Here is a 72089-nt window from a genome sequence, read left to right on the forward strand (position 1 = left end):
TCTGTCTATGTAGTTCTTGGTACCCTATGTACTTCTGATATTTCCACTCAATTAAACACTTAAATTACCATTCTGCCTCCTTCCTAATTGGGCTGAGAAGAGCCTTACCTGCTAGATCCCAGCAGGAGAAGGGGGATTGGTGTGTCTTCACCTGCCAGTCGGCATGGTTGAACCAGAACACCATATGGCTGAAGACTGTTTCTCCCTTAACTTTTAAAGTCCATTCTGCCCTGGTGGGCTTGACTGGGTGCAGATGAAAACACAGATGTGTTAAATATCCCAAGTCCCAGGTCATCCCTGGAAAAGCCAATTTGTACTCATTGATGTATCTCCCTCCTTCTAGCCTGACAATTCCAAGGGGGTCAAGAATTTCACAGCAGATGGGACGCCTCCTCCAGGAGGACAGAATATGAGCACACAAACACCAATTTTCTTCTCCTAACAATTCCCTGGTGATTCCTTGGTAATAATTTTCCCCAAGAAGGCATGGACACCACCACCTAAATGACATGCACAAATTTCCTTCCTAAGCCCTAACTTGCTCATCAACCTGTGTACCAAGCAATCGCTACCACCTGCCTATTCCAGTCTCCTGAGGGCCGGTACCCATTCTAGTCCCTCCCAGGGGGGTGATCAGGCCCCCTCTTCCACCCTGCTGGGTGGGTTCCTCCTCACCTGAGTGCTCAGTTTCCCTGCTGTTATCCACTACCTGCTAACATGAAAGGTCCAGGTATTAAGAAGAATCCTTCCAGAGGGCAAGGTGCCTCCCCTCCTCTAGATGATTTGAGCTGCAAGGCCTAGGAGTAGTCCCAAATGGGACTTGTCTCCTCAAAGTGAGGAGTCTCAAGGGCAATGCACTGAGTGTTGTAGCCATGTTTTCCAGGAAACAAGCTCACTCAGAAGGACAATGCAGATATTAGAGTGCAGTTTATTACACTGACGGCCCCAAGGCAGAGTCTCCTCTTAGCCAAGTACCCTGACTGACTTTTGTGAAAACCTTATATACCTTAAGTGTATTTTCAGGCCCACATCCCCAAATTCCTTAAACCTAGCCTGGAAAGTGTTAAAGGGAGATACAACCAGTTTACAGCCATGATTCATAATTAGAAGGGCCAGCTGGTGATACACTGTAGCCTACACCAGTGGGTGCCATGGAGATTACGAAGGCACCCGACTACATCGGGGATTATTACATTCTTTTTGGCAACAGGAAATCTTGGTATGGAATCTGGTGTTTATCAGTCTGGGAGGTCAGTTTGGCCATAGGTATGTTATCCCCATGGTTAACATATTCCAAAGCTCACTGAAAGTGCAAAATGGAGTTTCCTTCTTTTTGAAGATGCAGTCAGCTTGGCCTGTTCCTTTTCTCCCTCAATAGAATTTCTGTTTCTTAATAATCTGATTCACGTAGGAGGCAATTCTCCATGATTTTTTTCTTGTAGCTTCATGTAGTTTCTGAGCAAAAGGCGCTAATCATCTTTTCAAAGAAGTATGCATAATAAACATTCTTGGAAGCTAGAAATAGCTTCCCCTTTAGGTCAGCGGGAAGAGATTTACTGACTAGTATAATGAAACCTAAATTTACCCCTCTCCGTCATTTTGGGGCAATAAAATTCCTCTGAAGATGATTTACTTGCACTCTGGAGTAAGGGTAAGTTTTCTGTCTTTCTCCAGAGGGAAGAATGGATAGATTGCCAGCAGCTTTAATACAAGATCAAAATCAGATCCTTATTTTGAAATCACTCTTTGGTACTTGTGCCAGCATATACTGGGTACTATGTGGCCCTTCCCATGGGCTTCCCTGGTGGCTCATATGGTAAAGAATCTGCCTACAATATGGGAGACCTGGGTTCGATCCCTGGGTTGGGAAGATCCCCTGAAGGAGGGCACAGCAACCCACTCCAGTATTCTTGCCTGGAGAATCTCCATGGACAGAGGAGACTGGCGAGCTACAGTCCATGGGGTTGCAAACAGTTGGACATGAATGAGTGACTAATCATAGCACAAAACAGTGAAGAAGTTTGGAGCTCAGGGATCTGGAGCTAGGAATTTATTTTGGCTGCTATTTTGCCACGAGTAATAAATTGTCTATGTCTCTAATCTAGAAGTCTTATGTCTTGCAAGAAAGGTAAAAAACTTGAATCTTTCACAGTTCCTGAATCAACAGACCCTCTCTAGCATTTTAACCTAATCTGCAACCTTTATTTTTAATTATCTAAGCATTGTACTGACTACTCATTAGACCATTTTTCTTTATACTGGCACTTTTAAAAAACATATATTTTTAAGATTTATTTTCATGTATATATACTTTTTCAAATTCTTTCCCATTTAAGTTGTTACATAACATTAAGCAGAGTTCTCTGTGCCATACCAACAAGGACCTACTGTATGGCACAATGACTTTTTTATAGCAATTTTATGTTCATGGCAAAAGTGACAGGAAGATACAGAGATTTCCCTGTTACCCTCTGCTCTCCAAAATGCATGGTCTTTCTCACTATTATTCAACAAAATGGTACAATTTTTACCAAAGATGAATATACACTGACACATTCATCATAAACACCCAAAGACCATAGTTTACCCTTGAATTCACTTAGTCAGGATGTGCAGTGGTAAAGAATCTGCCTGCCAATGCAGGGGATTCAAGAGACACAGTTTCAATTCCTGGGACAAGAAGATCCCCTGGAGTAGAAACTGGCAATCCACTCCAGTATTCTTGCCTGGAAAATTCCAAGGACAGAGAATACTATGGACTACCTCCATGGGGTTGCAAAGAGTCAGACATGACTGATAACTGAGCACACAGACAGATCTTATGGGTTTCAACAAATGTATAATGACATGTATCACCCAGGAGACCTCCCAAATCTTTGTTGTTGTTATGCCCAAGTCGCGAAATCTCCCAATGGCCACCAGGGAGCCGATATCTGATGCAAGAGCAAGAGAGTTTTTATTACCAAGCTTGAGCTGGGGCTCCCACCAATACCGACACAGCAGCTATAGGGAGGAGCCCTGGGTTTTGGATTACATTGGTTATATAGGGAGTATACATGGAAGAAAAAGGATTTCTAGGTAGGGGAACATCTGATTGGTCACTTTCTTTTGCAGGGTTGTGTGTTGGTTCTTGATTGGTCCCTATTGTCTAGGTAGACCACAAGTTCCTGAGCATTGTCAGGAGATATTGGTGTGGGGTCTGATTGGCTTGTGGGCGGTGGGGTGAGGTCAGGGAATTTCCAAAGGCTCTTGGATTTCCAAAGGCTCTTTTTCGGAACCTTACAAAATGGAGTTTTTCTGTTAACAAAATGGGGTAGCTTAGATTCTTCATTGTGACCAGACAAAGAATCAAGGAGCATACCCTCGCGTGACATATCTATGCATTATAGTATCATACAGTGTAGTTTCACTGTCCTAAACATTCTCTGAACTCTGCCTATTCATCCCTCCTTCCCTTACCCCTGCTCTTCTAGGCAATCACCAGCATTATACTTCCATAGTTTTACCTTTTCCAGAGTTATCCAGTTTGCTCATATCCTGGTGTTACAGCAGACAAGTAAGTAGGTACAAGCAGAGAAAAGAGGGCAGGAGCTAGGTGGCAAGAAATCACACGTCTTGTAAACAGCGGGGATCCATAGACAGACAAAGGAGAGCAGGAAATTTCAGACTGACTGGAAACCACATATTTTGAGTGATAAGTAGCAGACAAAGAAAGATGGGGTTGACAGGGTATCTCCTGACTACAAATGTAAACTTTTGTTCATTGTGCTCTCATTATCATGAGATTAGCTTTACAGATAAGTACCATTGTGTAGTGACCCCATGGCACTTCTGATCTAATCTAAATAAGGACAAAAATATCTCCTCCCCTTGGAAACATGGACCTGGGATGAAAATCTGGGAAGAAGACCCCCAAATTCTTCCCTGGCCAGTGAATATTCTGCCCCTTCATTTGTATGCCCCTCATAACCATTTTATCAAAGAGGCCTGGGAGCCGCAGCTCCTGCCTGCTCTCCCTCTAGAGTCTATCAGTTCAGTTCAGTCACTCAGTTGTGTCCGACTCTTTGCGACCCCATGAATCGCAGCATGCCAGGCCTCCCTGTCCATCACCATCTCCCGGAGTTCACTCAGAGTCACGTCCATCGAGTCAGTGATGCCATCCAGCCATCTCATCCTCTGTCGTCCCCTTCTCCTCCTGCCCCCAATCCCTCCCAGCATCAAAGTCTTTTCCAGTGAGTCAACTCTTTGCATGAGGTGGCCAATGTATTGGAGTTTCAGCTTTAGCATCATTCCTTCCAAAGAATACCAGGGCTGATCTCCTTCAGAATGGACTGGTTGGATCTCCTTGCAGTCCAAGGGACTCTCAAGAGTCTTCTCCAACACCACAGTTCAAAAGCATCAATTCTTTGGTGCTCAGCTTTCTTCACAGTCCACCTCTCACATCCATACATGACTACTGGAAAAACCATAGCCTTAACTAGACGGACTTTAGTCGGCAAAGTAATGTCTCTGCTTTTGAATATGCTATCTAGGTCGGTCATAACTTTTCTTCCAAGGAGTAAGCGTCTTTTAATTTCATGGCTGCAGTCAGCATCTGCAGTGATTTCCTGCTTTAATAAATTCTCACTTTACCTTCTTAACCTCTCTGTCTCTGAATTCTTTCGGGAGGAAGAACTTCAAATTCACCAGCAACACTTGCAAGCATTTATAACTTTTTAATATGATCATTGGTTTCATATGTGATTTGCAAATATTTTCTTCTACCGTATGCATACCTGGAAAAATCTCACTTGATCATGCCATATGACTCTTTTTATACATTTATTGTATCCCATTTGCCAGTATTTTGTTGAGAATGCTTGCATGTAAGTTTACAAGACATATAGGTCTAATATTTCCCTTGGGTGTGTATCTGCTTTGCGTGCTTTTGGCATCAGAATAATACTAGTCTCATAGAATGAATTGCAGAATATTCCCTCCTCTCCTATTTTCTGTAAGTGAAAGTTTAATATCCACGTTAATTCTTATTTAAATTTTTAGTGAAATTCTCCAAAGAAGAAGTTTAGTCCTGGATTGGTGATTTCTTTGTCAGGAGCTTTTTATTTACAAATTTAATTCCCTTTATGCTTATAGGACAATTTAGTTTGTCTCTTTCATTGTGATTGAGTGTAGCACATTGCAGCTTTTAAGAAACTGGTTCATATTTTCCAGTTTTGAAATATGAGAATAGAGCTGTCCATAGTATCATCTTGTTATCCTCTCAATGGATGAAGTGTATGTAATGATATAATTCTTTATTTTTTAATGAGTCTGTACCATACCATACTTGTTATATTCATGGTATGCTGTCTTCAATTTCCTTACTTTTCCTAGCCCCTAAAATGCTTTAAAGATGCGGTTAAAATGTAGCATTTTATGCAACCTCCTTTTTCTTTTCCATATTTCCTCCTCCATAGTATTCCAATATTTCTTATTGTCAAATTTCAACTCATTGAGAAATATAAGAAAAATCCATTATTTAGGCAAAGATAAGTTTATTAGACTTAATGTGGTAAGGGAGTCTACCACCTTGACAATGTTACTAGTGTCTTTAAAAAAGAAAATGATTTCCAATTTTCTGGCTTCAAGTTGTGTTTTATACACACACACATACACACACTTGTGTGTATGTATTCTTTTCTCCTCCATGCCTATTTTTCTGATTATCAACCTTTCCTCTGAAACTTGAAAAATTACACAACCTGCAGAAATATTTCTCAAAAGAAGTGGAATGACAGTTGCCTGAACGGTACTGCACCCACCATCCCTAGCAATAGGCGTGGGATCACAAAGGTTTCCACCATTTCCAACCATAGGTTTTAGAGCAGTTAGAGATGAGGAAAAGTTCTACCTCAACCAAACTACAAAAACATGTATTTCTTCCCTCCTCTCACCCTATAAAACTCCAGCACTGCTTGGCTCAGGGAGTAATTGTGTCTTTAGTAGCTTCCTGATGCACCTCAGCTGAATAAAGTTTTTGGCTTTTGAATCAAACTAATTTTTTTCCCTTGTCATATCTCAAGGTAAAACAGATGAGAATGCTTACATGATTTTATGTCCTTGGTTGTGTTATTTTTAATTTATCCTTCAAAGTTAAATTTGTGAGTATAAGTTGGGTATAGATGAGTTTTATGACAATTTTTTATTTCTTGGCAAAGCTAGAAAGAAGGTCTTGAAATGAATCTTGATAGGGAAACTATTTTATTCAGTTTATAATCTTATCTTCCAAAAGCAAGCATTTCCTGAGGCATTCAGCTAATTTATTTTACTTTTTTTTAATGCCTGTTCCCAGTATTTTTAACATAGATTCAGAATAGTATTGATGACTTGAAAAAATGCACAATGTGAGAGTTGTGAGTTAAGTTTTATTTGGGTAAAAATGAGAATTGCAGCCTGGGAGACAGCACTTCAGATAGCTCTGAGAAACTGCTCCACAGAGGTAGAGAGGAAGGATAGTACATATATTATTTTGGTGAAAGGAAACTCCAATACTTTGGTCACTTGATGCAAAAAACCAACTCATTGGAAAAGACCCTGATGCTGGGAAAGATTGAAGGCAACAGGAGAAGGGGGTAGCAGAGGATGAGATGGTTAGATAGTATTACCAATTCAATGGACGTGGATTTGAGTAAACTCTGGTGGATAGTGGATGACATCGGAACCTGGCATGCTGCAGTCCAGGGGTCACAAGAAGTCAGACACAACTTAGCTATTGAACAACAACAACAAAGAATGCATACAATCAGGTACATATTTTACAGGTTTCTGCTGGTCTTGAGAAGTTCTGCTAGTCACTAGAAAGAGTCGTCACCATGAAGAATTTTAGTGCTTTTCTAGATATAAGAATTGGGCTCATAAAATCAGCTCCTGAGAATATCTAACTACCTGTCCTGCCAGTACCCCCTGCCACCCCTCAAGCACACAGTGCCTCATCTCTGCTCTCTGCCCTAAACTCCTTCAGGGGTTGTTGAAGGCCAGTGGCTGAAGCAGCATGTGATTTAATCCTTATAGAGGTAGATGACAAACACCCTTGACAAGTGCCAACTTGTAGTTGATAGTATGCTCTGTTCCAGTATTTTTAAATAGGATAATATATATGACTCTAGTATTATTTAATGAATGTACTGGATAAAGATGTAAGTTTTAGTTTTATATCCATATGTTCACTCTAACACTGACTCCATTTATTATAATTATTTACAATTGTTAGGTAGTTAGACTAAAGAAAAAGGAGTCCAGAATGGTGGTGGCTAAAAAACAAGAAAGGGAGAATTCCACGAAATTAGAACAAAGGAAGGTCCAAGGACCAGAATGAAGACCTCAGGTACTCCTGGCTAGCCCAATTTAGTAGGCAGACCCAGGGGGAGGAAAAAATATATAAAAAGAGAAGCCATGGGCCAGGGGTCAGTCTCTCACTCCCTGTCTCTCTCTCTCTCTTCTCTTCATGTCTTTTGGGTCAGCATGCCCTCACGCCTCGAGGATGTATTTTCCTTTATTTTCTAAATAAAACTGAGCTGTAACACGGAGCTGTGACACTGGTCTGTTCGAGAGCTGTGACTCTGGCCCATCCGAGGGCTGTAATGCTGGTCCGTTGCTTCAAATTTTTGTTGTGATGAGACAGAACCAGGGAAATTACACACTCCCCTGACACAATTATAATTATTATAATTACTATGATTATTTACCTGGCTGTTTACTACACAGTAAAGTTTTTAGGGCAAAGATTCTAATTCATGTTTACATACCATTTGATGATTTACATGAGTTATAAATTGCAGGAAAATGTATTTATATTTACAGACATAAAGAATAATAAATACACAGTTTTACAATACAAAAATGCAACAAAAATTTTCTAATCTAAGTTGGACTTAACCATATAGTTCAGAATCCAGGCTAGGGTAAATCTGGCTAAAAATGTATGCATTTTTCTGCCAGGAACAAATATTGAGGTTGCATTTCTATTCTCTATTACATCCTATTCTAACAAAAGTGTTAGTTGTGTCTGACTTTTTGTTACCCTATGGGCAGTTGTGTCTGACTCTTTGTGACCCCATAGACAACTCTCTGCTACCCTATGAACTGTAGCCCACCACACTCCTCTGTCCATGAGATTTTCCAGACCAGAATACTAATCAATGTATTTTATATAATTTAGAAGTGATCATTTAATTGAAGATGTATAAGTTGTGTCGAGAACCCCTCCCTCAACATGCCTTCATATACAATGCAATAAGCAAATACTCTGTGTCTTTATGATTCACTCAATAGTAAAAGAAATATTGAGAAAAAGAAATGTATCTACTTGACAATGGAACTCAGTTCAAGCAAGTAAAAATGCATCCTAACTCACAGCAAAGGAAGATACCAACAAAACAAAAAGACAAACTACTGAGGGGAGAAAATATTTGCAGATGACGTTATTGATAAGGGATTAATATCCGATATATACAAACAGCTCATACAGTTCAACATCAAAGAAAATAAATAACCTGATTTTAAAAGGGGTCAGAAAAACTGAATAAACATTTTTCCAAAGAGCAAATGTAGATGGCTCACAGGCAATGAGAAGATGTTCAACTCTGCTAATCATCAGGGAAATGCAAATCAAAACCACAATGAGATATTACCTTACACTTACCAGAATGGCCATCATTAAAGAGTCTACAAATAACAAATGTTGACAAGGATGTGGCAAAAAGGGAACCTTGTATACTATTGTTGGGATGTAAATTGGTACAGCCACTATGGAAAACAGTATGGAGGTTTCTGTTATATGTGGAATTTAAATTATACAACAAACTAGGGAATATAAACTGAAATAAGCAGACACAGATACAGAAAATAAACTACTTGTTACCAGTGGGGAGGGGCAGACAAAAAGAAGTGGAGCAATGGAAGTATGAATTATTGGGTGTAAGATAGTCTGAAGGATGTATTGTACAACACAGGGAATATAGCCAATATTCTGTAAAAACTGTAAATGGAAATTAACCCTTAAAATTGTGTAAAACAACAACAAAAAATAGATTTTAGTTTCTAATGTCCTAAAAAGCTTATATAAATAGATGAGAACATTTAATTATCCATGAAAAACAGATGAAGCCAATATCTTTAACCTTTCTTTGATTTCCAAAGACATTTTCTTTTAGGGATTTAACTACATGAGAAAAGTGGCAGGTGTAACAAATGTAACAAAAATGAAGAATGTGTTTTAGAGTAAAAGTATGGTTAGCCTTGAATATCACCTTAGCTATAAAGTTTAAAAAACTGTATCATACATTGATCTCATCATCTAACATAACAAAAGATACCAATGACCTCTTGTAGGAAATAATCAGCTTCATGTTTTCATGTTCTATGGGTGACAATTTAAGCCCATCTTTTTTCTCCTGAATTAAAACAATGTTATATGGAAAAAGGCCAATAGTTTCAGACTATTGCTGAGGTATGAATATTCAAGGATATTTTCTCACATTTTCATGGTATGTGCTAAAAATTGTATACCGTATGTGCAGTTGCTCAGTCGTGTCTGAATCTTTGCGACCCCATGGGCTATAGCCCACCAGGCTCCATCCATGACATTTTCCAGACAAGAGTACTGGAGTGCATTGCCATTTCCTTCTCCAGGGGTTCTTCCCGACCCAGGGATGGAACCTGGGTCTCCCGCATTGCAGGCAGACACTTTTACCATCTGAGCCACCAGGAAACCGTCATATTCTAACCTAAGAATCTCACCCCAATTGAAATATTATTGTAAGAATTAAAGATTTTAAAATTAAAAAAAATAAAATAAATAATAAAAAAAGAAATATTATTGGTGTCTAAACAAAGTATAGTAGTACAACATAAGCAAAATTACTCAAAGTCACTTCGCTTTTTGGTGGAAATGAGAAAGTCTTTGCATTACAAATGTGAGTAAATTTTTATTGTCATTACATCCTTTGCCAATCAGCAATAATACACATCCCTTAGGCAAGGCATCCTGGCTGTATAGATAGTAAGGTCAAAGCAAGATGAACTTAAAACAGCATAGATTCAGAGTATACTAGTAACTTAAAAGAAAAGGACAAGTGTAAAAATAATCTGAAATTGTAAGTTGACTATCACCACTTGTCAACTTAATCATCTTCCTTGGCCTACACAAAGCTTTATATCCACAATTAAAATACTAAGAAGTAGTATTATACTAGGATGAACGTTAGTATTACCTGGGGAGCTTTAAATGAAAAAAAAAAATGCTGGGGTCCTATCACTAAAATTTCTAGTTGAGTTCCTGTGGTGTATCATTTTAAATATCAAGAGGTTTATAATCTCTCTAAGCAATTATATTTTGTAGTACACCAATGCCAAAGAATGCTTAAACTACCACACAATTGCACTTATCTCACATGCTAGCAAAGTAATGCTCAAAATTCTCCAAGCCAGGCTTCAGCAATACATGAACTGTGAACTTCCAGATGTTCAAGCTGGTTTTAGAAAAGGCAGAGGAACCAGAGATCAAACTGCCAACGTCCACTGGATCATGGAAAAAAGGAAGAGATTTACAGAAAAAATATCTGTTTCTGTGTTATTGACTATGCCAAACCCTTTGACTGCGTGGATCACAATAAACTGTGGGAAACTCTGAGAGATGGGAATATCAGACCACCTGACCTGCCTCTTGAGAAACCTATATGCAGTTCAGGAAGCAACGGTTAGAACTGGACATGGAACAACAGACTGGTTCCAAACAGGAAAAGGAGTACGTCAGGCTGTATATTGTCACCCTGCTTATTTAACTTCTATGCAGAGTACATCATGAGAAATGCTGGGCTGGAAAAAGCACAAGCTGGAATCAAGATTGCTGAGAGAAATATCAGTAACCTCAGATATGCAGATGACACCACCCTTATGGCAGAAAGTGAAGAGGAACGAAAAAGCCTCTTGATGAAAGTGAAAGAGGCGAGTAAAAAAGTTGGCTTAAAGCTCAACATTCAGAAAACAAAGATTATGGCATCTGGTCCCATCACTTCATGGGAAATAGATGGGGAAACAGTGGAAACAGTGTCAGACTTTACTTTTTTGGGCTCCAAAATCACTGCAGATAGTGACTGTAGCCATGAAATTAAAAGACTTACTCTTTGGAAGGAAAGTTATGACCAACCTAGATAGCATATTGAAAAGCGCAGACATACTTTGCCAACAAAGTTCCATCTAGTCAAGGCTATGGTTCTTCCAGTGATCATATATGGATATGAAAGTTGGACTGTGAAGAAAGATGAGCACTGAAAAATTGATCCTTTTGAACTGTGGTGTTGGAGAAGACTGTTGAGAGTCCCTTGGACTGCCAGGAGATCCAACCAGCCCATTCTAAAGGAGATCAGTCCTGGGTGTTCTTTGGAAGGAATGATGCTAAAGCTGAAACTCCAATACTTTGGCCACCACATGCAAAGAGTTGACTCATTGGAAAAGACTCTGATGCTGAGAGGGATTGGGGGCAGGAGGAGAAGGGGAAGACAGAGGATGAGATGGCTGGATGGCATCACCCACTCAATGGACATGAGTTTGGGTGAACTCCCAAAGCTGGTGATGGACAGGGAGACCTGGCGTGCTGCAATTCATGGGGTTGCCAAGAGTTGGATGTGACTGAGCAACTGAACTGAGCTGAAAGGAATCCTTAACACACATATACAAGTATATATTTTATTTTACAAAATTTTTGTAATATCATTAATTGTAATAATTTATAATTAATAATATATAAGACATTTTATGAGCTGGGATTAATATCAAACATGTAAAAGATGAAATCCTATAATTTTTCATGTGTTTCTACCCATGTTTCTTTTCTCAATTCTTAAGAAATGAAATTTATTGGTCAACTCTGAATTCTCAAGACTATTTAAGTAAATGAAGAAATATGGATGCTTTCCATATTGCATACAACATTCTACTGTGTTGGCAAAAAAGTTCATTTGCATTTTTCCTAAAGATTGTGTGGAAAAACCTGAACAAACTCCTTGGGCAACCCAATATCTTATGCTTTAAATATCTGCATACTTGTATGATCTTCTACTATATTATAAAACATTTAAGAAAACAGCAAGGACTTTCTCTATTTTAGTGTTGACATTCTGTTTTGTTCTTTCATACCTTCAGCAGCTAGTATAATCATATCACATGCGTAGATTCTGAATAAATATTAGCTGAATCATCACTGAGTAGAATCTCTGAAGTCCTTGTCATTATAGTCTTTGAACACTGTTAGATGTGCTATGTCTCAGCCATATTACGGTTATTTGAGGATCCTGCGATCTGCTATTGACTGAGCTCCGTAATAGTCAATGTGTTGCAGGTTCAGTCACTCAGTGGTGTCTGACTCTTTGCGACCCCGTGGACTGCAGCCCTCCATGCTCTTCTGTGCATGGAATTCTCCAGGCGAGAATACTGGAGTGGGTGGCTATGCCCTCCTCCAGGGGATCTTGCCAACCTAAGGATTAAATCCAGGTTTCCCACATTGCAGAGGGAGTCTTTACCATCTAAGCCACCAGGGAATCCTACAATAGTGAATACTCTCTCTTAATATCTTATATAAATTCTCCACTGTGGTTGGCAAATATCTGTAGCAAATAGACATGATTTATATGTAGAAGTGGTTTACAGTGGGGAAGGGTGATTCCAAGGCAATTATTAGAGCATCACCATCTGTCAACATAATCAGTTTTGAAGACACTGATTAGGATGGCACAGATCAAGTTAGTTGTAATTGGAAGATATTTTTAAAATGGTATCATTTAGAAACATTTTCATCAAATTAATGCTTTTATGAAATATCCTAAATAATATTTAGTTCAATCATAAATATTAAATCACATACTGAAAATTTTATGTTTTTATTAAATGTGTGCTCTTCACTACTGAATAATTTGTAACAATGGAATTACAGTTCTTTTTTTTCAGCTTAGGCAAATTTAAATCTAGAGTTTATAAAAGTGAATATTCATATATATTAAGATAAAAAGGAAAGGCTCAGTAAATTGAAATAACAAAATACTGTCATAAGAAATTTTAAGAACAAACTATCACATAATCATTTCTTATGGTTTGAATTCTTTAGATATTCATGTCAAAATTATTTCATTTCATGGTCTAATGAGAAAATCTTCATGTTTCTTGCTGTTGTCTGCTGATTTTAACCTCAATAAGTTTTTGTTTTAAACACACTATGAATTGATAAACACTCTATTTTCTGATTATGCAGAAAATATTGAGTCATCAAAATGAATGCTTTTGTTCCATGATGGCAATCACAAAACATATGCTTATGCGCAACTTGGACATCTATTCATAATTTTGTGAATTATTTTGACCTTTTAAAATTTATTTTATTAATAACAATTTTATTTATTTATTTATTTATTTATTTGCTGCATCAACTAGGGATTAATCCCTTGCCCCCTGCAGTCCTAGGGTGAATGAGGTCTTAACCACTGGTCCATCAGGGAAGTCCCTAATCTTTTATTGAATAGAATATTCTCAAGACACAAGGATACAATGAAACAACTGACAAAGGATGAATTTCCAATATATATATGAGCTCATGAACTCAACAGAAAAACAAACAACACAATCAAAAATTGGGCAGGAGACCTAAACAGACATTTCTCCAAAGAAGACAAACAAATGGCTAATTAACACATGAAAAAGTATTCAGTATTTCAGTGGCTTGCATTATTAGGGAAATGCAGATCAAATCTACAAAGAGCTGTCACCCCACACCAGTAAGAATGGCCATCATAAAAAATCTACAAATAATTAATGCTGGAGAGGGTGTGGAGAAAAGGGAACCCTCTTGTACAGTTGGTGTGAATGTGAATTGATACAGACACTGTGGAAGACAGTGTGGAGATTTCTTTAAAAATCTAGCAATATAACACCATATGACACAGCAATCCCACTACCGGTATGTACCCTGAGGAAACCATAGTTGAAAAAGATGTCTGTATCCCAGTGTTTATTGCAATACTATTTAAAATAGCTAGGACATGGAAGCAACTGAGATGTCCATCAACAGATGAGTGGATAAAGAAGATGTGGTATATATATATGATGGACTATTTCTCAGCCATAAAAAGGAATGCATTTGAGTCAGTTCTAATGAGGTGGATGAACCTAGAAACTAGTATACCGAGTAAAGTAAATCAAAAAGAGAATAACAAATATGATATATTAACACATACATATGCAATCTAGAATGATGTACTGATGAACCTATTGACAGGGCAGCAATGGAGATGCAGACATAGGTAACAGACTTGTGGACACAGGAGTCGGGGAGAGGAGAGTGTGGGGTGAATGGAGAGAGTAGCATGGAAACATATATACTGTCATATGTAAAATAGATAGCCAGTGGGACTATGCTGTATGACTCAGGGAACTCAAACCAGTGCTCTGTGACAATCTAGAGGGGTGGTTTGAGAGGTTCAGGAAGGAGGGGCACATGTATATCTATGGCTGAATCATACTGTTGTATAGCAGAAACCAACAAAATATTGTGAAACAATTATCCTTCAATTAAAAATAAATAAAAAACACAAAGATAATCATTATTCTCATTCTACAGCTGTTTTCTTTCCTTATTGTCCTCACCATTAGAGGGTAAAATACAAAGTTATGAGTTGATATTAAATATATACTGTTCTCAGTCATTTCAGTTGTGTCTGACTGTTTGCAACTTCATGGACCATAGCCTGCCAGGCTCCTCTGTCCTTGAGATTTTCCTGGAAAGAATACTGGAATGGGTTGCCATGCCTACTCCAGGGTATCTTCCCAACCCAGGCATGGAAACTTCATCTCTTGTGTCTTCTGAATTGCAGATGGGTTTTTAACCAATTAGGCACTGTGCAGAAGGGTTATTATGCCATATAATATAGGCTTGGTTAAAATAAAAGAAATTCTATTTTTCATTTTTTTTGACATAGTGTCTCCTATTTTAACATAACCTATGTAAAACGTCCATTGACTTCACCCATAATTAACTACAAACAGTCCTTACTTAGCATGGTTTTGGTTTTCTGGTATCACAGTTTAGTTAATTAACCAGTCAGCTAACAATACAGTTCAAATTCTATCCCATCTAAGGCTTCTTTTTCCTGGTTCATTAATATCATCATCATTATCCACACCACCCTTATGGCAGAAAGTGAAGAGGAGCTAAAAAGCCTCTTGATGAAAGTGAAAGAGGAGAGTGAAAAAGTTGGCTTAAAGCTCAACATTCAAAAAACTAAGATCATGGCATCTGGTCCCATCACTTTATGGGAAATAGATGGGAAACAGTGGAAACCCAGTGTCAGACTTTATTTTGGGGGGCTCCAAAATCACTGCAGATGGTGACTGCAGCCATGAAATTAAAAAACGCTTACTCCTCGGAAGGAAAGTTATGACCAACCTAGATAGCATATTGAAAAGCAGAGACATTACTTGGCAAACAAAGGTCCGTCTAGTCAAGGCTATGGTTTTCCAGTGCTCATGTATGGATGTGAGAGTTGGGCTGTGAAGAAAGCTGAGTGCTGAAGAATTGATGCTTTTGAACTGTGGTGTTGGAGAAGACTCTTGAGAGTCCCATGGACTGCAAGAGATCCAACCAATCCATCCTAAAGGAGATCAGTCCTGGGTGTTCATTGGAAGGACTGGTGCTAAAGCTGAAACTCCAGTACTTTGGCTACTTCTTACAGAGCTGACTCATTGGAAAAGACTCTGTTGCTGAGAGGGATTGGGGGGAGGAGGAGAAGGGGACGACAGAGGATGAGATGGCTGGATGGCATCACTGACTCAATGAACGTGAGTCTGAATGAACTCTGGGAGATGGTGATGGACAGGGAGGCCTGGCGTGCTGTATTTCATGGGGTCACAAAGAGCTGGACACGACTGAGCAACTGAACTGAACTGATCCTCATCATGAATAGGTATTGACTTCTAGCAAACATATTTTCAACATCTTTGAGATGATCATGTACATTTTTATCTTCTTATTCTGTTAATGATGCATTTCATTTATTAATATTTAAATGTTAAACCAGGCTAGATTTCTTGTAATAACCTTAACTTGACCATGAAGTATTATATTTGTTTGAACATTGCATTGGATTCAATAACTATTTTAGGAGTTTTCATGAAGACAGCCTTCAATATACTTTTTTAGTAATATTCTATAAAGGATGTGTTCTTCCATAGAAAGAATGGGGAATTGTTTTCTTTTCATTAGTTGGTATAATGATCCCTGGATCGGAAAGATCCCCTGGAGTAGGAAGTAGCAATCCACTCCAGTTTTCTTGCCTGGAAAATTATATGGACAAAGGAGTCTGGTGGGCTGTAGTCAATGGGGTCACAAAGAGTTGGACACGACTGAGCAACCTAGACATAGACGCACACACTTGTCACACACACACACCCCCCCCCACACACACATGTGCACACACAGGAATTTAAATTATTCTAAGGATTTGTCAATTTTATCCAAATATAATATTGTTCAAATATCCATTAATATCTTTATATAATGCCTCTGGGATTCATAGTGATGGCATTTATTCTTATTTCCAGACTATTATTTAATGTGTGCTTCCATTGTTTTGCTTTTTTCAATCATACTGAAAGACTAGTTGTTTTATTTGACTTTCAAAATAATAATTTTTAATCTCACTTATTTAGTGATGCTAGTTTTCTAATTTTTAATTGCTATCTTTATTTTTTCATTTCCTCACCATCCCTTACATAGGCTGAATTTTTGGTATCTTTCTTTTTGAGATGTATACTTAAAAATTGATTTCAGCTTTTATTTTTATAATAGTAGTAGTAGTGTTAGTTACTCAGCTGTGTCTGACACTTTGTGACCCCATGGACTATAGCCTGTAAGGCTCCTCTGTCAATGGATTTTCCAGGCAAGAAGACTTGGGTGAGTTGCTATTTTCTTCTGCAGGGGATCATCCTGAACCAGGAATTAAACCCACGTCTCCCACAATGCAGGCAGATTCTTTACTGTCTAAACCACCAGGGAAGCCCTTCCAAGTAAGGTTTCAGCTACATTCCAGAAGTTTAAATATGTCATATTTTGGTATTAAGCTCCAAATATTTTCAAATTTTGATTTTAATTTCTGCTTTGTCCCAGTGGTAATTTCAGAGTGTACAACTTAATTTCCAAACATCGCAACATTTTCTAGTACATTATTACCATTGTTATTTATTTTTGATTTAATTCAACTGAATAAATTTTTAATTTTGAAAATTGTTAAAGCTTATAATAGGTTCAGAATATGAATGATTTGATAAACAGTTACACTTTAAAATTTAGATTTTATATTATATACATTTATAAATGTATATATACACATATATAGTTATTTCTTAGTAGTTTCTAGTCAAATATTCTATGAATTTAATATTTTTCTCTGCTTATTTTATCAGCTCTTGCAAAAGGTATGAGTTTCTAAATGTGATTTAGAGTCTATTTGTTTTAATTTTTAGTTCTAGCAACTTGTGTTAATTATTTAGAAACTATGTTACTAGGTACACACAAATTTAGTACTGTTATATTATTTGGCAGAATAATTATATAATCATTTTTTAATGTTTTTATTTATTCTTGCTTCCCCACTTGTCTTTTCTTATATTTCTAGAACTATACTATCTTCCTTAATTTAGAGCTTGTACAGCACATATTTGCCCATTCTTTCATTTATAATACATCATACTGTACATAACTATCATGTGTCTCTTGTATGTAGCATGAAGTTTAATAATTTAAATCCATGAATTTGTGTTAGTACTACTCATGCAGACCAAAATGTTCCTTAAATCTCTTCCATTTTTTTCACTCTCTTTTACATTCTAGGTGTTTTTGTTTTGTTTTGCCTTAGCTTAAATAGTCTCTTAATCTTATTTCCAGTAATTTTTTATGTGTAATTAATTTCGCATACTGAGATTTCAATTTCATTCATTACATTTTCAAGTTCTATAATTTTTATCACTATGAAATTAATTGATTCTAGTTTCCTAGTAAATTCTCTATCATCATCTGTTTTCTTGAAAATATTCATCAGCTATTTTACAGCACAGATTCTGATAGCTGCCATGATCGGACCACTTCGGGTTTGTTTGCATTGTCTTTGTTTCTCTGGTATTTATTTCTTCTATGTGGGGTGATTTTCTAACTAAACAATATGTATTTTGCATGAAAAATATACTAGAGTCCTAAATGATATAATGTCTTTTAGAGAAACTTCACTTTATTCACTTCTAGTCAGATAGAGTAATGACAGATTAAACTGTAAGAAACTAGCTTGCTTGAGATGGAGTTAATGCTTCTACCGACCCTCTACCTCTGATGCACCCTGCCTTTTTGTATAGTTTCATAGGGTCCCATCTGAGATTCTAGGAGTACCAATCAGAACATCTTCTTCAGCCTTTGGCATGTCCTAAAATTTTTATGTTCTCATCAACGAGATACTTTGAAAAATCACTGTCTTTCTACATCTTCTTAGCTAGTTTATCTTTCTGCCCATTTCACATTAATAAATTTATTTTCTAGGAGGAAAATCACCATAGATATGAGATTTACTGCTTGAATCTATTCAAAATGAAAGTCTATTTCCAAATTTCTGGCTGATTTTGCAGCTGTAATCTCTAGTTTCTTTCTTTCTTTTTTTTTTTTTTAATTTTCCTTTTATCCATAGTGAAAGTTGCTCAGTCGTGTCTGACACTTTGAGAACTCATGGGCTAAATAGTCCATGGAATTCTCCAGGCCAGAATACTGGAGTGGGTAGCCTTTCCCTTCTCCAGAGGACCTTCCCAACCTAGGGATCGAACCCAGGTTTCCTGTGTTGCAGGCAGATTCTTTGATAGCTGAGCCACAAGGGAAACCCGTAGTACACGACCTTAAAAGCATTCTCTACCTGGGACTTATGCCTGTTTCCATTAAGAATGGGCAAGTCTTTTGAAGTAAAACATTCCTGAAGAATGCCAACTCTCTTTTCTTTTGTCTTCAAATGTATTTTAAATACATCTGTATTTCCTAGGTATCCATAGAAATACTCTCTCCAGAGTGGCAATTCCAACTGCATGTTGTAACTACTACTGGGATCAAACAACTTGAGACTTGAAATGTGCCAATGAAATTAGTAATAAGGAATCTTCAGTGAGTGACAAGCCCTACTTGAGTGGTAGTCAGTATATTCTGGAATAAAAGGTAAATCTGTGGAAATAGAATGTGCAAAAATACTGTTTTGAAATGCTGCAGTGAAAGAGACTGAGTGGGATTCTGAGGGATAAAGGAAGCCAGAATTTTGGTTAAACTGAACATTTTGCTGTTAAAAATCACCTAGGATAGAAAAGGTGTGATATCTGCCATATATTAAGATGGAAGATTTCAACAACTTAAGAGAATAGTGCTGCCAGATGATATCAACCTCAAATTAGCAATGGTTTTACAAGAAGGTGAACAAGTAACATGGAAGTGGCATAAGGATCAGACCTTATCACATAGGTTGTAAGAAAATAAACCTCCGCTTGTGAGGGATGTAGGGAAATTATGTCTTCAGGAGTTTTTTCTACTTTCTTTTTTCCTCATGAGTTATAACAAAAAAACACTGGATATAGAAAGTAAAAAGAAAATAACAGTTTAAAACAGAGTTATGAAGTGCAAAATCTTTCAGTTAACATGTGAAATTTCCCATTTTTTCCCCTCCCATGTCTTAATCTCTCATGTATAAATGGGGAAAATAATAGTACCAAATGTATTGATTTTGAAGTGTTTGAACAGTTTCTGGAACATAATAAATGTCATATACATGTTCAGTTCAGTTCAGTTGCTCAGTCGTGTCTGACTCTTTGCAACCCCATGGACTGCAGCACTCCAGACCTCCCTGTCCATCACCAATTCCCGGAGTTTACTCAAACTCATGTCCATTGAGTCAGTGATGCCATCCAATCATCTCATCCTCTGTCATCCCCTTCTACTCCTGCCTTCAGTGTTTACCATCATCAGGGTCTTTGCAGATGAGTCAGCTCTTCGCATCAGGTGGTCAAAGTATTGGAGTTTTAGCTTCAACATCAGTCTTTCCAATGAATGTTCAGGACTGATCTCCTTTAGGATGGACTGGTTGGATCTCCTTGTAGTCCAAGGGACTCTCAAGAGTCTTCTCCAACACCACAGTTCAAAAGCATCAATTCTTCAGCATTCAACCTTCTTTATAGTCCAGCTCTCACATCCATACATGACTACTGGAAAAACTATAGCTTTGACTAGACAGACCTTTGTAGACAAAGTAATGTTTCTGCTTTTTAATATGCTATCTAGGTTGGTCATAACTTTCCTTCCAAGGAGTAAGCATCTTTTAATCTCATGGCTGCAATCACCATCTGCAGTGATTTTGGAGCCCCCCAAAATAAAGTCTGCCACTGTTTCTGCTGTTTCCCCATCTATTTGCCATAAAGTGATGGGACCAGAAACCATTATCTTTCTTTTCTGTATGTTGAGCTTTAAGCCAACTTTTTCACTTTTCTCTTTCACTTTCATCAAGAGGCTCTTTAGTTCTTTTTTACTTTCTGCCAGAAGGGTGGTGTCATCTGCATATCTGAGGTTATTGATTTTTCTCCCAGCAATCTTGGTTCCAACTTGTGCTTCCTCCAGCCCAGTGCTTCTCATGATGTACTCTGCATATAAGTTAAATAAGCAGGGTGACAATATACAGCCTTGACATAATCCTTTTCCTATTTGGAACCAGTCTGTTGTTCCATGTCCAACTGTTGCTGCCTGACCTGCATACGGGTTTCTCAAGAGGTGGGTCAGGTGGTCTGGTATTCCCATCTCTTTCAGAATTTTCCACAGTTTATTGTGATCCACACAGTCAAAGGCTTTGACATATTCAATAAAGCAGAAATCTATGTTTTTCTGGAACTGTCTTGCTTTTTCCATGATCCAGTGGATGTTGCAATTTGATCTCTGGTTCCTCTGCCTTTTCTAAAACCAGCTTGAACATCTGGAAGTTCATGGCTCACATATTGTTGAAGCCTGGCTTGGAGAATTTGGGGCATTACTTTACTAGCGTGTGAGATGAGTGCAATTGTGCAGTAGTTTGAGCTATATATGAGGTGTATATCTCATATCTAGGTATGAGGTATATCTATGTTAGATATTACTAAATGCATTTCTTTGGGACATTTAGAAAATGATCATGAAATGTACAATGACTGGAAAGAAGCAGTGATTTTCTCTTTACCAGAAAGATATGTTATCTTCTGCAATGAATATGAGAAGATATGTATTATAAAGAATTGTTAATTAGGAGACTAATTTTTTCAAATTTCTCTTATCCACAATTAGAAGTTTGGAAACTGAAACAACCATGAATTGGATCTGAGTGTTCAACTGTAATCAGCAGGCTAAATTTCCCATATGATGAAGGAGTAGAACAAAAATATTGCCATTAACTGGAAAAAAATTCAAACTTTAGATTATGGGATGAGAAGTAGGGGTTAGGGTTTTAATATAAATTTGGGGGGAATCCAAGAAAATAGTTCATAACAGAACAGAAATACAAAGAAAATTTTATATACTTTGAAACATCCATTGTAGGATGTAGCTAATAACCTATCCAGAAAGATGATATACACTGATGATAACAGCAATAATTTGGCCAAGAAATCATCAAATCTTATAAATAATGAAATGGCAAGTAAGTGAATTTGTACAAACTGCCTCTAATTCCCCTGTATATGTGAATAATACAATGTTTTAAATGCCTGGAGTTCTTTAGGAGAATATGTAACTTAAATAATGTAAACGTATCTTAAAGTTTCTTAAAATTAACACTTCTGTATTACTAAATGACAATAACCACATACCTAAAATTTTTCCTTAAATGACTTTGCCAAAGAACCAAGTGACCTTGTATGACTTTGTTTTACTTCCTTGTGCTTCAGAGACAATGGAAGCCTGATAGAGCAGATGGTGTAAACATATCAGCTGTTAACCAGGCATATCCTCATCTCACCTGGACTGCTTCCTCTCCCTTCCCCTGATTTGCCTGCTCTCTGGTGTTAAACCTCGCTGTCACATATCTTTGTGTGCCTCCTCCTCTTGCTATAACAATAGTATATTTGTAAAACATTTTCTTGGCTAGTTTACTTCTGAGAATAATATTCAGCAATCTCCCTAGAAACTGAGACTGGTGAGCATAACATAACAAGAGCAAACTCAAATTCTTTATGTCCAGTTGCATGTATGTAAAATTTCCAAGGTTAGCAGCAGGTATTCACTTGGTCAGGGAATAGATACAAATGTAATGTGACATTTAATATAATCACAGAAAGGTCCCAAACTGTCTAGATTTAGTCACCTCTATGGTCACACACACATCTAAAAGTATTTGTCAAATGTAAAATGTATTTTAGTAATTGTGAGAATAAACTTAGAATGATAAGAAGGAAAGAGCTAGCCACTTTCACTGAAGGAAATAAAATAAAAATATCATCTGTAGTTTTGGAACAGTAGGACAGTATCTCTATAAAGATAATAGAAATAAAAATAGATTATTAGTTTCACCTTATCAATGAAACAGATCACTAGCTTGAAATAACAATGCCCCTCACACCAAATATTAATTAATTTACTCAAAGAATATTCATGAGTATACTCTAACCAATGAATGTTAACATACTAAGATAAACACTAGAAATACAATAATAGAACCAGAGAATCAGAATACACAGCAACAAAAGAGCATATTTAGAGACTGAATTAGGTAATGGTAATACTTATACACACACACACACACACACACACATATATAAATACTTAAAAGAAGTTTGGTTGTTACATAAGTTTAGAACAAGAAACCTGACTTTAGATAGTCAAAGGCAGATTATCTTTGTCAGAAACACATAAAAATTGAAGAAAGAAAAAGAAAAATCTGTAGAAAGGTCAATGAGGGAATGCTTTCCAGGCAGATAAGAGAATATATATAAGGGTCAGATATGAGGGTTGTGAATGTGTATTATGGAAAAAAGTAGCAAAATTATCTGGTGATGGTGACAAAAGGGAAGAGGCTTAAGGCTAGAACAATGAATCTGAGCCAAATATTGTAAAGCATCATCAACATGCGGGTTTATTATAAGAATAAACATGTATTAAAAACATTTTAGTGTGAAAAGTTATATGCTTGGTTTTTTCTTGTGTGTTACTTAATTTTTTTTTTCTTTCGAAACTGTTATTATACACAGTGCCAAGTAACCAAAAGCTGGCCAAGTTCAACTGTCCTTCAGGGGATTAGTGGCTGTGTAATTCTTCAGAAGTAAAATACTACAGGCAAGAATCTAGCATCTACCTAAAAATGAAGAGCACAGAATAAAGAATAAAATGAAGCAAAATAAAATCTCTTATTATCCTTAGGGCTCTAAAAGTTAACTGTTTAAAGTAATAATGGTAACAAGGCATTGGGTATTTAGAGCCTAGAGATAGCTGAAATGAGTGATAACAGTGCCACAAGGGATGGAAGGGAGATACCAGGGATGATTTTTATAATAGGCCTGCACTAGCCCTGAAGTGGTTTAATATTATTTTATGGTAAAACTAGAAAAGTTGTAGATGTATATGGAAAACTGTAGGGCAAACATTGGAAAGAAAAAAATAAACTAAAAAAGGAAGCATCAATTATGCACTAACAAGGGAGATAGAATAGAATCATACAAAATGTTCTATCAAAACCAAAAAAGGTCAAAAAACAGGGAAAGAAGAAAAATAAATAATGAATCTAATGAAAAAAAGTCATAAATGCAGATTAATTCAACATATTTGTAAATATTTGCAAATGGTCTAAATATGCCAATTAGGATAGAAACTGTCAAACTTGCTAAATGAACAAGATACCACATTATATTATCTATAGGAAACTCACTTTAAATGTAAAAACCCTGATGGAATAAAAGTAAATATATAAAGAAAGAAACATCATGCTAACATTAATAAAATAAAACCAGAATATATATATATATATATATATACACACACACACACAGACACACACACACACACACACACACACACACATGTATATTACAGAGAAAGGAATATTTAGAACAAGGAAAGTTATCAAGTATACAGAGGGAGGGGTGTTCCATAATGAGAATTGGTCAAGTTTCCAAGAATGCCTAACAATCATTAACATGGATGTACCTAGCAGCTGAGCATCCAAATAGGTGAAATAAAGATGGAAGATTTTCTCTAAGTCCATGATTAATAAGAAGTAGAACAGGCACAAAGATAAACCAATACAGAGTGCAGTAGTTGCCTTGACAGAGGTGTGATCGACTCTTATGATTAAGTGCTTTGCAAACACACAGGAGAGTACCACTAGCTTCTTGATGATGTTTGATAATGCTTGCTGGAATGGGCGACATTGATGCTAGAAATTGAAAGATTGGGATTAGAACTCCCTTTGTTGGGTTATTTGGTAGAAATTTTAAACAAATTCAGTAATATGAGAACAAACACTGAAACAAAAAAGTGTTGTTTCTTTTAATGAAAGTTTTGCTTAGATGCTGCCACATGCAATATCTTCTTTGTTAGCCAAAGTACAATTTTATCTGTGGAATAATAAGTACATATTAAGTTTTCAACCAAATGGAAAGATAATTATCTATATATACGTCAGGATGCACTTTAAAATCTTTCATGCTAATTTGAACTTGTAGTGTACACTATGCTACAATTGCAAAGATGGCCTGATTTCACATTTGCTTGAAAAGATAGAATGGAGTACACATTCCAATGAACACAGTTCTATATCATAACATGTCACTATTATAATTCAATTCAACTTTCCACATCTAGCTATAGCTATGTTTGACTCTAGAAATACCCTAGTTTACACGAGAGTCTAGATGTTATAACAGATTTTTTACCATATGGTGTCGCTAATAAAGACTAAAGTACATGTTGCTCTGATTCCTGCTGTTTCATGATTTTATACCTTTAGTTGTGCATGAAGATTTCAACAAATTACTTAATTATATGAAAATAACCAATATGATTTTTTTCTTGATAAAACTTTATTACTTTCTAGTCAGTATTTAATATCATACAGTATAACCCTAATAACAAGTAGGGTCAAAAATGGTTTGGTGTGTGAAAGCAATAGAATATTACTTGACCTTTTATTTAGACAATATTAAAGTTATATCTTAATATTCACCCATAAGTATTTATTCTTATAAATCTTTATTCTTTACATGAAACTCTATCAAACCTTCTGTGCTGTGTGCTATAAAATTAAACAGCAGCATCTTCTCTGTTATATCTATTTCTTAGTAACATTAATTAGGCCTGACTCAAAATGCCTGTAAGTAAACTGATGTATTTTATATTATTTTTCTTGTTTTGATATTAGTATTTACAATTATATTATATATTAGGAATATTGAGAATAATTGTACAGGGACTTCCCTGGTGGTCCAGTGGTTAAAACTCCACACACCAATGCAGGAGGCACTGGTTTGATCCCTGGTCAGAGAAATAAGAACCCACATGCTGTGCAAGGCAGCCTGGAAACAAATAATTTAAACAAAGAATAACTGTACATTTAGACATAGTAAATATCAAGCAATTCCATTAGGTTATTTATTCAAAGGTGTGCAATAACAACCCTGCCAATAAACATGTGTCTTGAATTAATTCCTTTATGTTGTCATAGTTCAGTACTTTGTTCTACATGAATATGAAGCATAGATTCTTTACACATGGGAGAATGAAGAGAAAGCCATCGTAAAATAATTACCATATTAATGTCCTGATACAATATCTGTCATCAATATTATGTTTCTAAAAAATGTTCATATTAAAAGTTAAATAGTATAATATTTCTCAAATGACTTTTAATTTTACATTTTCAACTTGCATACAAGGTAAATAAGAAAAAGATGAATAACTACATGGAATAGGAAACACATATGAAAAGAGGTTGGACTATTCACAAAATATTTTATTTATGTGTGTTAAAGTACGTCTCATCAAAAAAGCAAGACATTTCCAGAAAAACATCTACTTCTGCTTCATTAACTATGCCAAAGACCTTGACTGTGTGGATCACAATAAACTGTGGAAAATTCTGAAAGAGATGGGAATACCAGACCATCTGACCTGCCTCTTGAGAAATCTGTATGCAGGTCAGAAAGCAACAGTTAGAACTGGACATGGAACAACAGACTGGTTCCAAATAGGAAAAGGAGTACATCAAGGCTGTATATGGTCACCCTACTTATTTAACTTATATGCAGAGTACATCATGAGAAACGCTGGGCTGGAGGAAGCACAAGCTGGAATCAAGATTGCTGGGAGAAAAATCAGTAACCTCAGATATGCAGATGACACCACCCTTCGGGCAGAAAGTGAAGAAAAACTAAAGAGCTTCTTGATGAAAGTGAAAGAGGAAAGTGAAAAAAGTTGGCTTAAAGCTCATCATTCAGAAAACGAAGATCATGGCATTTGGTCCCATCACTTCATGGGAAATAGATGGGGCAACAGTGGAAATTGTGGCTGACTTTATTTCTCTGGGCTCCAAAATCCCAGCAGATGGTGACTGCAGCCATGAACACTTACTCCTTGGAAGGAAAGTTATGACCAACCTAGTCAGCATATTAAAAAGCAGAGACATTACTTTGTCAACAAAGGTCCATCTAGTCAAGGCTGTGGTTTTTCCCATGGTTATGTATGGATGTGGGCTTTGGACGCTAAAGAAAGCTGAGTGCCAAAGAATTGATGCTTTTGAACTGTGATGTTGGAGAAGACTCTTGAGAATCCCTTGGACTGCAAGGAGTTCCAACCAGTCTATCCTAAAGGATATCAGTCCTGGGTGTTCATTGGCGGGACTGATGTTGAAGCTGAAACTCCAATACTTTGGCCACCTAATGAGAAGAGCTGACTGATTTGAAAAGACCCTGATGCTGGGAAAGATTGAGGGCAAGTGGAGAAGGTGATGACAGAGGATGAGATGGTTGGATGGCATCACTGACTCAATGGACATGGGTTTGGGTGGACTCCGGGAGTTGGCGATGAACAGGGAGGCCTGGCATTCTGTGATTTATGGGGTTGCAAAGAGTTGGACATGACTGAGCAAGTGAACCGAACTGTCTTTGTCTAAATAAATGACTGCATGCTTGACTACTATACAATTTTTTTTTAGTAGGGGCTTCCCAGGTGGCAATAGTGGTGAAGAACCCTTCTGCAATTGGAAAATGATGCCTGAGACAAGGGTTCTATCCCTGGGTTGGGAGGATCCCCTGGAGGAGCACATTGAAACCCATTCCAGCATTCTTGCCTGGAGAATCCCATGAACTGAGAAGCCTGGCTGACAGGCTACAGTCCATAGGGTTGTAAACAGTCAGACATGACTGAAGCCACTTCACATACACAAACCAATTTTTACGTATCAGATTTGAAAAGATACTTTGCTAATTATCTTGTTTAGAGGTATATTTATTTGAAAACAGCCTCCCTTTTACTGATGGGAATGAATGCTTGCTTAATCAAGTGAAGAAGGTGAATTTTGCATTATCTATTGGAATTTGTATTGCTGTCATCCCTTATCCACTGTTTTGCTTCACAGGGTTTCAGTCACTTGTGCTCTATCATGGTTCAAATATACTATGGGAAATCTCATAAAGAAACAACCCATGAGTTTCCTATAGTGTACTGCTCGTCTGTGTAGCATGATGAAATATTGCATATTCATGCTCCATCCTGCCTGGGACGTGAATCTTCCCTTTGTCTAGTGTATCTCACTGTCTGGGTCATCAGATTGACTGTCACAGTACTGCAGTGCTTATTATCAAGTAACGTTTATTTTAGGTAATAGTGGACCCAATGGGCAAAAGTAGTAATGCTGGCAGTATTTGGGATATGCTAAAGAAAAGCTATAAAGTGCTCCCTTTAAAGGAAAAGATGAATGTTCTCGACCTAATAAGGAAAGAAAAAAGTCCTATGCTGTTTGCGAAGATTTACAGTAAGAATAAATCTTCTATCTGTGAAATTGTGAAGAATGAAGAAGAAATTTGTGTTAGTTTTGCTGTTGTACCTCAAATTGCAAAGCTCACAGTAAGTGATAAATGCTTAGTTAATATGGAAAGATATTAAATTTGTACAGGAAAATATTTTGAGGGAGAGAGAACACATTCACATATAACTTTTACTATAGTTTCTTTTTATGATTATTCTCTTTTACTATTAGCTGTTGATCTCTTACTGTGCCTAATTTATAAATTAAACCTTATAATAGGCATATGAAAATACATAATATGTACTGGGTTTGCTACTTACATGGTTTCAGGTAGCTATTAGAGGTTTTGGAACTTGTCCCCTTGCAGTGAAAGCAGGGAATACTATAATGCTTATTTTTAATAGAAATTTCATTTCTGGTCATTTTTCTTTCAGATTAATACATACAAGACTATTTATATTGGCCAAATATGAAAATTCCTAAGGCTCTTCATTAGGGAACTGGCAAAATAAATTATGCTCTATTCATAAAAGAAAGACTGTCTAATTAGATACCAATCTGTGAACAAAATATGTAATATATTTTCATGCAGAACAAGTAAATATCTAATGTGATAAACACATTGCATGTTCTAATTCAAGACACTTGATTACTCTTATACATAATTTTTTTAAATGGGATGATCTTTGCACATAATTACAAACTAATAGAGGAATTTAAGATATTCGTGTATATAAAGTGAAAAAAGATACTAAACATGATGTAAAGTACTTGCTTATGTAAGAAACAATATTTCATGCAGTAGTAAAGAATCTGCCTGCCAATGCAGGAGACACAAGAGACCCAGGTTTGATCCCCAGGTTGGGAAGATCCCCTAGAATAGGAAATGGCAACCTGCTCCACCTTCTTGCCTCGAAAATTCCATGGACAGAGGAGCCTGGTGGGCTAGAGTCCCTGGGACCAAAAAAGAATCCAACACAACTGAGTGACTGAGCCTGCACAGTGTATGTGTAAAATGCCTCTGTCTTTGCACAAAACACCTTTTCGTTATTTTGAAATGTATTAAATTGCATATAACATGCATACAGAACATTGTACTGAAATCATGAAGAACTTGACACGTTCCTGCAAAAGGCTTCCCCGTGGTGCTAGAGGTAGAGTCCACCTGCCAAAACAGGTGACACACGAGAGGCAAGTTAGATCCCTGGATCAGGAAGCTCCCTTGGAGTAGGAAGTAGCAACTTGCTACTGTATTCTTGCCTGGAGAATCTCATAGACAGAGGAGCCTGGCTAGCTATGGTCTGTGTAGTCGCAAAGAATCAGATACAGCTGAGCATAGCACAGCAGCAGCACAGTCATTTATCTATGTTACAAGTGAGTAGTACCAAGCCCCATGCCCAACTTTATAACTACCCACAACTTTCTTTCCAGATTTAATAACATGGGTAACTTTCAAAAACTCTGGAAAATGAAACAGTATTCACAGATAAATAAGGATAAAAGTGACAAATTCTTTGTCAAAGGTTTTACCAATCAAAGGTCAATGGAGTGACATCTTAGATGTGCCTAGGTTGGACACAACATGTTGAAACTAATGCAATAGGTATGCTTGTGTATTGGCTAATATGTGCAGATACTTTTCTGGTGAACTATAGTTCCTTTTTTCTTGGTGCATATTGTCCTTTCATGTGAATTTAACTATTTATTCAAACACTCTTCTGTTGACAGATATTTGGATTATTTCAGTTTGGGGTTTACAGTTCACAGAGCTCGTGAATATATGCCCCATAATTTAATATATATTTAGGTATACTTTCTTTGATTATCTGATTAAACTTGAATTTCTGAATAGTGTATGCTCAAGCTTGACTTAAATAGAGAATGCTGTATGTAATGCCTCTTTTATAGTGAGTGTCAAAGATTTGACATTTTAATAATAGCATAACAATAACACATTGACTTTATTAATAATATTTAAGTATTTTTATATTCATATAATAATCATATAATATTTGATATGATTCATATAATAATCATATAATATTTAAGTATTTCTCTATATATTCATATATATATTCTATACATAGATTATGATTTCAGTGCGACATTGTACAGGAGACATGGATCAAGACCATCCTCATGGAAAAGAAATGCAAAAAAGCAAAATGGCTGTCTGAGGAAACCTTACAAATAGCTGTGAAAAGAAGAGAAATGAAAAGCAAAGGAGAAAAGGAAAGATACAAGCATCTGAATGCAGAGTTCCAAAGAATAGCAAGGAGAGATAAGAAAGCCTTCCTCAGTGATCAATGCCAAGAAATAGAGGAAAACAACAGAATGGGAAAGACTAGAGATCTCTTCAAGAAAATTAGAGATACCAAGGGAACATTTCATGTAAAGACGGGCTCAATAAAAGACATAAATGGTATGGACCTCAGAAGCAGAAGATATTAAGAAGACGTGGGAAGAATACACAGAAGAACTGTACAAAAAAGATCTTCATGACCATCACCATGGTGTGATCACTCACCTAGAGCCAGACATCCTGGAATGTGAAGTCAAGTGAGCCTTAGAAAGCATCACTATGAACAAAGCTAGTGGAGGTGATGGAATTCCACTTGAGCTCTTTCAAATCCTGAAAAATGATGCTGTGAAAGTGCTGCACTCAATATGTCAGCAAATTTGGAAAACTCAGCAATGGCCACAGGACTGGAAAAGGTCAGTTTTCATTCCAATCCCAAAGAAAGGCAATGCCAAAGAATGCTCAAACTACCTCATAATTGCACTCATCTCACCCGCTAATAAAGTAATGCTCAAAATTCTCCAACCCAGGCTTCAGCAATACGTGAACCGTGAACTTCCAAATGTTCAAGCTGGTTTTAGAAAAGGCAGAGGAACCAGAGATCAAATTGCAACATCCACTGGATCATGGAAAAAGCAAGAGAGTTCCAGAAAAACATTGATTTCTGCTTTATCGACTATGCCAAAGCCTTTGACTGTGTGGATCACAATAAACTGTGGAGAATTCTGAAAGAGATGGGAATACCAGACCACCTGACCTGCCTCTTGAGAAACCTATACGCAGGTCAGGAAGCAACAGTTAGAACTGAACATGGAACAACAGACTGTTTCCCAATAGGAAAAGGAGTACGTCAAGGCTGTATATTGTTACCCTGCTTATTTAACTTCTATGCAGAGTACATCATGAGAAATGCTGGGCTGGAAGAAGCACAAGCTGGAATCAAGATTGCTGGGAGAAATATCAATCACTTCAGATATGCAGATGATACCACCCTTATGGCAGAAAGTGAAGAGGAACTAAAAAGCTTCTTGATGAAAGTGAAAGTGGAGACTGAAAAAGTTGGCTTAAAGCTCAATATTCAGAAAACGAAGATCATGGCATCTGATCCCATCACTTCATGGGAAATAGATGGGGAAACAGTGGAAACAGTGTCAGACATTATTTTTTTGGGCTCCAAATCACTGCAGATGGTGACTGCAGCCATGAAATTAAAAGACACTTACTCCTTGGAAGAAAAGCTATGACCAACCTAGATAGCATATTGAAAAGCAGAGACCAACAAAGGTCCATCTAGTCAAGGTTATGGTTTTTCCAGTGGTCATGTATGGATGTGAGAGTTGGACTGTGAAGAAATCTGAGTGCCGAAGAATTGATGCTTTTGAACTGTGGTGTTGGAGAAGACTCTTGAGAGTCCCTTGGACTGCAAGGAGATCTAACCAGTCCATTCTCAAGGAGATCAGCCCTGGGATTTCTTTGGAGGGAATGATGCTGAAGCTGAAACTCCAGTACTTTGGCCACCTCATGCAAAGTGTTGACCCATTGGAAAAGACTCTGATTGTGGGAGAGATTGGGGGCAGGAGGAGAACGGGACGACAGAGGATGAGATGGCTGGATGCTATCACTGACTCGATGGACGTGAGTCTGAGTGAACTCCAGGAGTTGGTGATGGACAGGGAGGCCTGGCGTGCTGCGATTCATGGAGTCACAGAGTCGGACACTGAGTAACTGAACTGAACTGAACTATATATTCAAATAATTATAAATACATAAATACATATATATGTGGAACATTGTTATCAAATAAGTTGTTAAAGATTTTAGAGTATATACATAGACCAAATCCAAAAGAATCCTGGAATGTGTTGCCATTTCTTTCTCCAGGGAATCTTCCCGACCCAGGGATTGGACCCAGGTCTCCCTCATTGCAGGCAGACACTTTAACCTCTGAGCCACGAGGTAAGCCCTATATTGTTGTCAAATATGTTGTTAAAGATTTTAGAGCATATACACAGTCCAAATCCAAACATTTCCAATTAATATCTGTACAATAAGAAATTTTTTATATTGAGTGTCTAGTGAAAGAATTGATTGTATTTATATATCAGAAGAAATTAGAAACAAGTTTTAATATAGATTTTGTAATGCTTCCAAAAAATCTAGTCCTTCTTTAGGAGTAAGTCTAATGGAAGAGGTAAATGATTAACATAAACATTTATAAAATATTTCCAAAGGATATTGAAAAAATGTTTTTCATGGTTATAGAATAAAGGGCTCACTATTTTAATGTCATGTATCCTCATATTTTTTCTTATATCTCAGAACAAAACGTTTTTTGATATATGTTTACAAGTTGAAACAAATATATGTATGGCATGCAAAAGTTCAATATTAACTAATACAATGTTTAATAATAACTAAATAATTATAATATTTTCATTAAAATAAGTAGAAAATTAGTAATAAAGGAAGAATATTAATAGTAGCCAGAGGAAAGTAGCACATTATTTGCAGATAAATACACATAAAAATAATAGTCAAAAGTTGTATGAGCCAAAGGTCAATGGAATGATATCTCTGAAGTACTGGGGGAAGGAAGAATCCTTACTGGTGACCATTCAATAATCTATCAAATGTCATTTAAAAATGAAAATTAAATGGAGACTTTTTTAAAAAATTAGATTTTTAATTATCAACAAAATTTATCACAAATAATGGTAATAACCATTCTCAAGGCAGGAATCAAATGATAAAGAAGAATATGAGTGAAAGCAGAAATTTTACCTACACATAAAAGTATTGGTTATGCCAAATATATGAGTACACATAAAAGCCTTTTTGTTATTTTGACAAATTTCTTAAAATTATAATGGTTTAATTCAAACATGCTTACAAAGCAATGTTTGTAACATATGTCTAAATAAAATGTATGATGAAAACAGCACAAGAAGCAGGAGGAGAAAAATATACCAAGCTTTTTATGTTGCATGTGACTTGTACATTATTTGAAAGTAAATAGTTAAAATATATATTGTAAGTCCTGGCTAAGCACTAAAATCAAAACACAGAGATACAGGTACTAAGCTCATAGTGAAGATAAAATTCTTAACAAATAATTAATCTAAAGAAGATAAGAAACGAAAAAAAGAGAACTAATGGAACAAACCTAAAATATCATAAAGTGGTACATTTAAACCTAATCATACCCTATTCACATTAAATGTAAATTGTGTAAACAATAAAACAATATTAAAGAGATTAGATTTAATTAAAAAAGCAACTTCCAACAGCATAATCCTACAAGAAAGCCATTTTAAACCTAAATACAAATGTTAAAAATAAATTTTGAAAAATCTTACTCTGAGTTAAATCCAATAATTTCAGACAAAGTAGGTTGAAAAACAAAGAAATTGTCAGAGTAAAAAAAGATATTTCTTGAAAGTAATTCAGAGTTTATAAAAATATAAATATATGTGCACCTAAAGCACTTTCAAAATACTTCAGAGAAAACCATAAGAATTAAAGTAATAGATCTATCCTTTTTTTTAAATTTTATTTTTACTTTATTTTGCTTTACAATACTGTATTGGTTTTGCCATACATTGACATGAATCCACCACAGATGTATACAAGCTCCCAATCCTGAATCCCCCTCCCACCCCCCACCCCATATCATCTCTCTGGATCATCCCCATGCACCAGCCCCAAGCATCCTGTATCCTGTATCAAACATAGACTGGCACTTCATTTCTTATATGATAGTATACATGTTTCTTTTTTTTTTTTCCTCATTATTTTACTTTACAATACTGTATTGGTTTTGTCATACATTGACATGAATCCACCACGGGTGTACATGCGTCAATGCCATTCTCCCGAATCATCCCACCCTCTCCCTCTCCCTCAGAGTCCAAAAGTCCTTATAGTTGAGGATTTAATAGTCTGAATAAGTGATAGGAAACCTGAGGAAAAAAATCAGTAGAACATATTGGACTTGGACAAGTTGACAAAATATGCCACCACAAATTGTGAGATTCAAACAGATATTCAACAAATTAGGTTACAAGACTTTCAATGAAATAAGCTTCTCAAGAAATTCAATAGAATTTATGTCTTACAAAATATATTATCTTCACAGGTAACTAAAATAAGATTTTTTTTTCAGAATGACATTTGGAATAACTATACATATTAAAATTTCAAAAAATGAATGTAAATCTGAGATATATGCAGGTGAGAGAAGAATTTATCAGAGAGATAACATTATGTTGATTTGAATAAAAATTACAGTATAACCTATTATGGATTATGAGATGCAACAAAATATTATGAAAGAAAAAATTCTAGCAATAAATTTTATATTAGAATATAAAGCATGCAAAGCAGTGTTTAAATTCTTACAAACCTAGAAAATATATATAAACTAAACCTAAAGAAAATAAAGAAAATAAAGGCAATGCTAAAGAGTAGAAATAAATTGAGTAGAAACAAAAAACCAAAAAAACAAAATCAGTGAAAACAAAAAACTGATTCTGCTAAAATTTTAATAAAATTGATAAATGTCTCTGCTAGCTTATCAAGAAATAAAAGAATAGTCAAATATCAAGGTGGGAGGACAATACAAATATTTAAAGATGATAAGCTAGTAAGGCAACATCACTGGAAATGTGATAGCAGAAAAATATTTACAACTAATAAGCCAAGAATGAATATAAAATGGAATTTAAAAATTAAACTAAAAGTATAATGATAAGACAAACGTATATAGAGTCGAAGTTATGGTTTTTCCAGAAGTCATGTATGGACGTGACAGTTGGACCATAAAGAAAGCTGAGTGCTGAAAAATTAATACTTTTGAATTGTGGTTTTGGAGAAGAAACAAATTGTGGTTTTGGACAGTAAGGAGATTAGACCTGTTAATTCTAAAGGAAATATACCCTGCATATTCAATGGAAGGACTGATTCTGAAGCTGAAGCTACAATACTTTGGCCATCTGATGTGAAGAACTGACTTATTGGAAGAGACCCAGATGCTGGGGACGATTGAGGGCAGGAGGAGAAGGGGTTGACAGAGGATGAGATGGTTGGATGGGATCACAGACTCAGAGGATATAGTGAAGGACAGGGAAGCCTGGTATGCTGCAGTTCATGGGGTCGCAAAGAGTTGGATATGACATAGCAACTGAAGAACCACAGAATGATAAGAACTATAACTGATTAAAGAACAGATACTAAAGTTGCAGGATACAAAATTAAAACCCAGAAATCTGTTGCATTTCTAAACACTAACAATGAAAGTTCAGAAAGAGAAATTAAGGGAATAGTTCCAACTACCATCTCACACACATACACACACACACACTAAGAAGAAACCTACCTAAGAAGGCAAAGACCTGCATTCCACAAACTATAATCTGCTGATGAAAGAAATCAAAGATGATACAAACAGATGGAAAGATATGCTGTGTTTTTGGATTGGAAGAACTGATATTGTCAAAGTGACTATACTACCCAACGCAATCTGCAGATTCAATGCAATCCCTATCAAATTACTCATGGCATTTTCTCAGAGAACTAGCACATTTTTTTTTTTCACAGTTTATATGGAAAGACCAAAGACCCTGAATAGCCAAAGCAATGATGAAAAAGAAAAACAATGCTGGAGGAATCAGGCTCCCTGACTTTAGACTATGCTACAAAGCTACCACAAGCAAAACATTATGGTAGTGGCACAAAAACTGGAGTAAAAAGCAATCCCATTCCTAGGCATGCACCCAGAAAAAAATCATAATTTGAAAACATACATGCACCCCAGTGCTCACTACATTGCTATTTACAATAGCCAGAACCTGGAAGCAACTTAAATGCTCATCAACAGAGAATAGATAAAGATGATTACAATGGAATATAACTCAGCCATAAAAAAGAATGAAATGCCTTTTGCAGGAACATGAATGGATCTAGTGATTATCATACTACACGAAGTCAGAGAAAGACAAATATAATATGTCTCACATGTGCAATCTACCTTTCTAAATGATACAAATGAACCTATTTATAAAACTGTAACATTCATACAGATATTGAAAATAAATTCATGGTTAACAAAGGGAAACATGAGGGGAAAGTAAATCAGAAGCTTGGGATGAATACACAGACACTACTATATATAATACACACACACACTTATAATGGGATTTCCTGATGACTCGGTACAGAATCTGCCTGCAATGCAGGAGACCTGGGTTCAGTCCCTGCGTTGGGAAAATCCCCTGGAGGAAAGCATGTCAACCCATTCCAGTATTTTTGTCTGGAGAATCCCCATGGCCAGAGGAGCCTGGTGGGCTACAGACCAAGAGGTCACAAAGACTTGGACACAACCGAGTGACTAAGCACACAGCACATATATAAGATAGATAACCAACAAGGACATACTGTATAGCATAGCACAGATAACTCTACTCAATATTCTGTGATAACCTATAAGACAAACTCTAAAAATGAACATATGTATATGTATACCTAAATCACTTTGTACACCTGAAACTAACACAACATTTAAATCAAATATATGCCAATAAAATTGTTATTTTTTGAATAATATAAAAAAAGAGATAGTAAGGAAGCGAACTTCTCCTAACTTTGTGTTCTTTTCAGGACTTTGCCCTCTACAAGTCTGCTGACCTCTTCTTTTTCATTCTTGCCTGCATCCTTCCCAAGAAAGCCTGGCTCATAACTCATCTCATCTGTAGGATCTGTTCCTCTCTAGATATGACATATTGTCGATGTACTTCCTTGAGAAAATGAAAAAAAAAGAGAAATATGTAGACTGGAAAATACTTAAAATATAATGTCTGCTTATATTCTTGTTTTTGAATTTTAAAAATAACATTTGCAGTTCGGTCATCAACAGAGAAACAATAACAATGGACAAATGATATGTGAGCACACTTTTCTTTAGGAGATGGATGAAAGGACATTGTACTCATGAAAAATGAACCACATCATTTGCATTATTCTTAGCTAAATCAAAACTAAAGTTACAAGGAAATACAACCATACATCCACTAAAATGTCTTAAAATTTAAAAAATGGAACAATACATCATGCTGCTAAAGTTATGAAGCTGTTGAGATGTTCATGTATTGATGAAAGGAATGTGATAGTGCAGTCACTTTAAAAACAACTTGGTAACTTTTTATAAAATGAAATATCTACTTATTTTCCCCAGCAATTTCCCTCTCTGTTTCTCCCTTCCCAAATGAAGATATATATCATCATAAAATATTTATGTGAATATTCCCATTTCGTGAAACTAAAGCATGTAGGAACAAAATGATACAACTGAACTTCCCATCCTTTCTGCATGATCTTGAACTATATATATATATACCATCGTGTGTGTGTGTATACATATATTTCTTAGCTAGAATATGCAGAGACCATTAATTCTAAGGGCTTCTCAGGCTGTGTTAGTGGTAAAGAATATGCCCGCAATACAGGAAACAGAACAGAGGCAGGTTTCATCGCTGGTTCAAGAAGATACCCTGGAGTAGAAAATGGCAATCCATTCCAATATTCTAGCCTGGAAAATTCCATGAACAGAGGAGCCTGACAGGCTACATTCTGCAGAACATCAAGAGTCGAACACAACTGGGTGACTATGCATTGATTCTAAAACTATCTTTTATTAAAGGGAAATTCTAATGTATCAAAGTAACTATTTCAAATATGGGTAAAACATAACGAGTGAAAGTGAAAGTGAAGTCGCTCAGTCGTGTCCGACCCTTTGGACTGTAGCCCACCAAGGTCCTCTGTCCATGGGATTCTCCAGGCAAGAATACTGGAGTGGGTTGCCATTTCCTTCTCCATAAACATAACTTATATTAAGCTAAATCATCTAATTTACTTAGAAGAAAAATACTATAAATGTTACATATTTAAAGATTAGATTATGGCTTGAAAACAACTCTCAACCTCGATTACATTTTTAAGTTACATAAAATTCTTATGTGCAGTCAGATAAAGAAGGCAATAACCATTTATACACAGTGATTCTGATATTGAAAGTTATGAAAATTAAACTACAACACTGATTTCAGTACCCCTATTATTTATCTTGTCAAAGGAGTAACGTTTTCATGCCATCTGAAACTATCAGTATACTGTTTCTATGTATTCCCAGAATCATCAATTCCTGAATGCTTGAGATAAGATTAACCTACAGTGTAGTGAAAACCCATATCATGAATAAACCGGGCATTTTTTATTTCTTTTTGAATAATGACTTTATAGAAATTGTTTATATAATATGGTAGATTCATGCTTGACAAGACTTTTTTTTACTCTTATTTTAATTGTCTTAGTGAAATAGAAACTGCATCAAATGGTTGCTATAATCAAAGAAGTAATTAACTTTAATTGAATGTCTGGGTACAAGGAACTATTTCATGATAGAAAACTACAAGGCAGCAAAGAAACATATAATTGTATTTATTCCATTATAACTTGGATCTAAAATTAAAATAATTAAAAATCTATTCATATTCTCTTTGTTTATTACCTAGAATTGAATTTACTGAGTGGAATACAGCTAGGTTAGATCATATTTTATATACAAAAGGAGTAAAATATGTAATTTGTTTTCTCATTTGTCTGAAATAGATATTCAAAGTTTTAATTCTCTTAATTATTGAAGACTGGATATTTGCTCAAAATCAGATGTTTACAAGATACCTAAAAGGATATACAATTTGGAAAATTTTAAAAAGAATAAGTATCAAAATGAAATTATATTAGCATTGATATAAAAATGTCAGAAATTTATTAGGAGCAAGGTAAGTTTATTTTGGCTTTGTTTTCTTTTTTTCCCCTTATGCTCTATTATTTGGCACTCCATCCTAAATAGTGACTTTAGGACTTTCTTATATACCACCCCATAACAGGGTGGATATTATCCATTTGTTATTCACTTATTATTGCACTTATAATAAGAAGCAGAGACATCACTTTGCTGACAAAGGTTCATCTAGTCAAAGTTATGGTTTTTCCAGTAGTCATGTATAGATATAAGAGTTGGATCATAAAGCAAGCTGAGTGCCAAAGAAGTGACGCTTCTGAATTCTGGTGCTAGAGAAGACTCTTGAGAGTCCCTTGGACAGCGAGGATATCAAACCAGTCAGTCCTAAAGGAAATCAACCCTGAATATTCACTGAAAAGACTGATGCTGAAGCTGAAGCTCCAATACTTGCCACCTGATATGAAGAGATAACTCATTGGCAAAGACCCTGATGCTGGAAATGATTAAGGGCAAGTGGAAAAGGGGACAAGATGGATGAGATGGTTAAATGGCATTATCGACTTAATATTTATGAGTCTGAGCAAACTCTGGGAGATAGTGAAGGACAGGGAAATCTGAAATACTGCAGTCCATGGGGTCGCAAAGAGTTGGACATAGTGACTGAACAACAATATGTTTGGTGCCATACAAGTGATGAAAGGTAAATAAATAAATGATCCATGTATTCAGGAAGTAAGGGAGACATTGCATTAGGGTTAAGGAGAAAAAAGAGAACCAATAGAATATATACATATATAAAGATATTTATTACAAATTATTGGCTCATGTGATAACGGAGGCTGAAAAATTCTAACATTTTTTGGAAAAACCTGAATGAATTTTTTGGTCAGCCCAATACTACCTGCTGTGTGCAAGGTGTAGACATGGGAAAGCCAGTGGTATAAGTTTAAAGGCCTGAGAGCTGGAGAGCCACTGGTGCTAATTCAGTGTGAGTCTAAAAACATGAGAACTCTGAGCACTGAGGGCAGCAGTCAACAGTTAGGAAGGGGTAAAATTCAACCTTCCTCTGCCTCTTTGTCTGTCTGCCTGTTTTCTTTCAAGACCTCAAAGGACTGGATAATATCAGTTAACTTTGGGGAGACCCATCTGCGTTATCCAGTTCACCAGTTCAAATTCTAATCTCTCCCTGAAACATCCATACAAACACATCAGGAAATACTGTTTAATCAGCTCTCTGAATATCCTTTGACTCATAAAGTCAGTGAAAGTCAGTGATTTAAAAAAAAAAAGCATCACTCATACTAAAAACTAAACAATGATAACTTTTGCAAATTTCTGTAAGATTGACACAAAATATTATCAAAGAACAAACTTCTAAGTGGAGATTACAGGAAAGATTTTATGAGTAATACTTTTATCAAAAAGACTTTATGAGTAAGAAATAGCTAATTCTTTAAACATTAGTTCAAGTTTAAAAGGTAAATGGTGAATAAAGGAAAGATGGCAGATAGTGAATTTTAGGGACCATCATGAGCAAAGACATATCAAGGATAAACAATATGGTGTGTAAAAGAATGCAACGGCTGACTTGAAAAAAAGGTTTAATGCAGAAAAAGCATGCATAGTTATGGTGATGGAGAGTTTGAGAGGATAGATCATATATGGTATCAATTTGACATCAGGGAGCATGACTTTTATCCTATTGGATTATATCTATATAGTAGTATTAGAAAGATAACTGCAAATTATATGGAGAGTATTAAAGGAAGATAAGAAGGGAACATAGATTATCAATTGAGAAAGTAAAAGAATAATCTTGATGCTGTTTGATGAGAATCCAAACAAAGGCCTTGGTAGAAGACATGGAATGTAGATGAGAAATTTTATATATATCTAGGTGATTAATCTAGCAGGAATTGGTGAGTGCCTGGATGTAAGAGTTAATGATATATGAAGAGTGAAGATGATTTCCACCAAATGGTTGTTCCTACCCAGAATGTACCACAGGCTGTTACCTGTGTACATATGATATTCATTTTATCACACACAGGCATACCTTGAAGATGCTATGGGTTTAGTTCTAGATCACTGCAATAGAAGCAGAATTGATTAAGCATAGTTCTTAAGGGATCTACAGTTTGGAGATGGTAAATAAGCATTGGCTTACACTTAAAAAAATTATTTATTTTTGGTTGTGCTGGGTCTTTGATGCTGTGCAGGGCTTACTCTCTATTTGCTGTACGTGGGTTTCTCACTGTGGCGGCTTCTCCAGTTGCAGAACATGGGCTCTAGGGTGCATGACCTCAGCAGTTGTGGCACGTAGCACATGGCCTGTGGAATCTCCCTGGACCAGGGATTGAACCCGTGTCCCCTGCATTGGTAGCCAAATTCTTAGCCACTGGATCACCAGGGAAATCTGACTTGGGTTCATTTTAAAGTCACCAGCTGCCTTAGCCTCTAACAAGAGTCAGTTTTGTCCTTTGAAGCTTTAAAGCCAGGCATTGATTTTCTGTCTCTAGCTATGAAACTTTTAGATGGCATCTTTCTTCAATTCAAAACTATTTCAGCCACTTGGAAAATCTGTTATTTAGTGTAGCCACCATCACTAATTATCTTCACGAGATCTTCTGGATAAAATGCTGCAGCTTCTAGATCAGCACTTGCTGTTTCACCTTGCACTTTTATGTGGTGGAGGCAGATTCTTTCCTTAAATTGAATGAACCAATCTCTATTGGCTCCAAACTTACTTTGCAGCTTCTTTATCTCTCTCAGCTTTCACAGAAGTGAAGAGAATTAGAGCTTTGCTCTGAAGTAGGCTTTGGTTTAAGGGAATGTTGTGGCTGGTTTGATCTTCATCCAGACCACTAAAATTTTCTCCACATCAATGATAAGGCTGTTTGCTTCCTTATCATTCATGTGTTCATTGGGGTAGCTTTTTAAATTTTCTTCAAGAGCTTTTCCTTTGCATTCATAACTTGGCTAACTGTTTAGCCTTTCAGTCTATCTTGGCTTTTGAAATGCCTTCCAAAATTTTTGGAAAAAGTTTTATTTAAAAAAAACATATTTTGACGGCAGCATGGTATAGTTGGAAAATGATGTGATGATTAATTCAATTCAACTGGAAAATACTGAGTTAAATTGTCAGATTTTATAAATTACAAACAAAATTGAGTTTTAGCACAGAAGCTTCTTAAGTTTTACTTATAACTCCTTTAATGATGAATAATAATTCATTTTTCTAATCACAAAAGCTTATTTATTTGACCAGCTGTCATCTAATGTATTTCTTATAGTAAAAAATCCTCAACATGCTAGAGCAACAGAACCCTGCACTGCTTTGTTGTCTTCTGTCTCTGATGCAACATCTTTTGAATGTTAATGGATTTAATATTATGGTACATGATTATGAATAAAAGATTATAAACAATTTTCTTTATAAAGAAAAATCTCATAAAGGAAGATGGGCTCATGAAAGTACAGGAAACTCATTATTAGGGGAACATGATTGCTCTAAGAGCCAACAAAATTTAAGAAAGTGTCATAAATAGAGTAAATAATTTAAAAAAGACCTGGTAAGATGAGTAGTAAAAATATCAGATTTTGCAATATAAAATCATTGATATATGAATAAAAATAATTCCGTTGGTTTGAAAAATACCCTAAATTGCAATATGTTGGCTAGTAAAATGAAGTTAAGTAATTATGTTAGTGGTTACAACACAATGTAATGATAATGCCTCCCTCTTATCTTATTCATGACAAACACCTCAGAACTTGTAAGAGCCAGACAAAAGAGGGGTGATGTTTCACGGTTGAAAGGTAAGATATATACTTTGTTTTTTTTTTTGTTTTGTTTTGTTTTTTTTTTTAGTTTTTTTATTTTTTACATTTTAAAATCTTTAAAGATATATACTTTGGATCCCTTCTACTTTTTGATGATTTGAGAATGTAAAAAACCTGGGACTGAAAACATTACTGAATATATTTCTCACTGAGTAACATAGAAAGATCCAAGAGATAATTAAAGTGTTATATTTTCAGTGCCTCTCCATGCAATTACATTTAAAACAAGGTATGTAATGCTATCAAGTCCAAAATATAAATTTGTAAGGAAATTATCAAAATATTCTTTTGAAATACTGTATATTATCACTTATGTGGGGAATCAAAAACAAAAAAAAACCAAGTAAGTGTATGTAACAAAATAAAACAGACTCACAGATAGAGAGAAGAAACTAGTGTTTACCAGTGGGGAGAGGGAAACAGACAGGGACAAAATAGCATTAAGGTAGTAAGAGATACAAATGCCCAGAAGTGGGATTGCTGGGTCATAAGGTAGTTCTATTTGCAATTTTTTAAGGAATCTCCACACTGTTCTCCATAGTGGCTGTACTAGTTTGCATTCCCACCAACAGTGTAGGAGGCTGTGGTACATATACACAATGGAGTATTACTCAGCCGTTAAAAAGAATTCATTTGAATCAGTTCTGATGAGATGGATGAAACTGGAGCCGATTATACAGAGTGAAGTAAGCCAGAAAGAAAAACACCAATACAGTATACTAACACATATATATGGAATTTAGGAAGATGGCAATGACGACCCTGTATGCAAGACAGGGAAAGAGACACAGATGTGTATAACGGACTTTTGGACTCAGAGGGAGAGGGAGAGGGTGGGATGATTTGGGAGAATGACATTCTAACATGTATACTATCATGTGAATTGAATCGCCAGTCTATGTCTGACGCAGGATGCAGCATGCTTGGGGCTGGTGCATGGGGATGACCCAGAAAGATGTTCTGGGGAGGGAGGTGGGAGGGGGGTTCATGTTTGGGAATGCATGTAAGAATTAAAGATTTTAAAATTTAAAAAATAAAAAACTAAAAATTAAAAAAAAAAAAAGATACAAATGGCCATGTGTAAAATAGATAAGCATCAAGGATATACTGTATAGCACAGGGGAACATAGACAATGTTTTGTAATAACTTTAAATGGAGTTTAAGTTCAATAAAACTATTGAAGCACTATGTCACATACCTGAAACTAATATAATATTGTAAACCAAGTATACTTAAACATACAATTTTATTCTTGCAATAAAAAACACTTTTGTTTGCAGTTGTAATTTTGTATGAGTGAGGCAGTTTTTTTTTTCATTTATTGGTCATTTGGATTCATTTACTATATTTGTTGTTTGTATTATTTACCCACTTTCTTTTCAATTTTAAGTTTCCCTCTCTCCTTAAATGTGTGTGTGTATATGCTTGTTGTGTATATGTAAGACTGTTCAAATGGAATTTAAATGATATTAGATGTAGATAACAAATCATATTTACATTTTCTTATATAATGTTTTTTTGATATTCAGATTTTTAATATTTTGTCTTTCTGTTACTTGTATTCTAAGATTGCATACATTTTGTGCCAAAATAAAATAAAATCTGTCAATCATTTGTATGTTCATATTTTCATTTACATACAAGATTATACTCCGTAAATAGATAAACGTATATCAATATTTTCTTCAAATTCTCTTGTGCTTTTTAAATTTACATTTAGACAATTTACTTACATTTTAACTTATATGACAATATGAAGTAGAAGTACAGTACTTTTTCCTATGCAGTGTATTGGGCTTCTCAGGTGGCCCAGTGGTAAAGAATTCACCTGGCAATGCAGGGGACCCAGGTTTGATCCCTGGATTGGGAAGCTCACCTAGAGAAGGAAATGGCAACCCATGCCAGTATTCTTGTCTGGGAAATCTCATGGACAAAGGAGACTGGTGTTACAGTTCATGGGGTCTCAAAAGAGTAGGGCATGACTTAGCAACTAAACTACAACCGCAGCATGCAATATATCACAAATCCTTTTACTCCCTCAGTGATTTGAAATATTCCATGTATCCTGTTTAAAATTACTATACAAACTTGCTTATCATAAATATGATGCTGTCTATATATAATGTACATGCACACACACAAGTACAGGGATATAGTTCTAGGTTTATCCTTTTCCACCAGGATGTCATTGTATTCCTATCCAGTTTAAATTCTTAGAATTTAAAATGTTTTAATAAATTTCTGTCTTTGTATTCAATAATTATACGTGTATTTTTCATATGAAATTCAGAACTATTCTTTCTAAATTTATCATTTGAATTTTATTGTATTGTAGTAAAATGTATAAATAAATTTAGAAAAATGTTCATGTATTGCTGCTTGTTTTCCTATCCATGAACACTGTATGTTCTTTTATTAACATAATATATTTGCTAATTGACTGCTCAACAATTAAATGATGGGGATTGGGATGACAGACTGCCTGATAGAGAAGGAATTGCTGTCAAAACGCATACTGTGCTGTGCTTAGTCACTCAAGTCACGTCAGACTCTTTGGGACCTCCTGGACTGTAGCCCAACAGACTCCTCTGTCCCTGGATTCTCCAAGCAAGAATACTGGAGTGGGTTGCCATTTCCTCCTCTAGGGGATCTTCCCAACCCAGGGATTGAATCCAGGTCTCTCATATTTGTAGGCAGATTCTTTACCATCTGAGCCAGCATGGAAGCCCAAGAATACTGGAGTGGGCAGTCTATCCCTTCTTCAGGGGAACTTTCCAACCCAGGAACTGAACTGGAGTCTCCTGCATTGCAGATGGATTCTTTACCAGCTGAACTACACAGGAAGCTCCCCCACCAAAAACTCATAGTAGCCCTCTCTATTATGAGGCATCCTTAGTTTGCTTATTTTTAACCTAGTAGTTATAAGTGAAAACAAATGTTCAGACTGAAATTCAAATATGGGTCCATTATGTTTAACTTACATATTGATGAGCCACTATTCTGATTTGTAAAATAAGAAAGTTGCTTTTTGTAGAGACTGAATGCAAATATCAATAAAAACATATATGCATATAAATGAATAAAATACAAATTCATGTAAATAAATAAATATATATATAAATATTGCTCAAAGTTGTTCATATGGTAAGCATTCAATAAATATCATCATGATCTTTATTAGAATAGTGCCCTGACAACTGCTCTGTATGCGACATAGAGTAAAAGACATTCAGTGGGTGCCAGGTAATGTTTTCAGTAGATGAACTCTCAGTAAGCTCTTTTTAAAAAAATTGTAGTAAGAATACTTAACATGAAATCTAACCATTAAAACATTCTTGAAATGTACAATATAACATAATTAACTATTGCACAATGTTGTATAGCACTTCTCTAGATCATAATTGATCTTCATTTAGCTGGTGTTTTCATAATTCATCTCTAGAAGTTAATTATCTGTAAAGCCTTTATACCTACTGAGTAGCAACTCAGTCTATCGGTTTAATTCTGATGCTGCTTTGTGTTGTCTTGGGTGAATGGCAACCTCTACACACCATGTTTTGTTTTGTTTTTTCCTTCCTTATTCATTCTGTGGTTCTTGGTCCCCATTTTGTAGGGTCTGTTTAAGGAAATAAATGTCTCTAAATCAACTTCCATTCTTAGCTCTGACATCCAAATGCAGAAACCCTTCTTAAAATTTCTAGCCCAGGTTGTCCAGCCTCCATATGCATTTCTGAGCATTGATACTCAGATTGCAATCTGATGACTGACCTTTTTTATTAAAGGATTTTCATGAGCTTGACCTCCATTCCCTAATGTTATATTTTTGAAGTCTGTCATTTCCAGATATCAGTTTATTCGACAAGATCTGATGTGAAAATGTGAAATGTGGGATACAGATTCAGAGGACAATATCAACTAAATAAAACTTTTGTCAAATTAAAAAAGAAAAAAACACATTAACATTCACTGTTACTAGGCTTTTCTCCCAACTGTAGGTGGACATCTACAGATGGAAGCCTGGATCTATCCATTAGTAAATATCAATTAAATGTATCAATTTACTAAGCTGCCAGAATCCACATTTTTTAGAATGTAGTTTAGTTTTTGGAGAAGGCAATGGCACCCCACTCCAGTACTCTTGCCTGGAAAATCCCATGGATGGAGGTGCCTGGTAGGCTGCAGTCCATGGGGTCACTAAGAGTTGGACACGACTGAGCAACTTCACTTTCACTTTTCACTTTCATGCATTGGAGAAGGAAATGGCAACCCACTCCAGTGTTCTTGCCTGGAGAATCCCAGGGACAGGGAGCCTGGTGGGCTGCCATCTATGGGGTCGCAGAGTCGGACACGACTGAAGCGACTTAGCAGCAGCAGCAGCAGCAGTTTAGTTTTTATTAGCCATAGGAGAGCTCATTCATTTTAAAGCCCATTTCTTAAGTGTACCAATGTGCACTGAAACTGGACGACTTGTCCTTATCTCTGAATATTTGCTTAAATTTTATGGAGAATGAATTTTCAAAAATAATTATTCTAGAATTTTCAAATATTAGAGATCCAGAATATTAATTTGTACTTAACTTACTCAGTTACCATCCCCACTCCATTTGAATAATATTCTGCATTTCCAAAAAGAGGCTTTCAACTGTAAGGTTTTGAAATTAAAGAAAAAGAATATTTTAAAAATTCTGTTTTTATAAAAGGTACTTTGTTTGTAAAAACATTCTGACAGAACATAAGTGTGCAATCAATGAATTCTTTACATTTAAATTATCAGGTAGCACTATTCCATTTTCAAATTTGGGATCTTACCAAAATACATCATGATAAGAATAATGTTCCAGAGCCTTCTCCACATAACTGAGAAGCTTAAAATACCCTATTATATGAATTTTCACTTAATGAAAAGTCTTAGAATGCTTTAAGAAATAGAGAAAAATAATCTAAAATGAACAATGATTAATTTAAATTAATCACATGGCAATAAAATAAAATGGGGGAATACTGAGTTTAAAAGCTGAAGAAGACTTATTTACAAGTTTAATATACAGAAGAAAAATAATCACTGAGAATAGGCAAACTGATTTTTAAAAAATATAATTGTCTCCTAACCATTCTGAGTCACATTTCCCAGAGTTTCATCAATGTTATGCTGGAAATGTAGAAACCTACATAACTTTTTTGTCCTTTGGCTTTATCTTCACCTTCACTGGTTGTCTGTGATTGTGGTTTCAGTCTGTCTGCCCTCTGATGCCCTCTCTCAGAGCCTACCATCTTACTTGGGTTTCTCTTACCTTGGACATGGTGTATCTCTTCAGGGCTGCTCCAGCAAAGCACAGTCACTGCTCCTTATCTTGGGTGTGGGGTAGCTCCTCTCGGATGCAGCTCCTGACCTTGGTTGTGGGGTAGAAAAGGCAGAGGATCCAGAGATCAAATAGCCAACATTCACTGGATCATTGAAAAAGCAAGAGAGTTCCATAAAAACATCTATTTCTGCTTTATTGACTATGCCAAAACCTTGGATGGTGTGGATCACAATAAACTGTGGAAAATTCTTAAAGAGATGGGAATACCAGACCACCTGATGTCAGTTCTAATTCCCTCTTTGAAAATCTCTAGGGGATTCTTTTCCATGGATCCTTTCCACAATAATGATTAATGCGGCCATGTGCAAAAGTAGGAAGTCAAGAAACACCTGGAGTAACAGGCAAATTTGGCCTTGGAATGCGGAATGAAGCAGGTCAAAGACTAATAGGGGTTTGCCAAGAAAATGCACTGGTCATAGCAAACACCCTCTTCCAACAACACAAGAGAAGACTCTACACATGGACATCACCAGATGGTCAACATCAAAATCAGATTGATTATATTTGCTGCAGCCAAAGATGGAGAAGCTCTATACAGTCCGGGAGCTGACTGTGGCTCAGATCACAAACTCATTATTACCAAATTCAGATTGAAATTGAAGAAAGTAGGGAAAACTGCTAGACCATTCAGGTATGACCTCAATCAAATCCCTTATGATTATACAGTGGGAGTGAGAAATAGATTTAAGGGCCTAGATCTGATAAATAGAGTGTCGATGAACTATGGAATGAGGTTCGTGACATAGTACAGGAGACAGGGATCAAGACCATCTCCATGGAAAAGAAATGCAAAAAAGCAAAATGGCTGTCTGGGGAAGCCTTACAAATAGCTGTGAAAAGAGAAGCAATAAGACAAGGAGGAAAGGAAAGACATAAGCATCTGAATGCAGAGTTCCAAAGAATAGCAAGAAGAGATAAGAAAGCCTTCTTCAGCGATCAGTGCAAAGAAATAGAGGAAAACAACAGAATAGGAAAGACTAGAGATCTCTTCAAGAAAATTAGAGATACCAAGGGAACATTTCATGTAAAGATGGGCTTGATAAGGACATAAATGGTATGGACCTAATAGAAGCAGAAGACATTAAGAAGAGATGGCAAGAATACACCGAAGAGCTGTACAAAAAGGATCTTCACGACCTGGATAATCACGATGGTGTGATCACTAATCCAGACCCAGACATCCTGGAAAGTGAAGTCAAGTGGGCCTTAGAAAGCATCGCTACGAACAAAGCTAGAGGAGGTGATGGAATTCCAGCTGAGCTGTTTCAAATCCTGAAAGATGATGTTGTCCAAGTGCTGCACTAAATATGCCAGCAAATTTGGAAAACTCAGCCATGGCCACAGGACTGGAAAAGGTCAGTTTTCATTGCAATCCCAAAGAAAGACAATGCCAAGAAATGCTCAAACTACCTCACAATTGCACTCATCTCACACACTAGTAAAGTAGTGCTCAAAATTCTCCAAGCCAAGCTTCAGCAATACGTGAACCGTGAACTTCCAGGCTTCAGCAATACGTGAACCGTGAACTTCCTGATATTCAAGTTGGTTTTAGAAAAGGCAGAGGAACCAGAGATCAAATTGCCAGCATCTGCTGGATCATGGAAAAAGCAAGAGAGTTCCAGAAAAACATGTATTTCTGTTTTCTTGACTATGCCAAAACCTTTGACTGTGTAGATCACAATAAACTATGGAAAATTCTGAAAGAGATGGGAATACCAGACCACCTAACCTGCCTCTTGAGAAATCTGTATGCAGGTCAGGAAGCAACAGTTAGAAGTGGACATGGAACAACAGACTGGTTCCAAATAGGAAAAGGAGTACGTCAAGGCTGTATATTGTCACCCTGCTCATTTAACTTCTATGCAGAGTACATCATGAGAAACGCTGGACTGGAAGAAACACAAGCTGGAATCAAGATTGCCCGGAGAAATATCAATCACCTCAGATATGCAGATGACACCACCCTTATGGCAGAAAGTGAAGAGGAACTAAAAAGCTTCCTGATGAAAGTAAAAGAGGAGAGTAAAAATGGTGGCTTAAAGCTCAACATTTAGAAAATGAAGATCATGGCATCCAGTCCTATCACTCCATGGGAAATAGATGGGGAAACAGTGGAAACAGTGTCAGACTTTATTTTTGGGGGCTCCAAAATCACTGCAGATAGTGATTGCAGCTGTGAAATTAAAAGACACTTACTGCTTGGAAGAAAAGTTATGAGCAACCTAGATAGCATATGCAAAAGCAGAGACATTACTCTGCTGACTAAGGTCCGTCTAGTCAAGGCTATGGTTTTTCCAGTAGTCATGTATGGATGTGAGAGTTGGACTGTGAAGAAGGCTGAGCACCGAAGAATTGATGCTTTTGAACTGTGGTGTTGGAGAAGACTCTTGAGAGTCCCTTGGACTGTAAGGAGATCCAACCAGTCCATTCTCAAGGAGATCAACCCTGGGATTTCTTTGGAGGGAATGATGCTAAGGCTGAAAGTCCAGTACTCTGGCCACCTCATGCTAAGAGGTGACTCATTGGAAAAGACTTTGATGCTGGGAGGGATTGGGGGCAGGAGGAGAAGGGGACAACCGAGGATGAGATGGCTGGATGGCATCACTGACTTGATGGACGTGAGTCTGAGTGAACTCTGGGAGTTGGTGATGAACAGGGAGGCCTGCCATGCTGCCATTCATGGGGTCGCATAGAATCGGACACGACTGAACGACTGAACTGAACTGAATTGAACTTATGCCTGTTAGTTCTGATTTGTGTAATAGCCCCGTGCCTTTTCAGAATACTCAGCCGAAATGTTTCTACTCTATCTACTGAGTTTCAAACCTATGCTCTAAAAAATAAAAAAGGGGGAGATGTCAGGAGCCACGTTAGGCATTACTAACAAAATGGAGGCATGGCCCCCAGCCCCCTCTCCTCATTCCGCAGGCATGGATCCTGGGATGAAGGAGTTAGACCTTGTAATTCTGACTTGTCTTTTCCTCTTCTTGGCTGAGTTGACTGAAAAGGAATATTAAGGTGCTTATTGTTCTTGAGAGGAGCATGAGAAGGCACAAAGCCTTCTGCAGCATTGCTCAGAAAATAATTCATAAAGTTAATTATTGACATTTGTTCAAGGACTTTTACAAAAGAACATTCCAGGATGAGCACATAGTCTGTAGCTTGAGGCCATGGGAAGGATTGATATCTGAAGCCTATTTGTGAGGAGAATGTTTATGGCAAAGGAATTTCCTGAATTTAGGGCTTAAATAATTAAAATAGTTAGAAGTTAAAGATTTAAGGAATGTTGTAAAGTTAGCATATTTTACTAAAGCTTATAGAAGTTAGGAATTTTTAGAGACACTATAGCTAGAAGCCTTTTTAAGAGATAGTGAACTCGGGATGTTAGAGGCAAACAGGATTTAGGAAGATAAGTAGTAAACTGAGGAATGTAGCATGAGTTACAATGTAATAACAAGTTAACTATAGGACACATTAGAAGAGGTAGATAATAGATGATAAGGCTGATTCCCAGAGAATCACTGAAGCAGGAACTCTGTTTGAAGAGCAACAATGATTTATGGAGATAATAAATCTGGGAGAGGGGGAACTGAAAATGTCAAACCTCTGGCCTAATGTTTTTGTAAAAAATTATAAAAGAGAATCTTAAACTTGAAATAAAGAGGCAGTCCAGAATAAAATTGAGAGGCTGTCTCATTTCTCTCGCTGACACCGTTCATCTTTTCAGGTTGAATCCCTGGCTGCTGGAGTTGGACTCTGGCAACCTGACCTGCCTCTTGAGAAACCTGTTTGCAGGTCAGGAAGCATCAGTTAGAACTGGACATGGAGCAACAGACTGGTTCCAAAGAGGAAAAGGAGTATGCCAAGGCTGTATATTGTCCTTCTCCTGCTCATTTAACTTATACAGAGTACATCATGAGAAACGCTGGGCTGGAAGAAACACAAGCTGGAATCAAGATTGCTGGGAGAAATATCAATCACCTCAGATATGCAGATGACACCACCCTTATGGCAGAAAGTGAATAAAAACTGAAGAGCCTCTTGATGAAAGTGAAAGAGAAGAATAAGAAAGTTGGCTTAAAGCTCGACATTCAGAAAACGAAGATCATGGCATCTGGTCCCATCACCTCATGGGAAATAGATGGGGAAACTGGAAACGGTGGCTGACTTTACTTTTTTGGGATCCAAAATCACTGCAGATGGTGACTGCAGTCATGACGTTAAAAGATGCTTACTCCTTGGAAGGAAAGTTATGACCAACCATATTAAAGTTATGACCAGCATATTAAAAAGCAGAGATGTTACTTTGCCAACAAAGATCTGTCTAGTCAAGGCAATGGTTTTTCCAGTAGTGATGTATGGATGTAAGAGTTTGACTATAAAGAAAGCTGAGCACAGAGGAATTGATGCTTTTGAAGTGTGGTATTGGAGAAGATTCTTGAGAATCCCTTGGACTGCAAGGAGATCCAACCAGCCCATCCTAAAGGAGATTAGTCCTGTGTGTTTATTGGAGGGACTGATGTTGAAGCTAAAACATCAGTAGAGTAGAGTCCCTCTACTCTGGGCAGCTGATGTGAAGAGCTGATTCATTGGGAAAAAAAACCCTGATGGTGGGAAAGATTGAGGGCTGGAGGAGAGGGGACGACAAGGGATGAGATGGTAGGATGGAATCACCGACTCAATGGACATGAGTTTGGGTAAACTCAGGGAACTGGAGATGGACAGGGAGGCCTGGCAAATGGCGGTTTATGGGGTTGGGAAGAGTTGGACACAATTGAGTGACTGAACAGAAATGAACTCACCTCAGCTAACCTAGAAAAATATTTTCCTACTTAATACACATTTTATTTAAATGCAGTGATATGAAAAATTGATATTATCAATTTTAAGGACAAACTGGTATCACATATCATAATACAGATTAAAAAAACAAAATTAGAAGGTTTGATTTTAAAAATTAATAATACCAAATGTTGTGAAATATATATTAAATCAATTTTCAGGATTTACATTGAAGACAGATAACTCAATGGAAATAATGGAGTATTTTTATCACAGTCCTTAATATGAAGATATTTGGCTTCATAGCGATCATGTTAATATGACCTCATTTCATAAATTTGATTTTATAAAGCCTCAATTATTCCAACATATTAAGGAACATATTTATAAAATCAAGACTATTTTAAAGCTTTATTGATAACATTGTTGCTGTTGCTGCTGCTGAGTCACTTCAGTCGTGTCTGACTCTGTGCAGCCCCAGAGATGGAAGCCCACCAGGCTCTGCCACCCCTGGGACTCTCCAGGCAAGTACACTGGAGTGGGTTGCCATTTCCTTCTCCAATGCATGAAAGCAAAAAGTGAAAGCAAAGTCGCTCAGTCTTGTCTGACTCTTAGCGACCCCATGGACTGCATCCTACCAGGCTCCTCCCTCCATGGGATTTTCTAGGCAAAACCCCATGGAGGGAGGAGCCTGGTGTACTGGAGTGGGTTTCCAGTGCCCTCTCTGTTGATAACATTGTATTGTGAACTTAATTCCTTAATTGAAATTATTTCAGTGACTTTTAGTCAATAAATCTCTAGAGTAAACTTCTCTGCAAGCATCAGCTTATTTGGTAATATCTCCAATGTGATAAACACATAAAAATAATTCTTATTTATTACCCATTGTCATGTGATTGGGAAAATACAAGCCTCTTTTATGATTTATTTAAAGCACTTCTAAAAAAGCATGCTGGTCTTGTAAAAACAATTATATTAGTGCTGAAATTACAAGATATACTGGCTACAAAGCCAGCACCTATTGTGCTTATGATCTGAGAAACTGAAGTGTCCTTCTAGAACTTGCAGTAGTCCATCTCACAATCCACTCAAAAGAATGAGTTAAATTATTTAAAAGCTAAAGATCTTCTGAATTAAACAAGGAAACTGTAAGTCATGACTTTAAGATAGAAAATGTTCAAACTCCAGGGGTCACTCTGAATTATGTAACAATTTTTACAATTCTATCACACACATCTCAAATATTTATGCATATTTATGATAGCACAGTGTATTGTGATCAGAGCAGTTTGTAGAGTTTACTGGTGATGCAAGAGCTTGAATTTATTGAGAGGACTCTTTCATTGGACTAGTATTACTATAATTGATTCCAGATGATATTATATATCTAATCTCAAAAATATGTGATCTTGAATGAATGATGTAGCAAGATGACCTGTAGCAAATGCTTTCCTGGACAAAACAAAAAGTTTAGCAAAGTTGGTGGTATTTGTAAATATATCAATTCAGCTTAAAATTACTGATTTTGCCATACTATGATTAATAATTTTTGTCTATGCTTTCAGCAAATAGTTATGCTGCTATGATAATCTGTGCTCTGTAAGAGAAATTTCTTGATTCATTTTGTTCCTCTTGTTATTATTTGACTCTTTCTTTGACATCAGTCTTGGTAAATGTTTTGCCCCTCATTCCAATACTTTTGACGTTTAAAATGAAATTTCATTGGAATTTTGGTTTCTGATTCTGTACATAAGGAGCTGGAAAGTTGCTCCTCCATCTTAAAAAAAGAAAAAACTGAAGAGATTGAAATATCAGCTTTTATTTGGTGTGTAAAAGGACAGGACACAAGGCAAACGGCTGTCTCCAAAACTGGAGAAACAGACAGGCATATTCAGGGAGCTGTGGCTTGTTAAAGCAGAGATCCAGAAGGTGAGACTATCACAGAAATCAATGCTATGTAAGATAAACTTGAACTGTAATTGACAAATTGCTGGAGCTCAGTGTAGACAATTCTAGAGTTTAAAAATTCAGTGGGATCCAGTTGTACCAATTCTTTACAATCTCTCAAAGAAGGCATACTGTGAAATTCAATCTATGAGGCCAGTATTACCCTAATATCAAAACAGTCAAAGTTATAAAAACTGCACATTAATATCTCTCATGACTTGGTATAAAAATCCTCAATAAAGTATTAGTAAATCAAGTCCAAAAAAGTATAAAAGGAATTATACACCATGACTAATTAGGATTTATCCTGGGTATGCAAGGCTGAATCAACTTTCAAAATCAATAAATATAATTTATCAGATCAACAGACTGAAAAATAAAAAAAAAATCATAGAATCATATCATTAGATACAGAAAAAGTATTTGACAAAATCCAACAAATGTTTATGATAAAAACTTTTATTTAACTTGATAAAGACTATCTACAAAGTACCTAAGCTAACATAATGCTTAATGGTAAAAAAAAATATATATATATAAAGCTTTTCCAGTGTGAGTAGTGTACAAGGCAAGTAAGTTCTCTCACCACTCCTTTTCAACATCATATTGGAACTCTTTATTAATAAATAAGACAAGAAAATAAAAGAAGATGTATACTGATTAAGAGGGAAGAAGTATTTTTGTGTGTTTAAAGGTAATATGATTGTCTCTGAGGAAATAAAAAGAATCAATAAAAAAATCCTTAAAGTTAATAAGCAATTATAGCAAGGTTTCAGGATACAAGGTAAGTGCACAAGTTTATTTCTTTCCTATATGGCAACAATGAACAAGTGGAATTTGAATTTAAACACACAATAACATTTACAATAACACCACGAAAACTAAAATGCAAATATATAAATCTAACAGAAATATGCCAGATCTATTGAGGAAAACTACAAAACTGATTGAAAAATTAAAGAATATTTAAATAAATAGAGAGATATTCTATACTTACAAATAAGGGACTCAAAATTATCAAGATGTCAAGTTTCCCAGCTTGATCTGTAAATTCAATACAATCCCCAAAAAGATCTCAGCAAATTGTGTTATGGATATAGATAAACTGATTCTAAAGTTTATATGACAAAGCAAAAGGCAAAGAATAGTCAAAATAATATCAAGAGGAAGAATGAATTTGGAAAGCTGGGGCTAGACCAATTCAAGGCTTATCATAAAGTTACTATAATCAAGATAGTATAGTACAGGTGAAAGAACAGACCCAACATGTCAACTGAATAGAACAGAGCCCCAAAATGACAACCATAAATATGATCAACTTATCTTTGACAAAGTAGCAAAATCAATGTAATCAATACAAAAGAGGCAATATTATTGTAACCACTTGAACAAGTGGTATTAGACAAATGGGATCAGTTCAGTTCAGTCACTCAGTTGTGTCCAACTCTTTGCAAAGGATATGTATATACAAAACAAAACAAAATAAATCTAGACACAAACCTTACTGTCTTCCCAAAAATGAACTCTTGTCAGATCACAGAACTAAATGTAAAATGTAAATCTAAAACCCTCCTAGAATATCATAGGAGAAAACCAATATGATATTGGGTATAATGATGCCTTTTTAGGTACAATCTCTATGACACAATCTATTAAAGAAAATATTGATTGAATGAACCACATTAAAATTCAAAACAAAAGTACTCTGTGATAAATATTAAAAAGGAATGAGAAGACAAGCCATAGACTGGGAGAATATATTTGCAAAAGTCCTAATTTTTAAAGTCCAAAAGTCCAAAAAAGTTTTGTTATACAAAACTATATAAAGAACTTCTAAAACTCAATAATTATAAAAAAAATAACTGACCAAAAAATGGGCCAAAGACTTTAACAAACACTTCAGTAAAATAATATATACAGATGACAAATACACTTATGAAAAGATACCCAGCATAATACATCATCAGAGAAATGCAAATAAAGCAACACTGAGATATCACCACACAACTATTAAAATGATTAAAATCTTAAATACTGACACCACTAAATGCTTGTGAGGTGATGGATCTACAGGACTCTTGTACATTGCTGGTGGAAATGCAAAACTGTACAGCACTTTGGAAGACAGTTTGGCAGTTTCTTACAAAGGACCATTACCATATAATGGTATGGTACCATTACCATATCATGCAGCAATCACACAACTTGGTATTTGCCCAAAGGAGTTGAAAACTCAAACTTACATAAAAACCTGCACACAGATGTTTTTAGCAGCTATATTTGTAATTGCCTAAAATTTTAAGTAACCAAGATGTACTCCAGTAGTTGAGTGAATAATTTGTGGTCCATATGAAAGTGAAGTCACTCAGTCATGTCTCTTTGCAACCCCATGGACTGTAGCCTATCAGGCTCCTCCATCCATGGGATTTTCCAGGCAAGAGTGCTGGAGTGGGTTGCCATTTCCTTCTCCAGGGGATCTTCCCGACCGAGGAATCGAACCCAGGTCTCCCACATTGCAGGCAGACGCTTTACCGTCTGAGCTATAGGCAATAGTATATTATGAAGTACTAAAAATAAATGTTATACCACAAAATGACATGGAGGAAATTTACATGCTTGTTATTAAGTGAAAGATACAAATCTGAAAAGGCTACATTCTGGATGATTCCAACTATATGACATTCTGGCAAACAAAACACTATGGAAAAGGTAAAAAAAAAAATTACAGGTAGCTAGTGTAAGGGGGCATGAGAGATGAATAGTCAGAACACATGTCTTTTAGGGCAGTGAAAATATTTCTCCTATAATATTATAATAATAAAGTAAGTCAGACAAAAGCAAATATCACTACATCACTAATATGTAGAATCTAAAAAAAATTATACAAATGAAACTATTTACAAAACAGAGATAATCACAGATGTAGAAAATAAACTTATGGTTACCAAAAGTGGGGAAGGATAAATTGGGAAACTGAGATTGACATATACTCACTATTATGAAGGCAGATTCTTTACTGTTGAGTCACAAGGGAAGCTCAAGAATACTGGAATGGGTAATGTACCTCTTCTCCAGCAGATTTTCCCAACCCAGGGGTTGAACTGGGGTCTCCTGCATTGGAGGTGGATTCTTTACCCACTGAGCTATTAGGGAAGCATATATGAAACAGATAATAAGAACTTAGTGTATAATACAGAGAACTCTACTCAGTATTCTAAAATGACTTACATGGGAATAGAATCTAAACAAGAGTGAATATATGTATAACTGATTCACTGTGATATATAGAAGAAACTAAAACAACATTATAAATCAACTATACTTTAATAAACATTAATTTAAAGAAAGAAAAAAAAACTATAAAGATGAATGCATGCCATAATACACTTATTCAAACTCATACAGTGTACAATACCAAGAGTGTATCCTTAGGTAAACCATATGCTTTGGGTGATTATGAGAAAAATGTACATTTCTTTCTTTGTAAAAAAAAAATTTGGCATTGTAATGAGTCACATTGATCATTCAGGAGGTTATTTATGTGTGGAAGTTGGGAGTATATGGGAAATTTCTGTGTCTTCATCTATATTTTATTATAAACCTAAAATTCCTCTAAAAATAATTTTTTAAAAAATTACATTGTATTATTTCAAAGAAAGACCATGCATGATTTTTTAATTTTCATTTCATTTCAATTTCTTTGCATATTTCATTTCTGTGATGTTAAATGCCTATCCCCCTTATTAAAACCTGTTACAGGTGACAAATGGGAAGTGGAAGGATCAGTGGTAGAGTAGAAAGATCCTGAGTTCAACTCTTCCCTTGGGAATATCAAAATTACAGCCTCTTAAAGAACACCTGTTGCTGAAAACAACCTGAAAATTTACAGAAAAGGTCCACAACTAAAGATACAAAGAAGAAACCACAATCAGATATGTAAGAGGGGTCAAGACTCTGTCTAGTCAGGACCTACACTCCTGGTGCAGTAACCCATAAATATCAGCAGAAACTTAGTAGGTTAGAGGGGCTGGCATGATATATTCAAAGTGCTAAAAGTAAAAAGAAAACTTATATTCCCCCCTCCCAAATTTACCCAACAAAGTTATCATTTAGAATTAAAGGAGTGATAAAGAGTATCCCAAACAAGTGGAATCTAAGAGTTTATCATCACCAAACTAGCCTTGTAAGAAATGTTAAAGGGCCTTATTTAAGTGGAGAGGAAAAGACTGTAACAAGAAACAAGAAAATATATGAAAGAAATAGACTCTCAGGTAAAGGCACATATATAATAAAGGCAGTGGATCAGTCAAAAAAAAAAAAAAAAGCTAGTCTTAAGGTTAAAAAAAATCCAAAATTTAATTATAACTGTAATAAATATTTATGGAATACCAAAGTAAAAAAAAATATTAAAAATGCAGTTGTTGTTGGTTAGTCATTAAGTCATGTCTGGCTCTTTTGCAACCCCATGGATCATAGCTCACCAGGTTCCTCTGTCCAGGGGATTTCCCAGGCAAGAATACTGCAGTGGGTTGTCATTTCCTTCTCCAGGAGATCTTCACAAGCCAGGGATAGAAGCCACATTTCTTGCGTTGCAGGCAGATTCTTTACCACAGTCACCAGGGAAATTTTAAAAACATAGTAAGAGGAGTAAAAATGCAGGGTAATGAGAATTCATTTGCACTTAAAACATTGACTTAAAATAATTACTCACACAGATGAATGTATACAAAGACACATTCCTATCAAATGCACATGGAACATTGTCTAACATAAGTCCCATCAGTTCAGTTGTTCAGTCGTGTCCGACTCTTTGCGACCCCATGAATTGCAGCACGCCAGGCCTCCCTGTCCATCACCAACTCCCGGAGTTCACTCAGACTCACACCCATCAAGTCAGTGATGCCATCAAGCCATCTCATCCTCTGTCGTCCCCTTCTCTTCCTGCCCCCAATCCCTCCAAGCATCAAAGTCTTTTCCAATGAGTCAACACTTCACATGAGGTGGCCAAAGTACTGGAGTTTCAGCTTTAGCATCATTCCCTCCAAAGAAATCCCAAGGCTAATCTCCTTCAGGATGGACTGGTTGGATCTCCTTGCAGTCCAAGGGACTCTCAAGAGTCTTCTCCAACACCACAGTTCAAAAGCATCAATTCTTTGGCCCTCAGCCTTCTTCACAGTCCAACTTTCACATCCATACATGACCACTGGAAAAACCATAGCCTTGACTAGACGGACATTAGTCGGCAAAGTAATGTCTCTGCTTTTGAATATGCTATCTAGGTTGCTCATAACTTTTCTTTCAAGGAGTAAGCGTCTTTTAATTTCATGGCTGCAATCACCATTTGCAGTGATTTTGGAGCCCCCAAAAATAAAGTCTGACACTGTTTCCACTGTTTCCCCATCTATTTCCCATGAAGTGATGGGATCAGATGCCATGATCTTCATTTTCTGAATGTTGAGCTTGAAGCCAACATTTTCACTCTCCGCTTTTACTTTCATCAAGAGGCTTTTTAGTTCCTCTTCACTTTCTTCCATAAGGGTGATGTCATCTGCAAATCTGAGGTGACTGATATTTCTCCCAGCAATCTTGATTCCAGCTTGTGCTTCTTCCAGTCCAGCGTTTCTCATGATGTACTCTGCATAGAAGTTAAATGAGCAGGGTGACAATATACAGCCTTGACGTACTCCTTTTCCTATTTGGAACCAGTCTGTTGTTCCATGTCCACTTCTAACTGTTGCTTCCTGGCCTGCATACAGATTTCTCAAGAGGCAGGTCAGGTGGTCTGGTATTTCCATCTCTCTCAGAATTTTCCACAGTTATTGTGATCCACACAGTCAAAGGCTTTGGCATAGTCAAGAGAAATACATGTGTTTCTGGAACTCTCTTGCTTTTTCCATGATCCAGTGGATGTTGGCAATTCTATCTCTGGTTCGTCTGCCTTTTCTTAAACCAGTTTGAACATCAGGAAGTTCACGGTTCACGTATTGCTGAAGCCTGGCTTGGAGAATTTTGAGCATTACTTGACTAGCATGTGAGATGAGTGCAATTGTGCGGTAGTTTGAGCATTCTTTGGCATTGCTTTTCTTTGGGATTGGAATGCAAACTGACCTTTTCCAGCCCTGTGGCCACTGCTGAGTTTTCCAAATTTGCTGACATATTGAGTGCAGCACTTTCACAGCATCATTTTTCAGGATTTGAAATAGCTCAACTGGAATTCCATCACCTCCACTAGCTTTTTTCGTAGTGATGCCCATACTAGGTCACAAAACAAGTCTCAATACATTTAAGAGGATTGAAATCATATCAAGCATCTTTTGTGACCACAATAGTATAAAAGTAGAAATTAATTACAAAATGAAAACACACACACACAAAAAAAAACTGTATATAATATGCTACTAAACAAACAATGGTTTACTTATGAAATAAAAAAGTACCTTGAAACAGGCAAAAATGGAATCACAGCAGCAAAAATCTATGGTATGCAATAAATGCAATTATAAGAGGGAAATTTATAGCAATACAGGCCTACTTTAAGAAGCAAGAGAAATCACCAATAAAAATCTAACATTTCTACACCTAAAGGAAGTAAAAGAACAAGCAAAGCCCAAAATTAGTAGAAGGAAAGAAATAATAAAAAATAGTTTAGAAATAAAACACATATTAAAAATTAGAAATATCAATGGGTGTAAGAGCTGGTTCTCTGAAAAGATAGACAAAATTTATATACATGTGCCCAGACTCATCAATAAAGAGAGGATCTAAATAAATAAAAGTTGAAAGATAAGTTAAAACTAACTTCACAGAAACACAAATATCCTATGATTATTTTGAGCAATGATATACCAATAAATTGGACAGCTTAGAAAAAATGGACAAATTCCTAGAGACACAAAATTTCCCTAAGACTGAATCAAGAAGAAATAGAAACTAGATAAGTTACTAACAGTGAAATTGAATCAGTAATTTAAAAATGCTAACAAAAGATCAGCACCAAACAACTTCACAGGTAAATTCTAGCAGTAATAATTAAAGAAGAGTTAATTCCTAATCCCTTAAACTACTCCAAAAATTAAAGAGGAAGGAAAACTCGCAAAGATAAAACAACAAAACTACAAGCCAATGCCTCTGATTATCATAGCTGCAAAAAAATCCTTAAAAAATTAGCAAACCAAATTCAGCAATGCAGTACAAGGTTGATACATCATAAATAAATGATATTTAACCCAGAAATGCAAAGTTAGTTCAATATACCTATAAATCAATCAATGTGATACATCATATTAACAAAATGAAGGATAAAAAATCCTATCATCATCTCAATAAATGCAGAAAAAGCTTTGACAAAATTCAACATCTATTTGTGACTTTAAAAAAAGCTCAGTATTGGTATAAAGGAAGTGTACCTCAACATAATAAAGACCTTATATAACAATACTCAGTATATAATCATACTCAGTGGAAAAAGGCTGAAGAGTTTTTCTAAGATCAGTCACAAGATAAGGATTATTACTCTTGTTACGTTTGTTTAAAATAGTATTGGTATTCCTAGCCATAGCTATCAGATAAGAAAAGGTGAGAAAGGTATCCAAATTGGAAACGAAGAAGTAAAACTGTCAGTATTTGCAGATACATGATGCTGTATATAGAAATTCCTTGAGACTAGTGATTGGAACTAATAAATGAATTTAGTGAATTTGCAGGATAGGAAATTGTTATACAGAAGTCTGTTCCTTTTTTCAGAAATCTGTTCCTTTTTTTGTACACTAACTGCAAACTATTAGAAAGATAAATTTAAAAGAAATCCCATTTGTAATTGCATCTAAAATAATAAAATACCTATGCATAAATTTAACCAAGGAATTGAAAGACTTGTACTCTGAAAACCATAAAATATTGGTGAATTAATTGCATAAGACAGAAATGGAAAGATAGTCCATGTTCAATGATTAGACAATTATTATTGTTAAAATATCCATACCACCCATGATAATATACAGATTCAATGCAAACCATTTAACAAAACCAATGGCATTTTTCACATAAGTGCAAAAAAAATTCTAAAATGTATATGGAACCATTAGAGCCCAAAAATACCCAAAGTAATCTTAATACAGAAGAACAGAGCTGGAGATGCATTATTCCCTCATTTTAAACCAAAATACAAAGCTATAGTAGTCAAAACGCTATGGTATTGATACAAAAACAGACAAATCAATGGAATAGAGTGTCCAGAAATAAATCCATGCTTATATGCTATTTTAACTTACAGCCAAGGAGCCAGGAAAATATATAAATGAAAGGCAGTCGCTCCAATAAAAAGTGTTCAGGAAACTAGACAGCTACATGCAAAAGAATGAATTTCTTATTCCATACACAAAAATAAACTGAAAATGGTTAAAGACTTGATTGTGGAAACCTGAAAGCATAAAACCCCTAGAAGAAAACAAAGGCAGTATACTCTTAGGCATCAGTCTTAGCAAATTTTGGGGAGTCTGTCTCCTCAGGCAAGGGCAATCAAAGGAAACAAGCAAATGGAACTCATCAAATTAAAAAGATTTTACACAGAAAAAGGCAACCTTCTGAATGGGAAGCTCTATTTGTTATACCTGATAATGGGTTAATATTTAAATGATATAAAGAACCCATATAACTCAATATAAACATACAGACATACCTATGGCTGATAGATACATGAAAAAATGCTTAATATCACTGTGATTCATCAGAGAAATACATATCAAAACCACAATGTGATATCACATTAGTCATATCTCAGAATCAGTTCAGTTCAGTTCAGTCACTTAGTCCTGTCCGACTCTATGACCCCATGAATTGCAGCATGCCAGGCCTCCCTCAGTTCAGTTCAGTTCAGTTCAGTCACTCAGTCATGTCTGACTCTTTGCAACCCCATGAATTGCAGTATGCCAGGCCTCCCTGTCTATCACAAACTCCCAGAGTCCACCCAAACCCATATCCATTGTGTCAGTGATGCCATCCAACTATCTCATCATCTGTCATCCCCTTCTAATCCTGTCCTCCATCTTTCCAGCATCAGGGTCTTTTCAAATGAGTCAGCTCTCTGCAGGAGGTGGCCAAAATATGGGAGTTCAGCTTTAACACCAGTTCTTCCAATGAACACCCAGGATTGATCTCCTTAGGATGGACTGGTTGGATCTTGCAGTCCAAGGGACTCTCCAGAGTCTTCTCCAACACCACACTTCAAAAGCATCAATTTTTTGGCACTCAGCTTTCTTCACCATCCAATCTCACATCCATATGTGACTCCTGGAAAAACCATAGCCTTGATTAGATGGACCTTTGTTGGCAAAGAAATGTCTCTGCTTTTTAATATGCTATCTAGGTTGGTCATAACTTTCCTTCCAAGGAGCCAGCGTCTTTTCATTTCATGGCTACCATCACCATACTCAGTGATTTTGGAGCCCCCCAAAATAAAGTTAACCACTGTTTCCACTGTTTCCCCATCTATTTGCCATGAATTGATGGGACCAGATGCCATGATCTTAGTTTTCTGAATAGCCATCATCAAAAGTGAAACAGATACTATTAAGTAATGGCAAGGGTGTGTAGACAAGTGAACTATTATGCACTGTTCGTGGGAAAATAAACTGCTGCAGCCACTATGGAAACAGTAAGAAGTTTCCTCAAAAGACTGAAAATAGAACTGCTATATCATCCAGCCATTCCACTTCTGAGTGTTTATTTGAAAACTAAATTGCAGTGTTATTTACAAAAGCCAACTATTGGAAACAACCTAAGTACTCATGGAACCAACCTAAGTACTCATCAAGAGATGAATGGATAAAGATGCAGATTATATGTGTACAATGGTATATTACTCAGCCATAAAAATGAATGAAGTATCGCCATTTCAACGCTATAGGAGGACTTAAATGGTATTAAGCTAAGTAAAGTAAGTCAGACTAAGTCAAATGCAGAACACAGTATCATTTCACTTACATGTGAGATCTAAAAACAAAACAAATGGACAAACAAAACAAACTCATAAATACAGAGAACAAAGAAGTGTTTGCCACAGGGGTCGAGGGTGGGGGATGGGTGAAGTGGGTGAAGGTGATTAAGGTATATACTTTCATTTATAAAATAAATAAGTCATGGGTTTGTACTATACAACATATTGAATACAGTCAATAGCATTTAAATAACTTCACATGAGAATTACTAGACCTACTATTGTGATCAATTTGCAATCTACATATAAATGTTGAATTACTATGTTTTATACCTGAAACTAATATAATACTATAAGTTAACTGTAGTTCAATTAAAAGAAAAAAAGAGGGTGAAGTTTAGCCCTAAAGCCAATTTCATGCTTAATGGGGAAATATTAGAAATATTCCTGTTAATATCAGTATAAAATAAGAATGTCTTCTTTTACCTCTTTTTCAAAAGAGTTGTAATTAGAAATATATTAGGTTGCAAGTAATAGACCTGATTACATTTTTATATATATCTCAGACCACAAGAGATTAAGCATATAGGGATTTTTCTCAAACAAGAAATCTGCATATAAGTGGCTGTTTTGGTTCGATATTTTCATAGTTTGGGAGCTGACCAAAAGTTGTGTAAGTCTAGTGTTTTGACATATATTGTGTCTGTCCTCCAAATCTGTTCTGTTTCACAAACTTAGCCTCTCACCAATAATATATGAAAACACCTATTCCTCCCAAACAAAACCAAACCTGTTATAGGTTCCTTATACAATTCTGACACTTGAGATTAAATGGTATTATTTTGGAGTTAGTGTACAACTCCAAACAAGTGATACAGAAATGAGTAGATTATTTTAATACCAGTCCACATGAACTCAATTTTTAATTATCTTGCATTTTTCCAAACATCTAGTTTTCTTTTGCTGTTGATGTCTTTTACAAAATAAACAGGTAAATTGTTAATGTGTTCCTCACACTTAAATCTAAGATTGATTATCATAGTTGATACTAATTCTCAGGGCTTCCATTACAATGTTTACATTTAATTTAAAATGTTCATTGAATAAAAATGATATAAAACTCAAATTTCAATTTACAGTTCTGTACATTTATACATATCTTGCCATCCAAAAGATTATCAATTTCCAGAAGAAGCCAAAATAATATCTATGGAAATTTAACATAGAGTAAATCCACTACTGATGCTTATCAGTTGTGATATTGATACAGTGATGAGCAATGTTGCTCTAATAAAAGCAGCATTCAGGGACATGCTTGAGAATTGTATCTGAAATCCATGGGTTTGCCTAAAGCACAGAACCATACTTCTATTTGGGGCTTCGCGGGTGGCTCAGGGGTAAAGAATATGCCTGTGATGCAGAAGACTCCGTGGGTTCAACCCCTGGGTCAGGAAGATTCCCTTGGAGGAGGGAATGGCAACCCACTCCAGTATTCTTGCCTTAGAGAATCCCATGGACAGAGGAGCCTGTCAGGGTACAGTCCATAGGATCACAGAGAGTCAGACACGACTGAAACAACTGAGCATGCAGGCATCCTTCTATCTACTTTTAACCTCATGCTAAACTGTAGCAATCATAATAATAGGACAGGTATGAAAGGTTGGTTATATTTTAAAATACACTAAAATCAACACCTAATTAATAATCTATGATTATTAAAATTAAATAGATTCCTATAAATATTTCCTAGTGTATTTTTGTTAACCTCTATGTATTCATTTCACCTTTTGGGAATGAATAATTTATAGATAAATTTAATGTTTCCCCAGTTAGATTTGTAGAAAGGGTGATTTCCAATAACAGTCACAAGCAGTTAAGATGTAATTATTCTAATCCAATCTTTTTGAAACATTACTGAGCATATGAATCACCTAAAGATCTTGTTGAGTTTGAGTGAACTCCGGGAGTTGGTGATGGACAGGGAGGCCTGGCCTGCTGTGATTCATGGGGTCACAAAGAGTTGGACACGACTGAGTGACTGAACTGAACTGAACTGAAAGATCTTGTTACACTGTAAATACTGACTCAGCAGGTCTAAACTATGCCCTAAGATTTTTTGTTTTACATAAGATCCCAGCAAGGTGCCCTTGCTGTTTTTCCAGATCATATTTTAAGTAGCAAGATATAGTTCAATGTGTCCAACACAGCAACCACTAACCACATGCTATTAAAGCACTTAAAATGTAATGAGCCTGAATTGAGTGAATTATGAAAAAGGCATAAAGAATTTTAAATATCTCATTAATAATATTTATATATGTGAAATAATGTGCCAACATATTAAAATTAATGCCACCTTTCTTATGTTGACTAAGAAATTTATAGTTATGTATTTGTTCCACATGATATTAAATGGTGCTAGTTTAGTTTATGGAATTTGACTCCAAACTCTTATGGGGAATAAAATTAATTTAGAGAAAACTAGTTAAGATCTAGAATTTTTTTATCCCTACCATGAAACAATCTGATACAAAAGTCTCAGAGCTCAGGAATCAAAACACACAAATGAAAGAATCCTGCATCAACTAAGATTTTACATAAAGATATAATTTAATTTAATCTTTTCTTTAATGCTAAAAACACAATTTGAGGTGGCTATAGAGACACACAGATCACCACATCTGTTTCCAGAATGCTCAGTCTATCAGTTGAATTTAGTTTGAATAGATGTAAACAATTTCTGATATAACAAAGTGTGTGTCCTAGTGTCATTTATTTAATAATATTTTTCTATCTCATTGTGTTACTGTGTCACTTGTAACTGTATTATTCCAAAGATGGGCTTAATTTTGACTTGTTATGTTTATCAATACTTGATGAAATGACATAACAGCTTTAATTATATTTTGCTTAATTGATATTGACAAACATATTGTATAACAAGTGCTCCTCTGTATTTTCATTTTTATATATTTTCTGTTCATTTGTATCTGTTTATTCTTCTAGTCTTTGATGAAATTTTAAACTATATTTTATTTTCCAAAGCTCATATCCCCCGTTCTCTCCCACCTATCCAATTAGAAAGAAAGCAGTTTTGCACTTTGAATAAAATTTCATTAAAGTTAAAAGTGAATAGAAAATAATTGACAATTTCATGTCAGTCATTGAGAGCATTCAGGAACATGGCATAATTATGTCTTAAAAGTGACAGAAAATATATATACACTTTAGAACCATTAGCATTAGTCACTCAGTCATGTCCAACTCTTTGCCACCCCATGGAGTATAGCCCGCCAGGCTGCTCTGTCCATGGAATTCTCTAGGCAAGAATTCTGGACTGTGTTGACATTCCCTGCTCCAGGGAATCATCCCTATCCAAGGATCAAAACCTTTAGATAGACATTTTTACATAGGTTCTGTGTAAGTCATGTAATAGAAGTTATAAAATTTGTATAATGTGGTTTTATCAGTGAATAGTATTTTTTCAGTAAAAATATTATTTATGATTGTTGGAATGCAGTAAGTCTAGTGCATGCAATGTGAACTTGCATTCATATGTCCAATCATGTAAGCCCACTTGTCTGGTATACATTGTTGTGTGTGTGCATTTTCTTAAGTGGTTGTGCTTTTGTGTTCACTACTGTACAGTACTGTATGGTATATAGTAGTAGTACTGTATCTTTTTTGTTGTTGTCGGTCTTGCTATGCAGCATGTGAGGTCTTAGTTCCCTGACCAGGGATCTAACCTGCTCCCCTTGCATTGGAAAAGTGTAGGATCTTAACAGTATCTTTATTTCAAGCCCATGATGTCTGGAAGCAAGCTTAAAAGCAGTGGTATAGAGCTGATTGTATTAGTTGGATACCTGGGCTATCTCTGTTGGGTTTACAAACAAATTGGACTTACAAATGTATTTTTGGAAAGGAACTCCAAGTATGTAGGGCACTTACTTGTACATCGAAACTTTGTTTTTTTTGCTGTTGTTCAGTCACCCTGTCATGTCTGACTCTTTGCGACCCCATGGGCTGCAGCATGCCAGGCCTCCCTATCCCTCAGCATCTCCATAATTTTGCCATCTCTCAAAGTTTGCCATTACCCAAAGTTTGCCATCACCCAAAGTTTGAAGTTCATGTCCATTGCATTGGTGATGCCACCCAGCCATCTCATCCTCTGGGGCCCTCTTCTCCTTCTGCCCTCAGTCTTTCCCAGCATTGGTACCTTTTCCAATAAGTCAGCTGTCCAAATCAGATGACCAAAATACTCGAATTTCAGTTTCAGCATCAGTCCTTCCAATGAGTGTTCAGGATTGATTTCCCTTAATACTGACTGGTTTGATCTCCTTGCTGTCCAAGGGATTTTCAGGAGTCTTCAGCACCAAAGTTTGAAGGCATCAATTCTTCATCACTCTGCCTTCTTTACTGTGCGGCTCTCACAACTGTATGTGACCACTGGGAACACTATAGAGACTTCTGTCGGCAGAGTGATGCCTCTGATTTTCAACACACTGTCTAGGTTTGTCATAGTTTTCCTGCCAAGAAGCAATCACCTTCTGATTTCATGGCTGCAGTCAGTGTCTGCAGTGAATTTAAAGCCCAAGAAGAGGAAATCTATCACTACTACTTTCCCTCTTCTGTTTGCCATAAAGTAACAGGGCCAGATGCCATGATTTTAGAGTTGTTTTTTTTTTTTTAATGTTTAGTCTTAAGCTGGCTCTTTCACTCTCCTCCTTCACCTTCATCAAGAAGCTCTTTAGTTTCTCTTTGCTTTCTGCCATTAGAGTGGTATCATCCACATATCTGAGGTTGTTGGTGTTTCTCCCAGCTATCTTGATCCAGCTTGTAAGTCATCCAAACTGGCATATTTTTCGTGATGTGTTCAGGATATAGGTTAAATAAACAGGGCTGCCCTGTCGTACTCTGTTCTCTATCCTGAACCAATCAGTTGTTCCATACAGGGTTCTAACTGTTACTTTTTGACCCGCAAAAAGGTTTCTCAGGAGATAGGCAAGATGGTCTGGTATTCTCATCTGTTTAAGAGCTTTCCACAGTTATGATTCACACAGTCAAAGGCACTAGCATAGTCAGTGAAACAAAGGTAGATGTTTTTTCTGGAATTCCCTTGGTTTCTCTATGATCCAGCAAATGTTGGCAATTTGATCAGTGGTTCCTCTGCCTTTTCTAACTCCAGCTGGAACATTTGTAAGTTCATGGAAGCTGCTGCTGCTGCTGCTGCTGAGTCGCTTCAGTCGTGTCCGACTCTGTGCGACCCCATAGACGGCAGCCCACCAGGCTTGCCCCCGCCCCTGGGATTCTCCAGGCAAGAACACTGGAGTGGGTTGCCATTGCCTTCTCCAATGCATGAAAGTGAAAAGTGAAAGTGAAGTCGCTCAGTCGTGTCCGACTCTGTGCGACCCCATGGACGGCAGCCCACCAGGCCCCCCTGTCCCTGTGATTCTCCAGGCAAGAGTACTGGAGTGGGTTGCCATTGCCTTCTCCTCATGGAAGCTACTGATGTTTAAATATTGCTTCTGTACTTGGCTATCTTATTGACTTCTTAAGAGTGAATATTTTCAGTGTGTGGGTTATGTGAGAGACCACCATATTATTCACAACTGATCATAATTTGCCTTCCTTTCTAAAACTATATTTTAATTAGGTAGGACATAAAAAGAACTTACATTTTTATGAGGTAATTTCTAAAACTTTTGTGAAAACAAGAATAAAGAGCATGAAATGTCTAAGAAACACAAGCAGCTATATATTAATGAACAAACACCCAACTCAGACCATAACAGAAGGAACAGAAAAATAACCCAAGAAGTAAAAGGAAAGTTAGAAATGTATGAATGAACTAGACACAAAAGCCACAGAGAGATCTGGAAATACCAATAATTGGTTCATCAAAAAAAAAAAAAAAAAAAAACAATGGACATACAGTAAATTTTTTCAAGGAAAAAAAACAGAAAACACAATCAATGTTGGTAATGAAAAGGTACATAAACTACAGTTAATATAAATTACAATAGTAAATATTTAAGGCAAAAAAAGTTAATCTTTAGGTGGAGTTGCCATGTTCCAAGAAAATGACACAAAGAGAAACACAAATGAAAGCAAAACTGTTAAAAACTCCAGATGACAATTTAGAAAACTAAACTTAACCTGAGATCAAAAACTTATTTCTCATACTAGACACAAAAATTGCAGATCATATATTTTACTACATTAAGTCTAAGACCATAAAAGTGAAAATACATACATATATATGAAAGGTAAATTTTTCATTCAAAATATATAAGGAAAATGTTAATGTGAAAAGCAGGAAATATGATTAATATACAAATATATAAATAGAAATTCAAGGGAAGAGGGGGCACTGATGATCTTTAAACACATGTGATGTTTTTCAACTTTTAGGAGACTTTAAAAAATGACAAGTTATATCACAGTGAGATATCTCTTCACTATTTCCTGGTGGAGCTCAAGGTGTATCTACCTGATACATCAACTTCTCTATAATTTTTTTGTACATGCCCACTAGGAAAATAGTATATGTTTATAGTATCACTGTTCAGAATGACCAATGGAATGCTCAGTGAAAATGTAAATGAATCTCCAATAACAAGTTTGTACAAAAGAATGGATTCACAGATTTAATTTGGTATGACTCCATTTATTTAAAGTTCAAAAGGAGAAAAGATTAACTAACATGAAATCACTTTTTCCAGATATCTTTCTCTTGTGTGGTTCCTGGTTAAGTTGAGCTACAGTGGAACTTTTCATGAGATTTAAAAATACATCAGGAGTCATTATTTCTGAAGGACACCCTGGGTTAGGCCAGTGAGGGATAAAAGCAAAGGTCCTGGCAGGGCGCTCTTTATGGAGGGTCAGTCCTACTGAACAATAGCATTCCAGGTCCACTGCAGACACCTGGCTGCAAACTCACAGAAGCAAAGCCCCAAGAGCCAATAGCTTTCCTTTGACTATTGTACCAGCCCTCTTTGTGACTGAACTTAGCTATTGGACATGCCTTGCTTCCTGCAGACTCTGATATGTTAGTAA

The sequence above is a fragment of the Ovis canadensis genome, chromosome 9, assembly GCF_042477335.2.
Source record: "Ovis canadensis isolate MfBH-ARS-UI-01 breed Bighorn chromosome 9, ARS-UI_OviCan_v2, whole genome shotgun sequence".
Lineage (NCBI taxonomy): Eukaryota > Metazoa > Chordata > Mammalia > Artiodactyla > Bovidae > Ovis > Ovis canadensis.